Source organism: Erinaceus europaeus, chromosome 1 (assembly GCF_950295315.1).
Source record: "Erinaceus europaeus chromosome 1, mEriEur2.1, whole genome shotgun sequence".
Taxonomy (NCBI): domain Eukaryota; kingdom Metazoa; phylum Chordata; class Mammalia; order Eulipotyphla; family Erinaceidae; genus Erinaceus; species Erinaceus europaeus.
In genome coordinates, this window is record NC_080162.1 from 38565897 (window position 1) to 38636601 (window position 70705).

The 70705-nt window shown below is 47.4% G+C and overlaps 2 protein-coding genes, 1 long non-coding RNA gene and 1 other non-coding gene across 4 annotated transcripts; 2 read left to right on the plus strand and 2 right to left on the minus strand.

The window, feature by feature from the left end:
• The first annotated feature begins 1564 nt into the window (after positions 1-1564).
• ZBP1 (Z-DNA binding protein 1) lies at positions 1565-16890 on the plus strand. The gene is made up of 9 exons (XM_060201616.1): positions 1565-1598; positions 4460-4681; positions 5547-5570; positions 5709-5774; positions 7915-8088; positions 9850-10017; positions 12839-13021; positions 13519-13737; positions 16265-16890. The coding sequence occupies exons 1-9, from the start codon at positions 1565-1567 to the stop codon at positions 16414-16416; spliced, it is 1242 nt and encodes a 413-aa protein (XP_060057599.1). The 3' UTR covers positions 16417-16890.
• LOC132542545 (U1 spliceosomal RNA) lies at positions 5051-5215 on the plus strand. The gene has a single exon (XR_009553548.1). It is a non-coding gene; the product is annotated as a U1 spliceosomal RNA (small nuclear RNA).
• A 620-nt stretch (positions 16891-17510) lies between the features above and the next one.
• LOC132541804 (uncharacterized) lies at positions 17511-28176 on the minus strand. The gene is made up of 3 exons (XR_009552886.1): positions 27726-28176; positions 19871-19924; positions 17511-17585 (listed from the first exon to the last, which is right to left on the minus strand). It is a non-coding gene; the product is annotated as an uncharacterized LOC132541804 (long non-coding RNA).
• Positions 28177-60684: 32508 nt separating this feature from the next.
• PCK1 (phosphoenolpyruvate carboxykinase 1) lies at positions 60685-66847 on the minus strand. The gene is made up of 10 exons (XM_007525137.3): positions 66710-66847; positions 66280-66540; positions 65682-65863; positions 65020-65223; positions 64741-64928; positions 63644-63806; positions 62984-63208; positions 62755-62886; positions 61953-62048; positions 60685-61756 (listed from the first exon to the last, which is right to left on the minus strand). The coding sequence occupies exons 2-10, from the start codon at positions 66501-66503 to the stop codon at positions 61302-61304; spliced, it is 1869 nt and encodes a 622-aa protein (XP_007525199.1). The 5' UTR covers positions 66504-66540; positions 66710-66847; the 3' UTR covers positions 60685-61301.
• Between the last annotated feature and the right edge of the window lie 3858 nt (positions 66848-70705).

Genomic DNA, 70705 nt, shown 5'->3' on the forward strand with positions numbered 1-70705 from the left:
GAGAAATACAGAAAGAAAGATACAAAAAGAGACCAGAGTTCTGCACATCTCTGGCTTGGGGTGCTGCTGGGCATTGAATCTGGAGCCTTGGAGTCTTAGGCATAAAGTTTTTTTTCACATAACCATTAAGTTGTCCTCCCAGAATCCCAGGTGAGTTATGGACCCACTTGGGTGTTCAAAGTCCTTTATCTCAATTTCCCTCTCTACTACCTAAAGAAAATAGTGACTCAGAACTGTTTGAATGTCATTGGTCTTTTAAGGACATTTGAGAAATGGTCCTATTTTCCAGAAGCACGGATGTGAGTGCTCCAGATTGTGGGTGACTCTGGATGGTCCCTGAATAAACCACTGGGTCCACCCTACCACCTCTGGAGATAGCTACTTTTTAAGAAAATATCATTTTTATTAGGGAAGTTAATAGTTTACAGTGCAATTGTTGACACGTGGGTGGGTACAGTCTCTCATCTCCCTGTGAAAGCTCTCTGCAGAACACTCACTCTCACAATTTAGGGCCTTTTTCATCACCAGGAAACAGAATCCCAAGATTCTCTTCACCCCTTCCTTCCCCAGAGGCCTTTGCTTTGGTGCAACACACCCCACCCAGTCCAAGTGTCCCTTTGTGTTTTCCCTCACTGACCTGATTTCCAAGTTCCACCTATAAGTGAAATCACCAGTGCTTCATCACTCCAGGCTAATTTTATTTTTGATGCCAATAGAGACAGAGACACAGGGAAAGACCCCCCCACACACACACACACAACACTGAAGCTCCTTATAGTGTAGTGGGGGCCAGGTTTGAACCTGGCCAGTGTGTATGGCAAAGTCAAGTTTTTGTGCCAACCTGGGAGTAGCTATTTTTATAAGCTTCACCTTACTGATGAGGAAATTGAAGCACAAATAAGACAGATACACAGATACTTTGCCTAATGTCACTTCATTCATAAGTTGTGTGTGTGTTGGGGTCAAGGGGAGAGGACTGAGTTATACGTTCAGCATAACCTTGCAAGTGACTTTAGTTCCCTGAGCCTTAGTTTCCCCTCTGAGAAAAGAGATCAGGACTACCCTCTGCCTTGTAGCTGAGTCAAGAGGGGCACAGGAGATTAGCAAGCACACAGTTGTGCACATTTAAGAGACCTATAATTCTGATACACACAAAGAATATCCCAAGGCATACCCGTCCCATGTCCTGATTTATGTGTGTGTGTGTGGATACCCAGAGGTCCTAGGAGACCCCCAGACTCAGTTATCCTTCTCTTCTCCTCTCTGTCAACATTTAATTAGACACCCCCGCCCCTCCATCTGTGATCATCATTTCTACTTTCGATTTTGTTTATTTTAAAAGCTACACCATAGTTTCATTTTTCTTTCCTCTGAAAAGCTGATTAGGACAGCTGACTAAGTCTCTGTTTCTCGGCTGTGGACAGCTCACACCTGTCTGGTTGACACTGTCTGTTCTCAGCTTTCAGAAGCACCAGGCTCATTCACACAAGGACAGCCAGCCTCAACCTAGTTCCCCCCACAGGACCATCCAGTGTTCCCTGAGTCTTCTGGCTCCTGGCTCAGCATGGCTGAGGCTCCTGAAGAACTGGATGAAACAGGTGTGTATTTTCCTCTTCCCAGGGATGGCAGGTGTTCTGGTGGGCCTTGCTTTCTGTCTTAACAGCTGTTTCTAGATAAGGGACCATGACATGGCGGCTCTGCCCCAGGGGCCTTGCACTGACAGGCTTTACAAAGGGTTGCAGTGCTGCCTGTGCTTTGTACACAAAATCTCATAATCTAGAGGCGACATGACTCATGACTCATGTGGCAGGGTGCAATGAGGGTCTGAACATGCCTTCACACATAACCAGGAAAGCATCTTTGATAAGACTTGCCTGTGGGTATGCACCTCTCTCTTGCCCCAGAAGACAATTTCCTCCTTCTGGAAAAAGGAGATTAAATTCTGGGTTTGCCACCATTGGCTTGTGGGCGTGTGTGTGTGTGTGTGTGTGTGTGTGTGTGTGTGTGTGTTTTGTTTGTTTGTTTGTTTGATTTGCTTTGTTCTCTTCAGCTCCTATTATCCTAGCCACTTTCTAGGAACCAGCTGCTATTCAGTTGGTGAAACTGAGCACAGGACAGTCACATAACTAACAGGTGGCACAGCTGGGGCTCATGCGAGGAAACCTGCTGGCAGAGGACAAAAAGAGGAAGAGGGTACCAGCAAGGTGTGGCTGAGGATCCCCAAGGTCCTGTGGCAAGGCCACAGGGGCCCTGAGGCAGGATTCAGATCATTTCTTTCCTTACCTCTTAGCCAGGCCCTGTGTCCCCTGCCCTCATACCTGGGCCTCCGTTCTCTTTTCAAACTCCGTTTCTTCTTTGTGGTCAGGAGAGTGGTGACTGTGTCGTGAAGTTCCCCTGGACAGAAACATGGGGACTCCTATAAACAAGGCAATGTCAGTCTGTAATAGGCTGAAAGGGGACCCTCCCCTCCCTTCCCCTCCATCCACACACCTCACTGCTGTGGGTAAAATCTGCTAGGTGGAGGGTGGGAACAGGGTGCTAGGGTTGTGGCTGCATTTCCCTGTGCCAGGCACAAAGACACCACTCCACCCACAAGGGCAGTGCCCAGCTGTCAGCTAGATGGCCCCTTCCCCCTGCATTGCCATCTGGGAACCAGACACACCTATCAGGCACAATATCTGGCCAGCCTGTGTGGACCTCAGTTCTTGTAAGAAAGGCCTTGCTTTGCATTTCTACTCTTTGGAGTTCTTGGAGGAAGATGTTCCACCTCAAATTTCTCCAGCCCAGGTCACTGTGTGTGTGTGTGTGTGTGTATGTGTGTGTTTACGTGTACATGAACATGCATGTGTGCATGCATGCCTGTATGTGCTTGTGTGTGCCACTCTTTTTAAAATTTACATCTTTATTTTAGTTATTATTGGATAAAAACAGAGAGAAATTTGGAGTCAGGCGGTAGCTCAGCGGGTTAAGTGCATGTGACGCAAAGTGCAAGGACTGGCATAAGAATCCTGGTTCAAGCCCCCAGCTCCACACCTGCAGGGGAGTCGCTTCAGCAGGTCTGCAGGTGTCTATCTTTCTCTCCCCCTCTCTGCATTCCCCTTTTCTCTCCATTTCTCTCTGTCCTATCCAATAATGATGATATCAACAACAATAATAATAATAACTACAACAACAATAAAAAACAACAAGGGCAACAAAATGGAAAATAAATAAATAAAATATGTTTTAAAAAAAAGAAACAGAGAGAAATTGAGAGAGGAGGGGGCTACAGAGAGGGAAAGAGACAGAAAACACCTGAAGTCCTGCTTCACCTCTTCTGAAACTTTCCCCCTGCAGGTGGAGACCAGGGACTTGAACCTGGGTCATTGCACATTGTAATGTGTGTGGTTAGCTAGGTGCACCACCACCCAGCCCTGTGTGTTCCACATCTAGCCTATGCGTGTGGGGGGCAGGGCAGGGTCATTTGGAGAGTTCCTCTCTGAGGCTGTGAGGTCTTGCCTGGGATCAGTTAACTCAGGAGAGGAAGAAGAGGCCCAGGAAGAGCTTCCCAGTCCTGTCTGGGTCACCTGGGCTGACAGCTGTCCTAGTGGTGGGCAAATCCCTCCCTCACTCTCTCACCTCCTCATACATTCATTCCAACACCATCTCCTGAGTTTCCTAAGTACTCACAACATGCCTGTCAGGGGGCAGGATCACTGCAGCAGGGGGACATTCTGCAAGGAAGTCTAACACAGCAGTAGCCCCCTCATCCGGAGGACTTCCAAGATGGTTTCCCAAAGGACTTGTCAACTGATCCAGACCTGGAGGTCATGTGGGCAGCAGGTGAAGGGAGAGAGGGAAGAGTGCTCCTGAAACCAGGTACAGCACAGGCCAAGGCCAGGAGGGGGCTGGAGGGGCGTGGCTGGGTCACTCACAGGGTCAGCCAGCTGTGAGTAGAAGGTGTCCAGAAGAAACCTGTCCAGAGAAGATGCAATGTCTCTTATCAGGAGACAATGATGAGGAGCAGGGAGGTGACGGTGGAGAAAAGGGCCACTCCAGAGAATAATTATTCCCAGGGCCCCAAGACAGACATGTCTGTTAGGTTTTTGCTATGAACAGATGACAGCAATGCCCATGGCATGGGTAGCAGGCAGGGAAAGGACTGAGTCTGGAGTTGCCTCCCCTGCCACTACCCTCTTCTCCCACCAGCCCCCTCCATGCTCCTGTTTTGAGCTCATTTGATAGCTAGCAGAGCCTCCTGCTTGCTCAGGAGACAGTGCTCACACCAGCAGGACACAGAAGGGCCTACACCATGTCTGCCCAGCCCCGGACCCCCTCACTGATCAGAGATGGCATTAAAGGTTGTCAGGGTCTCTGCCCTTTGAATCCTGTCTCGTGGGCTCTTTGGCCCCTCAGCCTCCAGCCCAGGCTCCTGGAGGGGGAGCCCATTTCACTCCCTGTCCCTTTTTTGCACCCCCAGGTATTGAGCAGAGGATTGTGCAGATGTTGAAGGACAAAGGCTCCCCAGTGAAGACTCACCAGTTGGCCAAGGATCTCAATGTCCACAAGAAGACACTCAACCAGGTCCTCTATCGGATGCAGAAGAGGTCCAGAGTCACCCTTGTGGCCCCTGCCACATGGTGCTTGGCCAAAGATGGCACCCTAGATGTTGCTCCAGGAGCACGAACCCCACCCAGCCAGGGTAAACCTCCGGGGGGGGGGGGGTGGCGGGGACCGAACACTCGAACACTAGTTTTGACAAACCAGGATTCAGGCTGGGGTTCCAGTGCATGTCCTTCTGGGGAGGGAGATATCCCCTTGCTGAGCTTCAGTGTCCTCACATCAGCAGAGATAGTTGCAGGGGGCTGGGAAAGGATTAGATGCAAATGGCTCCACCTTGTTAGTGCTCAGCAAAAATGACAAGAGGAAAACAATATCAATAATGATATTACAATAATGATCGTAATAGAAACAGTAGAAGAAGCTAGTCTTCCTTTCTGGTGTTATTTTGGTCATTGCTGGGACTTCACTGTTCCTGGTTGACTTTCTCAGATAGAAAGAGACAGAGAGAATAGCTACCTGGAAGAGGAGACACCGTGATCGTGAAGGTGGTCTTCTCAGGACAAGGCTTATCCATTGCATTCCAGATGTGCTGACACCTGTGATTTCCCCAAATGTGGGAAACATAACAGCATAATTTGTGGGAAACTCAATAGCATAATAAATGCATTTGTACACTCCCTCGGTGAAAGAGAGAAAGAAAGAAAGAAAGAAAGAGAAAGAAAGAAAGGAAGGAAGGAAGGAAGAGAAAGAGGGAGGAAGAGGGGGGGAAACAAAGGGAGAAGGGGAAAGACACTACAACTTCCCCCAGTGCAGCAGAGGCCAGACTTGAACTTGGGTCTTGTGCATGGCAAGACAAGCACCCTCCCAAGTGAGTGATCTTGCTGAGACTCTTCTAGTTTTCTAGCATCAGTCAGTAGTTTAAGACACACTAGTGTCCTCAGGGTTTACCCACAGGACAAGTCACCCCCAGAGGCTGGTAAGTGGCTGACTTCTGCCTTTCGTAGAAAAGGAAGTGGAACCCCAGAGAGGTGAGTTAACAGCAAAGCCACATGACAGGGGAGGCGAAGGGGCAGCTAGCAGCTAGGATGTGAGTGGGGTGCATGCTGGGGAGTGGCAGGGCCTTGTTTCCTTCCTGTTTCTCCACCTGACCCATCTTCCCTTTGCAGATCTGAGGCGCCAGCACAATGCCCTGGCAACCCCAGGAAGGTGTGGGCTTCTGCTCAGCGAACTGCGTGAGTATCCTCGTGTCCTCTCAGCTCTCGGGACCAGGGACCCTTCACTCCTGCCCCTTTAATGTTCCCTGGCCACTGCTTCCAGGGCCAGGCTCCACCCCTAAGAACTTCCTACACAGTGTTCATAGGGAAAACTTTACTCTCAGTGGAAGGCCTGCACCACGGAGACAACACTGTTCTCACCCCTTAGGTGACACTGGTCATGTCACTTTCTGGAGCACTTCATGTCCCTCCCCCGCCCTCAGAACCAAGGTGGCACTTTTTTCTTGGGAAACATTTAATTTATTACTAAAGTTAAAACAGTTGGACAGTTAAACAACACTCTAACATCAGTTATGCCGACCTAAAACTATAATTCAGGCAAGTACTTATATTTATCCTACATATATGTATTTAATTTTTTGTTAGTGATTTAATAATGATGAACAAGATTGTAAGAAAACAGGGGTACAATCCATACAGTTCCCACCACCAGAGTCCTATGTCCTGTCTCCTCCCTGGGAAGTTTCCTTATTCTTTTTTTTAAAAAATATTTTATTGGGAGTCGGGCTGTAGCGCAGCGGGTTGAGCGCAGGTGGCGCAAAGCACAAGGACCGGCATAAGGATCCCGGTTCGAACCCCGGCTCCCCACCTGCAGGGGAGTCACTTCACAGGCGGTGAAGCAGGTCTGCAGGTGTCTATCTTTCTCTCCTCCTCTCTGTCTTCCCCTCCTCTCTCCATTTCTCTCTGTCCTATCCAACAACGACAATAACAATAATAACTACAACAATAAAACAACAAGGGCAACAAAAGGGAATACATAATAAAATAAATATTTTAAAAAATTTAAAAAATATTTTATTTATTTATTTACCTTTTTGTTGCCCTTGTTGCTTTTATAATTGTTGTGGTTATTATTATTGTTGTTATTGATGCCGTTGTTGCTGGATAGGACAGAAAGAAATAGAGAGAGGAGGGGAAGACAGGGAAGGGGAGAGAAAGATAGACACCTGCAGACCTGCTTCACTCCCTTGCAGGTGGAGAGCTGGGTGTTCGAACCGGGATCCTTGCACTTTGCTCCACATGCACTTAACCCACTGCCCTACCACCCGACCCCCAGAAGCTTCCTTATTCCTTATCCTTCTGGAAGTATGGACCAGAATTCTTTATGGGGTGCAGAAGGTGGAAGGTCTGGCTTCTCTAATTGTTTCTTCATTGGACATGGATGTTGTTGGCAGGTCAATCCATACTCCCAGCTTGTTTCTATCTTTTCCTAGCGGAGTAGGGCTCTGAAAAGGTGGGGTTCCAGGACACACTGAATTCCAGGGAATTTAGAATGGTGTCATAGTAGCATCTGCAGCAAAGCTGAAAGGCAGTAAGATATAAAGCTGGACAAATTGTTTGATAAACAGGAGCCCAAGGGTAGGAGTAGAGCAAATGAAACTAGGGATCTTTGAGTGGGAAGAAGCTAGGAAGTCTATTTTAGGTATGTTCGAAGGGGCCCATGACTTTAGTAATTTTTTGCCTGAGCCTGATAGCTAACATGTAGGTGGACTAAAAGTATTGTCTGGGAAGATGGTGACAGAGTTTAGAAATGGAAGAGAAAGTTGGATTCGGGCAGAAAGTAGCTCCCAAATATGAGGAAAGTATATAAATACCATTGACTGTTAACCTCATCTATCTGACTTAGGGCCCAAATATGTTCATATTTAGCACAGGAGCCTTTGTTACCTCTGAGTCCCTGTTAATCTGAGCTCAGTGTCTCTATCAGTCTGAGCTTGAAGTCCATGGTCACAGCTAGGAACATTCCAGCCTGCATTCATTTCAGGAACAGTCTTCCTTGAGTGGCAAAGTTAACCCAGCCTCCCTTTGGAGAGTGGGGCAGTCCCTACCACTGTTGCTCTACATTAAGGGCAAGGTCCTGGAGAGGCCCACAAAAGGGCTTATGATGACATTCCTGATGGAAGTGGCCAGTGATGGTGGAGAGAAGGATCTAGTAGAGGTCTAGGCCCCAAGATGCACTATTGGGCACATTTCACAGGTGGAGAAACAAGGCAGCAAGGGACTACACTGGTGTGAGGTTGCTCAGCTAGTAAACCACGCAGTAGATAAAAACCTGGTTTAGGGGGCTGTTAATAACCTTCTCTCTCCTGCTCCCCAGAGGAGAAGATCTACAGGTTCCTGGAAAATGGTGGACCCCATAAGGCTCTCCACATTGCACAGGCCTTGGGGATGAAGACAGAGAAAGAGGTTAACCCACACTTGTATGCACTGAAGGCAAAGCACCTTCTAGACTTAGACCAGAGGTCACATTTATGGGAGATTTATCGGCCAGGTAAGCATCACCTGCTGGACATTCCCGGATTAGGGCAGAGGGCTGCCAGAAAAAGGCCAGACACCTGACACTTGGCCCTAGTTGGGTGCCATGCTTCTCCAAGCCCTTCCAGAAATTTACAATGGTCTTGCTGACTGGCCACTGAACTGGGGCTCTGGGAGGGAGGGCCATGCTTGTGGAGATACTGGGGGTGGGGGTCTTCCTGGAGGCATGGCCCACTTCTGTTATCATAAGGAATAAGAGCTGAAAGGAAAGGGGCTACCTTCACTGTACCCTGAATTACAGGACTCAGTTTGAGTTTGCCCATGGTTTCTTATAAGCGTTTTGCCCAATTTGGAGTTTTGGAATGGCTGAAGTCAGTGTTGGGGAGATAGCCCAGCCTGCTTTTAAAGCACATGACTTCCATGTCTGAGGTCCTAAAGAGCCCAAGTTCAATCACAGGAACCACCTTATGCTAGAGCTTTGGTCTCTCTCTCTCTCTCTTTCTTTCTCTTTCTCTCTCTCTCTTCTCTCACTCTCCCCTCTCTCTCTCTGTTTAATAGTAAAAAAAAAAAATATTTAAATAAGTAGATGGCTGGAAGAGATGGCCAGGCTGGGCTCAGAAGCCTTCAGGGTGGGGTCCTGATGCCACCTTACCCATGAGGTGCAGCAGACATGAGTCTAGAACTTTTAGGGGTCCCACAGTAACATTCTCATACCTTTTAACATTAGAAAGTTTAAAAATGAACATTACAATCATAACGATAATTTGTAATGACTCCAGCCTTGATTCCATGTAGCCTGATCCCAATAGAGCCAAAAAAACAACATTGTAAAGTTTGCGTTCATGGAGGAAGGGACGCATGATGGAACAAGAGCTTCCGGTTTGTGATGGGGGTGTGGCCCACATGCAGGGTCAGAAGAGCCCTGGGCAGGTGTTCACCCTAGCAGGTCTCAGCATTCTGGGAACGAATGTGGGACAGAAATTGGATTTTATCTTTAATTTATTATTATTATTATTATTACTATTTTGTTGTCACTGGGACTTCACCATTTGGGGCTGACTTTTCAAGATATAAAGAGGGTGACAGAAAGGGAGCAAGAACACAGCATCAAAATTTCCCTCAGTGCTGTAGTACTTTCATGTGGTGTATCAGGGCCTCAAACTTGGGTTGAGTATCTAGCAAAGTAGGCACCATTTCAGGGTCTCATCAGCCCTGGAAGTTCAGTACGACACACTAATGGTACAAATGCAGATTCTCCCCCTAGCTCCTTATCACCCAACTTTATCAAGTGTCAAGTATGCTTAGTTTGTCCATGCATTGAAGCACTTAGATGTTGCAGAGTGAGAATCCAAATTCTCCAAAAACACTGTGTGAGTTAAATAAAATGAGTCTGGTGGTCAGAAACAGGTTAGGATCAATCAGTCATCTTGTGGTCATCACCATGGAGAGAGAGATCATGGGGCTCATGCCAGAGTTTTGGTACTTTAGAGGGAGGGCAGGGTGGTGGTAGTGGTGGGGGTAAGTGGGGAACAGTGAAGCTTCTGAGACCCTCTTAAGAGACACAGGAAGGGTGAGCTGCCTTGGAGATGTCCATGCAAGGTGGTATTTGTTATACAGGTTCCCCATTTAGATGCACTCACTCAGCACCCCCAAGGTGGGCACTGTGAACCTGTGTTTCCACAAGCTACCCCCCCCCAGAAGAGCTAGGCTCTGCCAACTGTAACCCCCAATCTCTACACGGGTACAGAGGGGCCAGAGTGGGACATTATTTTTGCAGAAGGTTCTGGAGGAAGAAATCAGTGTGCCACCATTATTTACCAGCAAAATCCAGTCAACATGATCAACCAGTCTGGACCACACAGCCACATTTCCATCGAGAACTCTGCAGACATCCAGATTGGACACGGGAATGTCATGGTGACACAGACAGCCTGCGGGGTCAGCGGTAAGTGCTCTGAGAGACTAGACCAGATCCCCATGCTCACCTTCTCCATCAGGGTGGGGGCAGAGGTGGAGGGGATTCGGGCCTCAGAGGAGGTGGGGCAGCATTCAGATCTCCAAAGTCTTGCTTATGCAAACTGAGTTGCTTATGCAGTGACACCCTACTCTTGAGGAAACATGATTTGGTCAGTGTGCTCTTGCTCTGTGCTGGACACTTTTGAGAGAGGACAGTGTCACCTCTCTAGCCTGGAGCCAATGAGCGGAACACCAGCCCGAGTTAGGTTGCTTCCTGGACTGCAGGAGATCCCTTGGTCTCCCCAGCTGTAAAGTAGAGAACTTTCCTCTAGACTGTAGATCAGTGTCTTCCCCAACTTGAACCCTCTGAGCCTTCCCTATGTGGACCACTATGAGCTCTGATTACTTAATGTTGTTCAATGCTCTACCTTCTTATTCTACTCAGATTTATTTTAATTAAGGAGATTTATCTCTCTCTCTCTCTCTTTCATTCATTCATTCATTCTTTGCTTCCAGGGTTATTGCTGGAGCTCCGTGCCTGCACTATAAATCCACTGCTCCTGAAGGCCACTTTTTCCTTTTGTTGCCCTTGTTGTTGTTGTTATTATTGTTGTTATTGCCATCGTCATTGTTGGACAGGACAGAGAAAAATGAAGAGAGGAGGGAAAGACAGAGATGGGGAGAGAAAGATAGACAACTGTAGACCTGCTTCACAGCTTGTGAAGTGACCCCCCTGCAGGTGGGGGCTTAGAGCTTGAACCAGAATCCTTACGCTGGTCCTTGTGCTTCATGCCATGTGCGCTTAACCCGCTGTGCTACCACCCAACCCCGATTTATTTTAATTAAATTAAGTAAATTTATTTATTTAGTTATTGCCACCAAGGTTATTCTGAGGCTCAGTGCCCACACAAGGAATCTACTACCGGCTGTGACCATGTTTTCCTTTTGTAAAAAAATTTTTAAAAAATATTTATTTATCCCCTTTTGTTGTCCTTATTGTATTATTGTCATTGTTATTGATGTCGTCATTGTTGGATAGGACAGAGAGAAATGGAGAGAGGAGGGGAATACAGGGAGGGGGAGAGAAAGATAGACACCTATAGACCTCCTTCACCACCTGTGAAGCGACTCCCCTGCAGGTGGGGAGCTGGGGGCTCAAACCAGGATCCTTACACCTGCCTTTAAGCTTTGTGCCACGTGCACTTAACCCGCTGTATAACCACCCGCCTCCTGATTTCCTTCTTTTAAAAAAAGATATTTGATAGGACAGAGAGAAATTAAAAAATTAAAAATTACAAAATTACAAAAATTAAATATATTTTAAAAATATATTTATTCATAAAATGGAAACACTGACAAAATCATAGGATAAGAGAGGTACACCTGTAGCACTGCTTCACTGCTTAGGAAGCTTCCATCCTGCAGCTTGGGAGTGGGGCTTGAACCAGGGTCCTTGGACATGGGGATTTGTGCCAGCCCAAGATTTTATATTTATTTTATTTTCTTTATTTATTTTTTTGCCTCCAGGGTTATTGCTAGGGCTCAGTGCCTGCACTGCAAATTCACTGCTCCTGGAGGCCATTTTTCCCCATTTTTGTTGCCCTTGTTTAGCGTTGTTGTTGTTGTCATTGCTGTCATTTTTGTTGGTTAGGACAGAGAGAAATCGAGAGAGGATGGGAAGACAGAGTGGGGGAGAGAAAGATAGACACCTGCAGACCTGCTTCACCGCTTATGAAGCGACTCCCCTGCAAGTGGGGAGCCAGGGCTCGAACCAGGATCCTTACCATGGTCCTTGTGTTTTGCACCATGTGTGTTTAACCCGCTGCGCTATTGCCCACTTCCCCAAGATTTATTTTAAAGTAAACTTTTATAACACTGACTTACCCAAGGCCACAAAGTTCATCATAAAGATATATGCTCTGAAAATAAAGGAAAGTTGGAAACTATGTGTGGTGTTGAGGGACATTAAAAGTTTTCTGACGCTGGTAAAATTTACAGTTTATCATGTGTGAGGCCCTGGGTTCAAGCATCCAGCTACTGCACAGGGCAACTTCACTAGTGGTGCTAGGGTATCTCTCCTTTTCTCCCTGTCTCTCCCCTCTACATTATTTATATTTAAAACAAAAATTCTTCTGGGAGTGGTGGGATTGTGCAGGTACAAAACCGTAGTGGTAAAAGAAAAGAAAAGACTGTTGAATGTAAAACATTAATTTCTCAATAAAGAAATTTAACAAAAGAAAAGGAAAGAAAAGTTAAAGAAAAGAAAAGAAAAGAAAAAAGGGGAGTCAGGCAGTAGCGCAGCAGGTTAAGCACAGGTGGTGCAAAGCGCAAGCACTGGCATAAGGATCCCAGTTGGAGCCCCCGGCTCCCCACCTGCAGGGAGGATGCTTGACAAGCGGTGAAACAGGTCTGCAGGTGTCTATCTTTCTCTCTCCCTCTCTATCTTCCCCTCCTCTCTCCGTTTCTCTCTATCCTATCTATCAATGATGGCATCAATAATAACAATAATAAAAAGGGAAAATAAATATTAAGAAAAGAAAAGAAGAAAGGAAGGAAGGGAGAGAGGGAGGAAGAAAGGAAGGAATGGAGAAAGAGAGAAAGGAAGGAAGGAAGGAAGGAAGGAAGGAAGGAAGGAAGGAAGGAAGAGAGAAAAGAAACTGACACCAAAGTGGCCTTTCTCCTGAGGAGCCTGGAGGAGTGAGGATGCTGGGAAGCATTGGCTGGGGCTCCTGTTGGGTCTCCTGGTGGCCCTGTGAAGCCCAGGCACAGTTGTAAAGCCTCAAGCTGACTCTTGCCATGTCCTTTGCCAGGCTCTGCAGAACCCCTCCAGTTCCCCCCAATGCAGGGTGCCTCAGTTGGAGCTCTGGGAGCCCAGGACATACGCATGGATGCGTCTGTGCTCAGACGTGTGCAGCTGGGACATGCCAACGAGATGAGTGTTCACCGCACCCTGGCCCAAGATCCTGTCTGCAGCCCCTTCAATGGCCCCTCAGGTAATAAAAGCCTATGGCCACCAGCCCAACATTCCCTTTTCAACTCTTTACAGATGCTGGACTGATGACCCAAGCCATTCTTTGCCCTTCGTACTATGTACACTTAACCAAGTGTGCCACCCCCCAGCCCTGACCCCACTGCAGGTGTCTCTCTGACTCTCTCCCTCTCTACTACCCCCTCCCTCTAGATTTATAGCTGTCTATATCCAATAAATAAATAAAGGTAATACCCAAAAATTATAAAAAAAAAGAAAAAAAGACACTGAAGACTTGATCAGAGCGAGGCTCTGGCTGGCATCCCTGGCAGGGCTACAGAGAAAGATGGCGGTCCTGGCAGAGGAGTGGCCGTGCAGGGAGCTAGTGATGGGGTGGTGTGCATGGTATGGGGAAACCAGATGTAATGTCAGGGTGGAGGGCCAGGCTGGGGTTGGGGCTGGGGCCACAGGGCACCTACTCCTGCCTTCCTCCCAGCATCTCTGTCTTTGATCCTCCCACAGGCTCTGCCACCACTATGAACCCAGAGGCTTCATTCAAAATCGAAATGCCCCAAGCAGAATCCTGCTCAGGAGAGGACGTGACCCAGAGGGTCCACATCACCTCCTGCTTTGTGGAGGACTCAGTCATTGGCAACTGCAACAGGATGACTGTCAGCCCAGAGGGGGCCAAGGGGCCTGGGGCCTGCAAGGGACACCCAGAGGAGTGGGGAGAGGACACAGGTAATCCTGGGGCTCTGAAGTTCCTGTGCATGCTTGTTCATTCATTCACTCTTCCTAAGTCTCCCATCTCCCTGGACTGGGAGGCAATATGTGGTCAGCAGAGAGCTGGGGTGCGGAGGTAGACTGAGGGGGTGGAATGTCAGGTCTTTTTGGCTGAGCGACCTTCTCTCTGTGTGTTGGGCTCCCCTTCTGTTAGTAAATGTGGCTATGGCCCATATGTCCTGCGACTCTGGAGAGGTTCAGGTGAGCCCAACCTTCTGTGGACATTCAGGCAGGGAGGCATTACTCTCATGATCTCAGGCTTCCAGACAGGATATGGGGCTGGATGGCAGGTGGTCAGACACCTGCATTAGCCACAGTCTGAAATCCTGGCAGAAACCTGCCATGTGCATCTATCCTGATTCTGAAGGAGGCCTCTCCTCCCTCCTATGGCCATTCCTTGATGACCCAATGAGGGGCCTCAGGTCACCTTCAAAGAGTATGAGAAAGACCCCCTTGCTATCCTTATGTGAGTGCTGAGGTCCCTGCTTTTGGATCACAGATTCCTTTCTGTCATCAAATGAAGTCAATCCAGATGAAGCCATTCCTCATTTCTCAGAAACTTGGGAAGGGAGCGGGGGTGGGGGTGGGATCTGTGTGGCCACCCTTTGTTGCAACTCAGAACCATACAACACATAGAATTTGTTGACCTGTAGGTCTCAGGCTGGGTCAGCCAAGACTCCTCTTTCTGGACAGACACACAGCCCTCCATCTGGGAAAAAGAGTGGATCCTGAGGGGTCGGGTGGTAGCACAGCGGGTTAAGCACACATGGCGCAAAGTGCAAGGATGGGCATAAGGATCCCAGTTAGAGCCCCCAGCTCCTCACCTGCAGGGGCGTCTCTTCACGAGTGGTGAAGCAGATCTGCAGGTGTCTGTCTTTCTCTCCCCCTCTCTGTCTTCCCCTCCTCTCGATTTCTGTCTGTCCTATTCGACAACAATGACAGCAGTAACAACAATAATCACCACAACAAGGATAAAACAAAAAGGGCAACAAAAGGGGGGTGGGGGAGAGTGGATCCTGCTGGATTTGCCCTTCCCTGAGGTCTCAGCACCAAGTTATATTCTCTTAACACCCTCAGTCACACTCATGTTCCTTTTAAAAAATATTTATTTATTTATTTATTCACATTTTATTGCCCTTGTTGTTTTACTGTTGTAGTTATTATTGTTGTTGTTATTGAGGTAGTCATTGTTAGGACAGAGAGAAACGGAGAGAGGAGGGGAAGACAGAAAGGGGGAGAGAGACAGACACCTGCAGACCTGCTTCACCACTTGTGAAGCGACTCCCCTGCAGGTGGGGACCCAGGGGCTTGAACCAGGATCCTTAAGCCGGTCCTTATGCTTTGTGCCACCTGTGCTTAACCCACTGTGCTACCACCCAATTCCCCATACTCATGTTCTTACCTGACTGAAATAGGGTCTCAGCTGGAGAATTGAGGAACTGACACCTTTCCAGGATGTGACTAGTTGGGCACTACTCAAGTGTGGGACCCCCTTTTGGGGAGGCTAGCTGAGCTGGGCTATCTGTGGGCATGCTGGGAGCTCCTCCCACTTGACCTGTTATTCTCCCCCTCCAATTTCTACCCCACCTCCCCGCTGCTGTGGCCCTTTCTTAGTACAGTGAGGTGGCCATGGACCCCAGAGCTTGTGGAAAGGCAGGGCTTCTTCAAAACCTAGCTTTATAGCATAAAGACAGCAGAGTGCTGAAGTGAGTGTGAGACCTCAAATGTGGGCCCTGTGTGCTGCTGGCTGTACTTGAAACCTTCTGGAACATACCCCACCACCACCACCATCATTTCCAGGCTTACTGATTCTTCACCAGAAATAATGCTGTGGCCACTTCACTTCTTCCATCTTTTCAGATATTAGGAAGAAGTAGTTTACTTATTTATTATTCATTCACTCATTCAGATGAGGCCAGTGCTCCCATAACTATGAAATGGACCAAGACTCCATTCTGGAACTTACAGTCCAGGAAGGGATAGCTATGACTCAAAGTAATCAAGTCTCTCTCTCAAAAACAAACAAACAAACAAAAAAAGCCCAACTTGGCCCTTTTGGAATAATGAAACCTTGGGGAGGGGTGGGTGGTGCAGTCATTGAAGGTTCTAAAAGGAGGTGGCATCTGAGCCTGTTGGGTAGAGAGCCTTTGGGGAGGGGATGGGTGCAGGGCTGGGCTCTCAAGGCCAGTAGGTAAACTGGGAAGTCAGGCGTTGCCTCTGGAGTGAGCTGGGTGTAGGGGCAGGACAATGTGATGTGACATGGTAGGCAATTTAAAAACCCATCAGGGTCATTTGGGGACAAGACAAAGGACCTCTGGAAGAACTGAGAGCTATTTCAGTGGCCCAAGTGGACAAGGGAGGCCCTCAGAGGTGGGGACACTACCATCCACGTGGTAGGTCTTGGGTTCCTCATGAGCCAGTTGCTCTGGCTATTGGGCAAGTGACTCATTGGTCCCCTGTGTGTCCCCCATTCTTCCTTCTCCAGGTTCTGGCTCTGAAGCCACACAGTCCAGAGGCGAGTCCCGTCAACACAAAAGTCAAGATGCCTCCAACAATGACCTCTCCACTTTTACTGGCCATCTAGCGACTATGACTCTGGAGAGCTGGGCCCTTAATTTTGCAGAAGAAGGGTGCTGAGTGGACACTTTTATTCATCACAACTCCTTGGGCTATGGTCTTAAAGACTTTTCCAGAACTATGCCAATTCTCTGGGGAGGGGCACAGAACTTTGATTCTGTGGGTGGGGTGTAGAACTGTATACTCTTGTAATCTCATAATCTTTGTAAACTATTATTAAATTGCTAACAAAATAATTTATATAAACTCATTGGGTGACAGGTGCTAGGAAGTGGGGTCTCATTTCAGCACAAAGGGGGCTCTTTCAATATAGACTAGTCCAAATAATGTTCCAGTGTCAGGTATAAATAGATCAAGGGGCTTAGACTATATTTTTAAGACTCAGTCTCATGGAGAGCCAGGTGGTGGCACACCTGGTTGAGCACACATGTTATAATGTGCAAAGACCCAGGTTTGAGCCCTGAAGGGGGAAAGCTTTCAGAGTGGTGAAGCAGTGTTGCAGGCATCTCTCGGTCTCTCTCCCTCTCTATTGCCTCTTCCCTCTCGATTTCTGGATGTCTTTATCCAATAAGTAAAGATAATAAAAAATGTTTTTAAAAAGACTCAAGTCTCATGCTCTTGGAAGCGTTCATTGGATAAAGCATGGGACTCTCAAACAGGAGGTCCTGTGTGCCCGAGAGGTGTTCTGGCTGTGTTTTTCTTTTTTCTTTCCTACATAATTAAAAATTTTAAGATGGACTCAACCTTCCTTCCTCCATCTATGCTCTGCTTTCCTTTGCATTGGCCTAAATGTCCCCGTGGAAGCTCCAGGTCACCAGCTCAGCAGCCCAGGGGAAGGTGAACATCCCTTCCCAGTAGCCAAAACCACAATGGATGCCCCTGGTCACATGCTCATCCTTTAACTGGTTCCTGGGTAACCCATGTGACAAAATGCTTTGACTGGACACTTGCATCATATGACTGACCTTTGGAACTAGGAAGGAGACCAGCCACCCCCAATGATGTGGTTCAAAGGTGAGAGGAGGGTAGTATCTAACGTCACCAGAAACTGAACTCTATAAGCAACTTGAAGCCTTTTGCATGTCTCTGGCACCAGTTAGCGAGTTGACTGGGTATATGAGCCTGTATCTTCAGTGTGGCAGGACAGGCCCCTTCACTGACCATTTTCTACAAGCCAGGCCCTATGAGGGAGCCAAGCCCTGCTCTCAGCAAGCTGAGGCATCTGAGTCCTGAGCAAAAATAATCATAGAAATTAGACGGGGTTGGGAGTCGGGCAGTAGGGCAGCGGGTTAAGCGCATATGGTGCAAAGCGCAAGGACTGGCATAAGGATCCTGGTTCAAGCCCCCAGCTCCCCACCTGCAGGGGAGTCGCTTCATAAGCAGTGAAGCAGGTCTGCAAGTGTCTTTCTCTCCCGCTCTCTGTGTTCCCCTTCTCTCTCCATTTCTCTCTGTCCTATCACTGCCTATCTAACAATGACAACATCAATGAAAAACAACAAGGGCAACAAAAGGGAAAATAAATAAAAATATAAAATTTTTTTAAAAAAATACTTAAAAAGAAATTAGATGGGGTCTAGACACAGTCTGGAGGGGAGAGGGCTCTGAGCTCCCTCTCAGGCACATGGCAAGGGGGAGGAAGGCAGGTGAGCTGGGAGTGGTGTAGCAGACAAAACAGTACGGTCAGAACAGGATGATTTATTTGGAAGCCCACACTTGTCTAGGTGTTGCCCCCAATTGCAACACAAAGAAGTCAGAGCAGGAGACTGGCCAGAAAGTCAAGCAGGGGCCTGGCCAGGTGTGCCTGGAAATCTGGACTTGATAGCTTTGTATAAGCTGGGCCCCATTGAATACAAACTGGTGTAGCCCCACTGGATAGAAAGTCCTTAAACAAATAGAAATGAAAACACCGTTTGACCCAGCAATACCATTCTCAGGCACATATCTAAAAGACATGCAAACACAAATTTGAAGGGACATCTGCACCCCTATGTTCATGGTTGCATTATCTACAATAGCCAAAGTGGAAGCATCAATAAATGTCTGGATAAAAAAATCGTGAAAAAGTATTCCATAGAATACTACTATTCTGCAATTAAAAAAAAGATATTGTGTCCTTTGGGACAAAATGGATGGAACTGGAGATGATTTTGTTTAGCAGTATAAGTAAGGAAATGAAAGACCAATACTGGATGATTTCACTCATATGTGGAATCTAAGACACCGATACACATGAACTTACAAAAAAAACCTGGGGGGAGGGGCAGAAGTAAACAAGCTGTCTCTAAGACTATGAGAACCATGGTGGTTATTGGAAGGGTGGGGACATAGAGTTTGAGTGGTGGGTGAGGTGTGGAAGTGTACTCCTGTAATCTTACAGTCTTGTAAACCTCTACTAATCACAAATGCTTGTGAAAATAAAAAAGCAGAGTGGGGAGTGGGGGGTCAGGCGGTAACGCAGCGGGTTAAGCACCTGTGGCTCAAAGCTCAAGGACCTGTGTAAGGATCCAGGTTTGAGCCCCCAGCTCCCCACCTGCAGGGGAGTGGTGAAGCAGGTCTGCAGGTGTTTATCTTTCCCTCCTCCTCTCTGTTTTCCCCTCCTCTCTCTCCATTTCTTTCTGTCTTATCCAACAACGACAAGAACAATAATGACTACAACAACAACAACAACAACAAACAACAAGGGCAACAAAGGGGGGGGAGCAGAACCCTAGCTGCATATGTATTCCTGGGGGGCAGGGAAAACTGGGCATGTCTACACAGCAAGGAAGTTGAAATAACAGAGGAGAGAGTTCAGGTCCCAGGGGTTAGGATTGCCCAGATCAAAACAGAGGCAAAACAACCTCAGACCACAGTGCCCTAGGGCCCTAGAATCCTTCCCTCCTGAGTTGTCTGGTTTGCAGACAGGCCAGCAGGTATTAAGGGCTCAGCAGTGGGTTTGGATCATTGCTACCAGTGTTGCTTTCTTCCCCCTGCTGTGTCTCAAAAGGCCATCCTGGACCTCAAAGTCCCCCCCAGGCCTGTGGTTAACCACACTTCGGTCAGTGGGGGATCAAAATGTATCTAAGAGCTCAGTCTCAGCTCCTGCTTACAACCCTAGCTCAGCACACTCATCTTTCCAATGAGATTTCCCCTCTCTGTATAATTAATTTGTCAAAAAACATGCTGACAAAGCATTGCCGCTGGTTAATAGGGGCTGGAGGTGAAGGTCAAAACTGGTCTCTTCAGGAAGAAAATTACCTGCTATTAAAAGCAGAAAATAATTAAGTCTGTCCACCTCTCCAGCTCTTGCTCACCTAGCTCCTGCCCCATCCCTCCTGCCCTGATAGGTGCACACAGAACTTACAGCCACCAAGTTGGATTGGGGTAGTAGGGAAGGGGGTTAGGGATTGTTTTGCTCAGTGAGTTATAATAAATGATTTCCAGAACCACCACAACCTACTCACAAATCCCAATCTGTTTTTTCATCTTGGTTTTTTTTTTTTTTTTTTTCCTTTCTTTCTATGCTATGGCTCACCCAGAGAGGAATCTTCATGTGTAGGTTTTTAGCAGATAACCAAGATCAGAGGATCTGAGAATTAAAAAAAAAAAGAGACAGGAGATAGTTCATGAGTCATTTAATGGCAAAAGACGGAAAGCTACATCATCTAGATTTAAAGAGAGGGAAGCTATTTGCTCATACAGCTGGGAAATTGATATGCTCAGCATCAGGAATGACTGGGTCCAGGAACTCAAGCGTCATTCCCAGAACCCCTTTTCTCCATCTTTCTGAGATATTTCTAGTGACAATTCACCTAAATGTTATGATCTGCCAGTTTAGCAACTTAGTGGAGAGAGAATTCTTTATGCAAAATCCTGCGGGTGGATTATCCTGGGGGAAGATTCTGATTGGTCAAGTGTGGGTCACATGTGAGTACCTAAAGTCAACCAAGGAGAATGGAGGACTCTGTCTAACATGGGGTCAGGACTGCTTGCTCATGCTGGGGGCAGATGAGGTCATGAAGTTGTGCAGGGAGGAGAGGGCTGTTCCCCTAACAAAGTAAGAAGTCCCTTTCAGAAATGGCTTTGGGGTGCTGCTCCCCTGGCTTCTCCAAATGCAGAGGGACTTTCTTTAACAAAGGAAAGAGAAAGACTTTGATCAGAGGAAATTGAGTTATGCTGGAGATTTCTGCAGATGCCAGACATTTCACTACCTCAGCACCTGTTCCTACTTTGGAAAACCTTAGGAACTCCTCTTCTGCCATCTTCACGGACTTTGTGTTGGCGGGCAAGGTGTAAGAAGTGCTGGAAGAGCACAGGCAACTTTTAATTGGGAAGTGTTCCCAGTGGGCTCTGATGGGGTCGTTAGTCACTTGCTAGTTATAGAAAACCCCACTCAGGTGGGCTTTTTTGGGGGGGAGGAGGTGGGTACTTTTTTGCCACTCCTATCATCAAAGGTCTGTGTCCCCAATCCCACTCCCATAGATAACCATTATAGTTCTCCCACAGTCTTGAAAATAAGTCAATATTTTTTTCCACATTTGTTTATCCAATTGCTATATTCTGCATTTGAGTGAAGCCATTCTGTAGCTGTCTTTCACCTCCTTACGTGTTTCACTGAACATAACCTTTTCCAATTCCATCCACTTTATCCCAAGAGACACAGTATTACCCCTTTTTTAAAAAAATATTTATTTATTCCCTTTTGTTGCCTTTGTTATTGTTATTGATGTCTTCATTGTTGGATAGGACAGAGAGAAATGGAGAGAGGAGGGGAAGACAGAGAGGGGGAGAGAAAGATAGATACCTACAGATCTGTTTCACCGCCTGTGAAGCAACTCCCCTGTAGGTGGGGAGCCGGGGGCTCGAACCGGGATCTTTATGCCGGTCCTTGCGCTTTGCGCCACAAACGCTTAACCTGCTGCGCTACCACCCAACTCCCAGTATCATCCCTTTTCATCACTGTTGAGTATATGTCCCACAACTTTTTTACCCAGTCACCTGTGGAAGGGCATTTTGCTTGTTTCCAGGTTTTTGCTATTGTGAATAAAGCTGCTATAAACATGGAGGTACATATATCCCTTCAAATCAGTGTTATTCTATTTTGGGGGTATATACCAGCAGTGGAATTGCTGGGTCATATGGCATTTCCATTTGTATTTATCTATTTATTTATTACCTTTTTGCTGTCCTTGTTGTTTTATTATTGTAGTTACTATTGTTGTTGGATAGGACAGAGAGAAATGGAGATAGGAGGGGAAGACAGAGAGTGGGAGAGAAAGACAGACACCTGCAGACCTGCTTCACTGCTTGTGATGGGGAGCTGGGGCTGGAACCGGGATCCTTACGCCAGTCCTTGCGCTTTGCGCCACCTGCACTTAACCCACTGCTCTACAGCCCGACTCCCTTCCATTTGTATTTATTTTCCTCTTTTTTTTTTTTTTCCCCTCCAGGGTTATTGCTGGGCTCGGTGCCTGCACCATGAATCCACCGCTCCTGGAGGCCATTTCCTCCCCTTTTTGTTGCCCTACTTGTTGCAGCCTCGTTGCGGTTATCATTGCCATTGTTGACGTTGCTTTGTTGTTGGATAGGACAGAGAGAAATGGAGAGAGGAGGGGAAGACAGAGAGAGGGGGGGAGAGAAAGATAGACACCTGCAGACCTGCGTATTTGTTTAAGGATCCACTATACTGTTCTCCAGAGCAGAGTGGTTGTACCAGTTTGCATTCCCACCAACAGTGTAGCAAAGTTCCTCTCTCTCCACATCCTCTCCAACACTTACCTTCTCTTGTTTTATTGATGGAGACCATTCTCACAGATGTGAGGTGGAATCTCAATGTGGTTTTAAAAAACAACAAAAAACTTGTTTGTTTGCAAATATTTTTTCACAACGCATTTGAGAAAAGTTCCCAATATGTAGGTCAAAAGGAAACAAACACTCATAAAAGAAGAGTGACCAGAGACTGGAGAAAATGCAGTGAGTAGAAGAAAACCTCTGAGCTCAGTCACTGACACCTCCAAGGAGTGAGGTGGGAGGAGGGAGAAATTATAACCTGGGGATAAAAACAGTTTGCTCAGATAAAGAAGTTTAGAAGAACCAAGGCAGGCTCGTTGATATTTTATGCATCAACGTTAATTAAAAAAAAAAAGCATTAGAAGACTTGGAAGAACATGTTGATAAAAAAAAATAATCTAGGGGGCTGGGAGGTAGCGCAGTGGGATAAGCGCACTTGGAGCATAGCGCAAGGACAGGCTTAAGGATCCTGGTTTGAGCCCCCGGCTCCCCACCTGCAGGGGGGTCACCTCACAAGTGGTGAAGCAGGTCTGCAGGTGTCTGTCTTTCTCTCCCCCTCTCTGTCTTCCCCTCCTCTCTGCATTTCTCTCTGTCCTATCCAACAATGATGATAGCAACAACAACAATAATAGTAACTACAACAAGGGCAACAAAAGGGAAAAAATGACCTCCAGGAGCAGTGGATTCGTAGTTCAAGCACCCAGCAATAACCCTGGGGACAAATATATATATTCTAGACAGGATCCTGGTGGTGGCACACTCTTTAGAGCACACACATTGCCATGCACAAAGACCTGGGTTCAAGCCCACAGATCCCATCTGCTGGGGGGTGGGGAGGGGAAGCTTCAGGAATGGTGAAGCTATGCTGCAAGTGTCCCTCTTTCTCCCTCTCTAGCTCCCTTTTTCTCTTCCTCTTCCTTCTCAATGTCATTTTGTCCTATCAAATATTTATATATTATACTCCAGATAGGACCAGAGAAAGATTTCACTGGCTAGGATGCCTGCATTGCCACAGATCAAGCAGCACATGGGAGGAGCTACAGCAGTGGAGCGAATGCTAACTGGTGTGGTTTCTCTCCCTCTCTCTGCCTTTCCCTCTGAATATAAAAGTGACCCTGATTGGAGAGATTGTATGTGTGTAAAGTTTCAGTCCCACAAGAAAAAACAATTCCAGATAGCAGGTGAAAATCAGTTTATAGGTTTATTTTAAGGAGAGAGAGAGAGAGAGAGAGAGAGAGAGAGAGAGAGAGAGAAAGGACAAAAGCAAGCAAGTAAAAGAGACCATAGCACCAATGCTTCCCTCAATACAGTGGGGGCTGGGCTTAAACCTGGATCATGAACATGGCAAAAGAGCGCCCTTTCAAAGTGAGCTATTTTGCTGGCCCTGAAGATTGGTTTATAAAGTGAATAACTGGGAGTCGGGCGGTAGCGCAGCGGGTTAAGCAGACGTGGTGCAGAGCGCAAGGACCGGAGTAAGGATCCCAGTTCCAGGCCCCGGCTCCCCATCTGCAGGGGAGTCGCTTCACAGGCGGTGAAGCAGGTCTGCAGGTGTCTATCTTTCTCTCCCCGTCTCTGTCTTCCCCTCCTCTCTCCATTTCTCTCTGTCCTATCCAGCAACGATGACATCAGTAAGAACAACAATAATAACTACAACAATAAAACAACAAGGGCAACAAAAGGGAAAATAAATATTAAAAATATGAATAATCACACAGGACACTGACAGTGGTGAGCAATGTATAGTATTAATGGAGTAAACCTTGTACCTCACAAACAGAGAATGTAATAAAAAATACGTTGTCCAAAAAAGGAAAGTTGTGAAATGAAAGATTGTGGCTTTCTATATGGAAAAGTGCATTCCCTCTCTCCCTCTCTCCTCCCTCTCTTTAATTTATTTTATTTAAATGAGAGAGATATTTAGAAAGAAAGACACATAGAGAAAGGCCAGAGCCCTGTCCAGCTCTGGCTTGTGATGCCTCAGAACCTCAGGCATGAAAATCCTTTGCATAATATTTACACTGTCTTCCAAGACAGGAGAAGATTTCTTTCTTTTTTTAAATTATATTTATTTATTGAATATAGACCGAAATTAAGAGGGAAGGGGATGATAGAGAGGGGCAGAGATAGAAAGACACCTGCAGTAGTGCTTCACCACTTGCAAAGCTCTCCCTCTGCAGGTGGGGACAGAGGCAGGGCTCAAACCCAGGTCCTTGCACATCTTAACTTGTACACTTAACCAGGTGCACCACTATCTGGCCTCGAAAGAGAAGATATTTTATTAAGTATAGCATGTATATGTTAACAGCTGAGGATGGACATACTGAAGGTCTATTGAAATTTTTGAATTAAAAAAGCAATGCTCTGTGCAGATATTTTTCTAAAAAGGTTTTTTTTTCTTTTTAAAAATTTATTTGAGAGGTAGGACAGAGAGAGAGAGAGGGAGAGAGAGAGAGAGAGAGGACCAGATATCACTCTTGCACATGTGCTGCTGGGATTGGACTCAGGACCTCATGCTTGACTGTCCAGTGCCTTATCCACTGCACCAACTCCTGGACCACATATGTGGATATTTTTGGATTTTCATAAAGATAGACTTCTGGCTAGGTCTGGCCCAGCAGTTCACACAGTAAAATCAGGATCTATTGCCACTGCATTTCTGGGGTTCACTCCTCTAAGACTCAGCTTGCTGACATTGCACATGGAGACTTGTAAGTAACAAAGAGCTTCATTGACAGCAAAGTGGCTGCCGTGGTTCTAGGATGGAGATCTGCTGAACACTGATGGTTTCACTAAGCTTGTTTTTATACTTTATTATTTTTTAAATTTTTTATATTTATTTTCCCTTTTGTTGCCCTTTTTTATTGTTGTTGTAGTTATTATTGATGTTGTAGTTGTTAGGACAGAGAGAAATGGAGAGAGGAGGGGAAGACAGAGAGGGGGAGAGAAAGAGAGACACCTGCAGACCTGCTTCACCGCCTGTGAAGTGACTCCCAGGCAGGTGGGGAGCTGGGGGCTCGAACTGGGATCCTTACGCCAGTCCTTGCGCTTTGCACCACGTAATACTTTATTCTTAATTACAAAAATGTTTTATTTTATCGATTTCACCTAAGATAGAGTTTCACATGAGAGAGAATCCAGAGTATCACTCAGGTACATGTGGTGCCAGGAATCGAACTAGGAGCCAAAGGCATGCATGCAAATCCTGTGTTCTACCAGCTGAGTTGTAAGCTATTTCCTTGGCTTCTAGTCCTTTGCTTAACCAGGTGAGGACACTGTGGCCCAGGGCAGTGTGGGAAGTGGGGGGTAAATGACTTTCCCAGACAGTGAAGAGGAATTCCTGCCTGAGGTGAGGATTTCCAAAAAAAAAAAAAATTTAATTTTTAATTAATTTATTTATTGAATAGAGACAGCACAGACATCTGAAGAAGCTCCAGGGGCCAGGCAACCCACCTGGCTTTGTCCCCCTGACCCCAGGCTTTGTGATTGGTACCACTTTCCTTCCCTGCCTCCCTACTTTGGGGAGGCTTTTGCTGCCCCCAGCTGTTGGAGAGGGATAAGTCAGCCTGGGAAAGGTCGCAGAGTGTGTAGTAGAGAGAATATCAGCTGTAGTGTGGGCTACCCTCCACCTGGGTTGAAAGCACCCCCCACCCCCCGCCCACCCATAACAGCTGCCATTGACTCAGGGGCACACAGACATACACTTTGCCACGGTTCTGCTGGGTGGTAGCACCCTTACAGCCCATGTCATAGCTCTGGGCCTCAGACTTCCTGTCTGAGGGAGGTCTAGCCTCAGGCTTCCGGACTACAGAATGGGCCAAGCAAGAGCAAATGCGCAGGGTTCAGGTGCAGAGGGTGAAGGGCCATGTGTAGAAAGAACCCAGGAGTCCATTTCCTAAGGTCCCTGGCATGGCAGGAGGGCACATTTTCACAAAGTACTGTTCCCCCTCCACTCGGGGACATGTGACAAGTCAGGAGACATTTGCGGCTGTCACAAGGGGTTAACTTCCTGTAACAAGTAACAACAGATGAAGAGGCTCCGAAATATACTGATGAGGTTAGGAGTCCCACATGGGTCTTGAAGGTCAGAGGTCAGCAGGGCGGCTCCTTCCCAGAGGCTTTGGGGGACTTGGGAGGATTCATTCCCTACTGCCTACCTTTCCCAGCTTCCAGCTGTCCCATTCCCACCCAGGCCCCTCCCTATCTTTCTCGCAGTGAAGCAGCATTGCAACCCTCACCCCCATCTCTAGTCTTTATTAATACTTCAGAGGTCGCAGGGAGAACCACACTGCTTGAATGTGATCCAAGCCTTAGTTTTGTTTCCTGTAAAATAGGCAGAAAACACAGCAGCATCCCCATTCCCCCTTCCCCCTCCCCTCCTGTGAGGGTGAATGACCGGCTTGTACTAGGAACCACCTGGGGCACCCCAGACAGGCTGGGAATAGCCTCTGGGCATGGTCCCTGAGTCAGGATATTTTCAAAGCTGCATGCAACCCCCCCCCCCCCCCCCCCGGGTTTCCAGATCTGACTCCAGTTGGCCACATGCAAGGCACCAATGTACCCCCAAGACAGATTGTGACCCCAGTGTGCCATGGGTGGGGACTGCTCCCCACTCAGTGTCAACCTCTTAAGCTGGACTCTGTGGCAAGAGTTTGCCTGAAAAAGAGCCAGGAGCCTGAGTCTCTGCCAGCTTGTCTCTGCCAGATCCCCAAACCGACAAAACTAATCTCACCTTTTCACGGCCTTGAGTCGAGCGCCATCTGGTGGCCGTGATCCACTACATCACCCTCTAGTGTGCATGTAAACTTCAGGGTCCTTTTCTGGGGTCTAGGGGTCTGAGGGAATGTTATGAACCCACACTCTTTTCTCCCCTACAAAGTGGTCACACACAGGATTTATCCCCATGGGTCTGGAGTGATTCACAGCACCTCAACCCACACACAGATACTGTGTTAAGTTCTTGCTCTGCTCCCTCTCTCAACTGATACCAGCACCACTGTCCCCAATCAAAAGCCCAGTACCGTCCAAGGATTGATCTTCTTCCCTTTTGAGGAGCCCTCCTATAATCTGGAATCTCCAGTGAAGCTCTTATGGAAGTTCCAAGCACCTTGTCTGCAGCCTCACTTTCGTCCTGAACCACAATAGTAGCTGGTATTTTTTAGGGCTCCCACTTGTCCCAACACACTTAGCCCTGCCATTCAGTCAATGAAAAAAGCTTGTGTGTGTTCCTTGACTTCATGGTGGGTAGTAGGGTAACTATCATCTCCCCAAGAGGCTTTTTAGAATGAAATCAGGCCTTCTCACAGACACCCCCATGTCTGTGCCCTGAAGACCACCCCTCCCATTCCTATCCACTCTGCACCTCCCAGGACCCCTCTTCCTCCTTTCAGTGCATCCCCAGGTTATCCTGAAAGGATGGAATCAGAAACCAGCCATGCTCTCACCTCCCGGCCTGACTCACCCCTGGACTATGTGATGCCTTGAGCGACTCCCTTGCACACACAGCTAGCAGAGGTGGGCAGGCCTTCGGACAGGGTCACCCCTTCCAAGCATCACAAACATACACCCCCCCAATACTTTCCCAAGAAACTAAAGTCAATTACCAGATGTGTGACTTTGGAAGCATTCATTCTTTAGTCTCCCAGGTCTTGTTTTCCTCATCTGCAAAGCAGGTTGGGGTAGGGTTAAAATAAGATAATTTTCCTTGTGCCCTGTCTGACATGCAGTGAGTGCTCAGGGGATGGGAATGGACATGACCACTGTCCTCCTTGTTCTTGTGACACCTACCCTTCTACAATTATGGCCACACTGAAGGCAAAGAGGATCCCACCTTCAGTTCATCCTGTACACCTCATGAAGGAATCCTGTCCCATCCTAGTGAGTGAGGGCAGGCCCCCACTCCTCACAGAGTGTAGCAAACTCTCCAGAGGCAGGATGAGAATGGAGCTCTCAGACTCTGAAGTATTTAGTGAGTCTGTCCTTGAACCTTCCCAGGGCCCTCACACTATGGACTCCTGAGTGGCAGCCAGGCTGGTTACCCACAGGCACCCACAGGCTGTGGGGACCTGGGCTTTGTCGAGGCCACTAGTTCACCTCTCCCACAGCCCTGGCAAGTGGGTATGCAAGACTCAGCCCATTTACGAGATGAGGAAATGGAAGCTCATTCCCCAGCACAGGTCCAGCTGCCCATCTCCAATTAGAAATCTGTCAAACAACACCCCTTCCCCCCATGATAGCACCCAGGACACAAAGCCAAGGACCCCCTGGCCACACCCCTGAGGGCAGCTACTTCAAGTGGGAAGAGACACTCTAGTCAGCGGCATGCAGGAAACTCTTTGTAGATATGAGCCACTTTTTTAGGGGGAAAATGCCTGAATGAGCAGGGGGCAATCAAGAAGGAAGTCAGGGCACAGGTGAGAGAGAAAAGGCAGGCTCGAGCTTCAAGACTCCAAGTGGTGGGCTTTCCTGGGGTTTCCCTGGATCTTTTACATCTCCTGCAGGCACAGGTATTTGCCGGATGTTGACAAACCTCTGCAAAGACAAAGGGGGCCTTTGGGACGGCCTCCTGTATCCCGGACACCTGTGGACCCTGTCCTGGCTGCTGCTATATATTGTCCACCAGGTGGCGCGCCAGGTCTATTTTTTTCAAACAGCCCATGGTTCGCATAAATCGGTCAAGACAAAAGGGGTCAGTTTTGAGCCTCTATTCAGTCCAGGACCCAAGAGACATGGTTCTGGTTTCTGGGGTCCTTTCCAGGAATGAATCCTGAGTCCAAAGACCTTTATTATCTCTCCCTCGTCTCTGTGGATCCCTACCTTTGGGTGTCCCCAAGAGCTGGAGAGACTCTTTACACACCTTACCCTTCTGCTGGTAGGAGCCATCTATCCCAGACCATTTGAAGTCACACCCACCCCTGGGTCAGATCTCGAGGTCTGAGTCTCTGGTCTCTCTCTGTGTATACATATTTTTTAACTTAAAAATATTTTATTTTTGCTGGGGCTGGGTGGTGGCGCACCTGGTTGAGTGCATATGTTACAATGCACAAAGACCAGGGTTCAAGCCCCCAGTCCTCACCTGCAGGAGGAAAGCTTTACAAGTGGTGAAGTAGGGCTGCAGATGTCTCTCTGCCTCTCTCCCTCTCTATCTCCCCCGTCCTTCTCAAATTATGGCTGTCTCTAGCCAATAAATAAATAAAGATAATTAAAAAAAAGAAAAATATATTTTATTTTTGGGCCAGGCAGTGGCCCACATAAGGTTAAGCACACATAGCACTAAGCACAAGGACCTGCACAAAAATCCGGGTTGATACCCCCTCCACTTGCAGGGGGGATGCTTCACAAATGGTGTCTCTCTTTCTCTCTCTCTTTTGTTTTGTTTATTTATTTATTATTGGATAGAGACAGAGGGAAATTGAGAGGGAAGGGGGAGATAGAGAGGGAGAGAGACAGAGAGACACCTGCAGTCTTGCTTTACCACTTGTGAAGCTTTCACCCTGAAGGTGGGGATCAGGGACTTGAATCTAGGTCCTTGCACACTGTAATGTGTGTGCTTAACCAGGGGTACCACTGCCTGGCCTCCCTTCTCCCTCTCTGTCTCCCCCTTCCCTCTCAATTTCTCTCTGCTCTGCCCAATAAAATGGGAAGAAGAGAAAAAGGAATGATGGCCACTAGGAGCAGTGGATTTGTAGTGCTGGCACCAAGTCCCAGCAACTAGAAGAAGAAAAAAGTAGCTATATATATAGCAGATACAGGAGAGAGATGGAGAGATGGAGAGAGAGAGAGATACCCCAGAGCACTGCTCAGCTCTGGCTTATGGTGGTGCTGAGGACTGCATTTGGGACCTCAACTTTTTGCATAACCATTATACTGTCTCCCCAGTCCTCTCTCTGTGGATTTTTGCCTCATCTTCTGTCCCCAGGTTCCCTCCTCACCCTCTTCTCAACAGAACCTCCCCCTCTGTGAGTGAGAGGCTGATTCATCACTGGAAATCACACCTAACCTGCTGCTCCCCCCCTTCGAGTTCTGTGACTTCCTGCCTGCCTCAGGACCTTTGCATAGCCAGGGTTTCCTTGAAAGAAAAAAAAAAAGCCTCTAACTTTCTTTTATTTGTCTCTTTTAGCAGAATCCTCACTGAGTCTCTGTGCCAGTCTCTTCCTTAAAGAGGCCCTCTGAATCACCCATGCATTCTCCAGAGCATTTTTCCTCTGGGTGTCCAGAGTGGCAGGCACCAGTTTGTCTTCTTATTCCTTGGATTACAGATTCTCCTGGGGACAGACACAGCTTCAGGAGGTGAAAGACTCTGGATGTTTGTTTCTCCTCAGGGTCAAGAATCATGTCTGGTCAGTCCTTAGGTGGGGATGCTATGCATTAAAAAAAAAAAAATATTACCTTTATTTATTGGATAGAGACAGTCAGAGATCAAGAGGGGTGGGGGAGACAGAAAGAGATAGAGAGACACCTACAGACCTGCTTCATCACTAGTGAAGCTCTCCCTCTGCAGGTGGGGAGCAGGGGCTCGAACCTGGGCCCTTGCACACTGTAATGTGTGCGCTTAACCAGGTGCACCACCACTTGGCCCCTAATGCGATATATTTTTTAAATGAATGAAATGATTGAATGACAAATAAACGAATAAATGAACCCCACAAGAACTGGAAATGCCCTTGCAAATGTTGTTCCCTACAGGGCTTTGATGGTGAGTGTGGGGATTTGCACACGCACGCACGCACGGCTTCTGTGGTCCCAGCCTCTACCCAAGCTGTGCAGTCTTGGGCTGGTGTGCGCCCTCTCTGTGCTCAGCTCCTGCCAGCACACGAGTTGCTGTAGCAGGTAGGGCCAGACACCGTGCTGCATAGACTGCTCAGGGGAAGCCAGGAGTTGACGAGGTGGGTGCCTACGTGCCTCAGTTTCCTCTTCTGCACTGCCGGCTCCTTTCCAGCTGACCTCACAGCTCAGGGAAGTGCCCCAGTTTCTGAGCTATTACTTCCACTGAGCCTTGAGCTTCTAACACAGCAGCCATGCCTTCCCTTCCCCATCCTTTCTTGCCATTATGTCGGGTTGGGGTGTTAGGATGGTGACTGTCCCTATTTGTGCCCTCCAGTCCCAGTGCCCTTCCCTTTGTCCCATGTGACACACCCCCCTCCCCATCAAGGCCAAAATAGGAGTCTATCTCACGATTCTCAGGGGCCCAGACTGGCTCCCTGAAAGGCCAGGTTGCCCTGTGAATCTCAAGGTCTCACTTGTTTCCCTCGGGGCCTCAGTCACCAGCCAGTCACCCCCACAGGGACCCACAAGCTTGGACTTGAATCCCACCAGGACTTTGGGCTGGGACTTTACCCAGGTGGAGCTGTTTACAAGGACCAGTGGGAGAGGGACCTCTGAGTGCTGACACAATAGGTCCTCATGTCCCCGTGGGAGTCACCTGGCTAAACATTAGTTTTTCTGGTAATTCTGACTTCAGTCAAGAGCCAGGGCCAGGCAGCACCAGGGGCCAGGCCTGCAGAGACAGCCTGGGTTCTGTGCCACCTAACTTCTGCTCATCTGTTCCTTAGCCACAATTTGGGCCCAGATTAAGCCTCCTCTCTGCCCTGGAACATTACACTGCATCCCAAACCTACCTCCCATACACTCCAGTACCCCAAAATAGCGAAGAGGTCAGCAGGTAGAATTTGGTGTCCCTAATCCTCCATTCAGTGAGTCTCTGCCTCCCCAAGACCCAGGTAGATCCCTCTCTGGAAGTCTCCCTGCCTAGGGAGGCCCTGACATTCTTTTATTTATTTTTTTATATTATTATTTTTTAAATATTTATTTAATTTATTTATTCCCTTTTGTTGCCCTTGTTGTTTTATTGTTGTGGTTATTATTGTTGTTGTCGTTGTTGGATAGGACAGAGAGAAATGGAGAGAGGAGGGGAAGACAGAGAGGGGGAGAGAAAGATAGACACCTGCAGACCTGCTTCACCACCTGTGAAGCGACTCCCCTGCAGGTGGGGAGCCGGGGGTTCGAACTGGGATCCTTATGCTGGTTTTTGTGCTTTGCGCCACCTGCGCTTAACCCGCTGCGCTACAGCCCGACTCCCTCTTTTTTAAATTTTTTAAAAAATTTTATTTATTTATCCCCTTTTGTTGCCTTTGTTGTTTTATTGTTGTAGTTATTGTTGTTGTTGTTATTGATGTTGTCATTGTTGGACAGGTCAGAGAGAAATGGAGAGAGGAAGGGAAGACAGAGAGGGGGAGAGAAAGATCGACACCTGCAGACCTGCTTCACGTCCTGTGAAGGGACTCCCCTGCAGGTGAGGAGCTGGGGGCTCGAACTGGGATCCTTCCACCAGTCCTTGCACTTTGCACCACCTGCGCTTAACCCGCTGTGCTACTGCCTGACTCTCTAATTTTTTAAAATTATCTTTATTTAATTACTGGATAGAGACAGAAATTAAGAGGTAAGGGGGAGACAGAGATGGAGAGAGACAGAGAGACACCCGCAGCCCTGCTTTACCACATGCAAAACTTTCCCCCTGCAGGGGGGACCGGGGGCTTGAACCCAAGTCCTTGTGCACTGCAACATGTGCGCTCAGCAAGGTGCACCACCACCCTGCCCTCGGCCCTGACATTCCTAAAGCCCCTTTCAAACGGCATCATCACCACCACTGTCTTGTTCTTTCCCCTTCTGTCCATTCTCTTTCCAGCATCTGGCAACAGTGGCGGATGCAGATGCCACTCCAGGTCTGCCATTCCCTTGCTGTACAGAACCCTCAATGACTCCCCATTGCCCTGACGACCAGGACCAACTCCCTGAAACTGTCCTAGGGCCTTCAAAGCCCTCCATCTCATGGCCCTGTTCACCCCCTTGCCATCCCCAGCTCTGTTCACCAGACATACCCAGGATCATTATCCTCAGTGCTGGCCTAGGGCTCCAGCTCTGTGTGTCCCCCAGAGTCCCCATCCTCCTCTGCACCATATTGCAGGACCTTACTGGTGGGTGGCTAAGAGGAATTGGCCCTCCCTGGCCTAGAAATGGGGGGCTTTCAGGCCCTGTTCTGTAGTCTGCTCCCAGGCTGCAAGGAGCTGGGCTTGCTCCTCAGTGACCCCCCCCACAACCCCAAGCAGAGATAATCAGAGGGTTTTGTTTGTTTGTTTGTTTTTTCAGAGCACTGCATGGCTCTGTCTTATGGTGCTACAGGAGATTGAACCTGGGATTTTGGAGCCTCAGACATGAAAGTCTGTTTGCATAACCATTATGCTATTTCCCCTGCCCAATAATGTGAGTTTTTACCACTGGGTGAGGACAGGAGGCACGTACCAGATGGCCAGTGCCATTGCGTGTGGAGCGGCCTCTCCATGTTCCAGCTTTTATTCCTGTGCGCATTATCTGCACCAGCATACTCACACTGTGGGGTGCTCAGTAGGTGTCCAGAAAAGCAGGTGCTTCAAATTATCCCTCCCTTTTCCCTCTTCTTTCTCAGGTCCTGATGGATTTGGAATTCAGAGCCCTCTGGTCATCTTCCCCCTAACATGTCTTCTTCAATGGGATTATGGACCAAAGATATTTTTCCTTTTTTAAAAAATTACTGTTAACTTATTTATAAAATTAAAAATATCAACAAGATCATAGGATAAGAGGAGTGCAACGCCACATAATTTCTACCACCAGAGTTCCATATCCCATCCCCTCCCTTGAAAGCTCTCTTATTTCTTATCCCTCTGGGAGTATGAACCCAGGGTCATTATGTGGTGCAGAAAGTGGAAGGTCTGGCTTCTGTAATTGCTTCTCCACTGAACATAGGTGTTGGCAGGTCAATCCATACTTCCAGCCTGTCTCTATCTTTCCCTGGTGGGGCAGGATTCTGGAGAGGTGGGGTTCCAGGGTACACTGGTGAGGTCCTCTGTCTGGGGAAGTCAGGTTGGCATCATGGTAGCATCTGCAACTTGGTGGCTGAAAAGGCATTAAGATATAAGGCAGAACAAATTGTTTAATAGTCAGGAACCTAAAGGCAAGAATACAGCAGATGAGTTTTGAAATCTCCATTTTAGAAAAAGCTAGTAGGTCTGTCTTAGGTATATTCCAGGGAGTCCATGACTTTACTAATTTTTGTCTGAGCCTGACAGCTGATATGCAGGTGGACCAGAGGTATTGTCTGGGGAAATGGCGTCAGAGTTGGAAATAGGACTAGAAAGCTGCATCAGGGCAAAGAGTAGCTCCCAAATATGGGAAAGGTATATATGTAGCATTTTGTGGTGTCTTTTTTTAGGTTTGTCTACTTGTTTTTTGCTTTGGATCACTGCAAACTACTGTGCACTTTTGTTTTAAGGTGTATATGTTCCCCTAACTTATGGCTACATATGCACATGTGGTCTGTCTCATGGGCCCTTAGGTGTAGGTGTGACTTGGAAAGGAAGAGAAGATGGGACCATGGGAAAAAATGGGCAAATATATACAAATATAGACAGTTGTATAAATAATAGTTAACCCATATCTACAACCTTGGGAGAACATTTTATTGCTTCTAGTGGAGGAACTGGGGACACAGAACTCTGGTGGTGGGAACCATGCAGAATTATACCCCTGTTATCTTGTAACTTTGTAAATCAGTATGAAGTCACTAATAAAATTAAAAAGAAAGAAATTAAGAAAATCAGGTGTACCCAGGCTCCACTGAGACCCCACCCTGCTCATAGTCTGTCGTCAGCCAGCTATTTGAGGCCTCCACCCTCCTGTCTGGTCTAGTCTCATCACACACCATCTTGGTTCTGGATGGAGTGTGAAGTAAAGCTGGTACCCCATGGGGTCCCCCACTTCTTCCTCCCTCCTGACAATCATCTTTCAGAGTTCAAGGCCAGACCTGCTAAAGTTGCGCCCTTCTGCAGCCTGGGATTGATGGGAATGAGGAACACACTTGGCTTGGGCCAGATCTTTCTCTGGAACACATATATCATCACCAGGATTCATTGCACAACAAATCCACCACTTCCAGTGGCCATATTTTTCATTTTTCTTTTCTTTGACTTCATAGGACAGAGAGTTATTGAGGGAGGAGGGGGAGATCATGAGGAAGAATGAAAGAGACCTGCAGAACTGCTTCACTGCTTGGGAAGCATCCCCTCTGCAAGCAGGGAGCAGGGGCTCAAACCCAGGTCCTTATGCATGGTAACATGTGCACTTAAACGGATGCACTACCACCCAGTGACCTCACTGGCACCTTCCAGGCTCTCAGTGATGCTGGTTTGGAGCCAGCTGGAAGCTCTTCAGATTGTTTTTTGCTTCTTGCTGGTCCTAACCTGGGGGTCTTCCTAGGAGAGGGGGCTCTTCCTCTAGGGTTGGGACCCAGGAATCAGGGACTCACAAAAGGCAGATCCTCCTGCTGGGACCGTCACTGTGGAACAGCCTTTGAGCTGTAGTAGACATTGGTTACCCTCCCTGGCCTCAGTTTTCCCATCTGACAAATGGGACTAATGGGAATCTTCTGTGACTATGAAGCTTAATCTGAGTCCTTCAGAGGTGTCACTTCATTTCACTCTCCCACAAGTCTGGGAAAGGCACAGCAGGTTATTCCAGGACTGTGGCCATGCCAGCCCGTAGGATAGTCACAAGCAGGCAGCCCTGTCACTACACCAAGTGACTACCACACTTGGCTGAGACCTCTTTTCTCTTCAGGACATACTGGTGTCCACAGACCCTGGTTTGAGCACCTTTCCCCCTCCTGCTACCCCTGGTCTCTAGTTAACACCGAGTGACATCAGGGGTGCTGGCAGTTAGACCCCCCCAAATCTACCTTTGGGTTCCAGGGCTGTCTCAGCACCCCTGTATCTCACTAAATGAAGGGAAGCCCACTGAAGCATATCCATGAGGTATGGAGCCAATGACACCAGGACAGGGGCATCTAGGAGGGACTGTCAGAGGCCCCCATGGGAGTGGAGATCCTGTGAGTGTTTCCAGAATGCAGACCTGAAGTGCATGGAGCTCAGAGAGGCTGGACCTCACTTAGGCAGAGCTGTTCTGCAGCTAAGAGGAGAGAGGAAGGGAAGAAACCAAGCAGGGATGTATCCCCTTTCTCTGTGGATCTGTGGTCACATGCCCAGGGGCAGGGTGGACAGGACAGCTCCATGACAGTTATATGACAAAAGGCTCAGCACTTAACAGCTCAATGTCTGGTTCCTGGCACCCAGCACATGCTCCCCTGCTCCTGGATTGTGTCTGTAGCTTTATCCACCCGCCCAAGTGCACGGTGTGAGGAAGGGATGCCAATGGCAAATTGCTGAGAGGTGCCCCTGTAGCAACTTAAAGAAAAGATTTATTTACCTGTCAACATTAGGGAAAGAAGGAAAGAGAGAGAGAGAGAGAGAACCAGAACATCACTCTGGCATATACAATGCTGAGGACTAAACTCATCGGACTTCATGTTTTTAAGTCCTGTGCTTTATCCCCTGCAGCTACTCCAGGCCATCCTGGAGGGAGAGCCACACTCCAGGGCACTTGGCTTTAAGCAAGACTGGCTCTGAGTGGAATGGCTCAGACCTAAACAACAAGGCTGAGTCCTCACAGCTATTTTTTTGTTCTCTTAGCCCAAAGCCTCACAGCCCGTTGTGAACACAGGTCACGTGTATTAGGGACACACAGGGGAGACCACCTGAGACCATATGCCCTCTGTCCATCTTTACCTCAGTCCCACGTGGAGAACCCCCTTTCTGATTTGCAGAACTCTGTGACACTTGTGACTGCAACTCCAGCAACATGAAGCAATTGTCAGTCTTCCTACTTGGAGAATCCACAGGGTGGTAGTTCATTCTCATGTAAGCATGAGGATTACTCCAACTGCCCAGGAGGACACTGGCACCTCTGGTTGTGCCCTCAGGCTGACCACAAGGCACCCTACCTGGAGACGCTCAGAGGAGCACTGGTCTGCGAGGCAGGGCCTTGGCTCTCAAAGGCATCAAGTTCTGTAAGGCCTTCTCCAGACAATCTTTCTGTTGCCTCAGCAGAACTTGTTCTCCATAGGGACAGGACCATTTCTGCCTGGTTTCCCAATGCCGCTTAAATTTTTTAAATTTAATTTTATTTATTTAAATGTATTTAAAATTTTTATATTTATTTATTTTCCTTTTTGTTGACCTTGTTTTTCATTATTGTTGTAGTTATTGTTGTTGTTATTGATGTCGTCATTGTTGAATAGGACAGAAATGGAGAGAGGAAGGGAAGACAGAGTGGGGAGAGAAAGACACCTGCAGACCTGCTTCACTGCCTGTGAAGTGACTCCCCTGCAGGTGGGGAGCCGGGGGCTCAAACCAGGATCCTTAGTCAGTCCATGCGTTTATCGCACTTAACTCACTGCGCTACCACCCGACTCCCCTATTTAAATTTTTATGGGGTTAGGGGTGGCACACATTGTTGAGCACACATCTTACAATGTGCAAGGATGGGGTTTGAACCCCCAGTCTCCACCTGCAGGGGAAAAGCGTTGCAAGTGGTGAAGCAGTGTTGCAGATGTTTCTCTGTCTTTCTCCCTCTCTATCTCCTCCTCCCCTCTCAATTTCTGGCTGTCTCTATCCAATAAATAAAGATAATTAAAAAACCATTTTATTTATTTTAATGAGAGAAATAGAGATACAGAGAAAAAGTCACAGAAAGACCAGAGCACTGCCTGACTCTGGCTTACGGTGGTGCTGGGGATTGAATCTGGGACTTCAGTTCCTCAGGCATGTAAGCCTTTTGCATAACCATTATGCTGTCTCCCTAGCCTGGCTTCCCTGCCTAGCCACCACCCCCATCCCCCAGAGCATCTTCTATAGGACTCTGAACAAACTCTGCCTCCTTGACAACATCAGTGCTCCCACCTTCCCCCTCCTCCATTTTTCTGCTTCCCCTTCATCTTGAGCAGTAGTGAAACTATCTTCCTGCGTCTAGGTACCACCTGCAGGCAAGCAGTGGGAACTGCTCTTTGCAAAGAGCCTTCTGCTCTATAGATGCAGGGCTGGTGTGAAGACAGCTTTGCTCACACATATGGATACCCATGGCAGAGCCCTCCTTTAACTGTAAGGGTGTGGCCGGTGTCAGAGTTGTGTGTTAGTGGGAGGGGGCACCACTGTCTTAAGGCTTTAATGCAACTGTGGAACCCAGAGATTTAGCCTCTCCACCCCCCACCACCCCCCAGCACAAGTGTTGGAGCTAGGGCATGAGCACAAAGACTCTGTCTCCCCACCAGCCCTGCTGGATCTTAACCCTGTCAGCTGGGAATCAGAGTTCCCATCCCAGGCCTGGATTTTGATGTGTGGACGCCATCCACCTCTGCCCTGGGTATCAGAGCACCTGTCAGAAGTCCCTGCCACCCTGCTGAGGTGGCTGAGCCCAGCTGTCTCCTCGGGTGCCCAGAGAAAGTTTGGCTGTTGCAAGATGCAAGATCAGAAACTGCTCAGCAACACCCCCAGTTTTTGGACTACCCCCCCACCTCACCCTGGCTCTTCTTAAGGTGGGGATGCCCTACTCCAGCCCCTGGCTTTGGCTCCAGGGCTTTTGAGTCTGCTACTAAGCCAAGTCTTGGGGTCACCCTGTGCTTCCCACTAGTATCCCACACGTCTCCAAATCTGTCTATTGAACCCAAATGTAGCCCAAATCAGCTATAAATTTCCAGCCCCCCCCCCCACATACTCCCAAGATTATCTCCCTAGAGCCCTTGTTCCCTGGGATGGAGACTCCTCTGTCAGCCCCCACCCAGTACTCAGCAGGACCGCCAGTGGGATCCTTCTATACCTGACTTAGGCCATATGTGCAGATGCGCTTCTCAAACCTGTGTGCACTGCAGTCTTCAGGGAGACCAAGGACCTGAACCTGGTATTCTGAAGGTTCGGAGCAGAGTCCACAAACCAGCCTTTTAGTGCTGCTGTTGCTGCCTGCAAGAGCACCTGGACATACCGCTGTCTACACTGAGCCTGACTGTGCCTTTAAACCCAAACCAAATGCCCATATAAACCATGTCCCAGGACAGGGTATGAACTCTTGGACTTGGAACTGGACTGTCTGGATTCAGTTCTGGCTCTCTTTCTGTGCATCCTGGATTAGATGACTTAACCTCTCTGTGCTGGTGTGTGTGTGTGTGTGTGTGTGTGTGTGTGTGTGTGTGTGTGTGTGTGTGTGTGTGTGTATGTGTGTGTTTACCAGAACACTGCTCAGCTCTGGCTTATGGTGGTGGTAAGGACTGAACTTAGAACCTTTGGTTCCGGTTCCTCTGGCATGAAAAATTTTTTGTATAACCATTATACTACCTCCCCAGGCCCCTACCCTCCTTTTTTTATCAGAGCACTGCTGAGCTCTGGCTTATGGTGGTGCTGGGAATTGAACCAAGACTTTCAGAATCTCAGGCACTAAAGTCTTTCTGCATCATCATTATACCATCTCCCCAGCCCTGTCAGGCTTTCTTCTCTGCAGGAGGAGAGCAATACTGGTTCCCCCTTTCTGAGTTGCTGTAAGCATCCAGTGAGCATATTCTGTGTCTCCCAAGAGCAAATGAGAGAGAAGGAGGAGGGGAGGGTGGTGAGCCAGGAAGCCTTGTCAGAAGGAGGGGTGGAGGGTGATTCTGGGAGACAGAAGGAGGGCAGTGGTGCTGGGGGCTGAGCAGGGAAGGTTGTTCCTGTGGGAAGCCTGAGGGGGCTAAGGGCCAGCTGTCCCTGTGGAGACTGTAGGGGTATGAACAGCCTGCCTCACACATGGTGGACAGCAGTCTAAGGAAGCCCACAGCCCTGGTAGTCCTGAGCATCTGCTGGTCATGACTGGGCAAGTACTGTGGGCATGGGCAGCTACTGAGAACATCGGTCTCAGTACCATGCATGAGGCCACATTTCCAGCTTCACTGACCTGCCACTCAAAAGAGCCCCCAGGTCTTGAGCCCCTAACCTAGTCATCTCCCACCTTAATCTCAGAACAACCTGGACAGATTGAGGTGTTTTTAAATTTAAAATATTGTATTTATTTGTTTTTTATAGAGACAGGGAGAAATTGAGAAGGAAAGAGGGATAGTGATGGAGACAGAAGTGAGAGAGAAAGAGAGAGAGAGAGACATGCAGTTCTACTTCACTGCTCATGAAGCTTCCCTCTTCAAGTAGGAGCTGAAAGCTTGAACCCAGGTCCTTGTGCATTGTAACATGTGCACTCTACAGGACTTACCATGGCAGGGTCCCTGGACAGACTGAGTTTACTTTGTTGGATTTTCATATAAGAAGAAAGCTCCCTTCAGTGTGTTGTGGAAGCCAGGCTCAAACCCAGGATGTACGCATGGCAAAGCAGTGTGCTATGCAAGTGTGCTACTTTACCAGCCTAACATGGACTGGACAGTGGCTGGGACTCCCTGGAGCCTCGATCAGTGGTTCGGATTCAGGCACAAAGAACTGAGAAACCCAGGTGAGAGTCACATCTCACCTTACAGAAGCTCAGAGAGAGAAAACCCAGGGTGGTGAAACACTTTCTGGAAGTCACCCAAAGCCCAGATCCCTCTACCTTGGTGTCTCTCTCTCTCTTTCTTTTAAAAATTTCTGTATTATCTTTATTGGATAGAAACTTCCAGAAACTGATAGGGAAGAGTCTGATAGAGAGGGAGAAGGACAGAGAGAAACCTACAACACTGCTTCACCACTTGTAGAGCTGTCCACCTCTAGGTGGGGACTGGGGGCTCGAACCCAAGTCCTTGCACATTATCACATGTATGCTTAACCAGATGTGCTGTCACCCAGCCCTGACCTCAACATCTCTCTATGTCCAACTTGGAACTTCCACTTTCTGGCACAAAGAGGCTGGGCCCTCCTCTTGCTCCCCTCACCTGAGTCTGGGTGCTCGCTTCTCCTCCCACTATTCCTAGTGCTCTGACACCATCTCCAGCTCTCCCATCTCCATCTCAGCACCTTTTTTAAAATTTTTTATTTATAAAAAGGAAATACTGACAAAAACCATAGGATAAGAGGGGTACAACTCTACACAATTTCTAACACCAGAACTCCATATCCCATCCCCTCCCCTGATAGCTTTCCTATTCTTTATCCCTCTGGGAGTATAGACCCAGGGTCATTATGCAGAAGGTACAAGCTCTTGCTTCTGTAATTGCTTCCCCAGCTGAACACGGCATTGACAGGGCGATCCATACTCCCAGCCTGTCTCTCTCTTTCCCTAGTGGGGCAGGGTTCTGGGGAAGTGGGGCTCCAGGACACATTGGTGGGGTCGTCTGCTTAGGGAAGTCTGTTTGTCATCATGTTAACAACTGGAACCTGGTGGCTGAAAAAAGAGTTGACATGTAAAGCCAGACAAATTGTTGACCAATCATAACCCTAAAGGCTAGAATAGTACAGATGAAGAATTGGGGAGGGGGGTGTCTCCATTTTGTAGATAGTAAGTAAGCCTATTTTAGTTATATTCCAAAAGGCCCATGACTATACTGTTTTTTTCTTCTTCTTTTTTTCTGAGCCTGACATCTGATATGCAGGTGGATCCAAGTTATTGTCTGGGGAGATGATGTCATGGCTGGAAAAAGGACCAGAAAGCTGTCAGCACCCTTTTATCTCCACACCTGCGCCCTGACCAGAGGGCACATTCTGCCCCACCCCCATCTACAACTACCATCTACTACCCCCACCCCCATTAACAGTCACTTTTAGCTTTCCAGTCCTTGCCAGCCTTGCATGTCTACTCTATAAATCACCTGTTCACTGCTACATGGTTGTCTCCCCAGACGTATCTGCGTTGCCTCAGAATTCCAGCAAGTGTGTTTCCCTTCCTGTTCCCAGCCTCTAATGAGCATGGAATGACATTTGTTCCATGAATGAATGAATGAATGAATAAATGGTGAGTTGTATTTGACTGAGGGTCAGAGAAGCAGCAATATCTCCTCAGGGACACTGGGCCTTGAGTTGGCTCTGAATTCCAGCCCACTCCTTGCCCTGTATCCTCCCTCTGACCCCTCACACCTCATCCCTCTTGTGGGGTCATTAATATCCTCTGACCTTGGGAACTGGGGAATTGACCTTGACAGTGTAGTGGGAATTATTTCTAACAGAAGAGCCCCCTGAACCCCATTGATCTGATCACATCGTGGACAGATTGAACAGAATCTGTTTATGCCTCACCCTGGAACTCCCCAGAGCCTGGTACATTGGTTAGGATTCACCTACAAATATCAGAGAAACTGGGATATAAGTAGTTATGATAGAAGAATGTTTACACTCATGCTACAGAAGCTCAGAGGGAGAAAATTACTGCTGAGTGAGACACTTTCTAGAAGCTATCAAAACCCAGATCCTCTTTACCTTGTTGTCCCTCCATGCTCAACCTGGAACTTTCCACTTCATGGTGTATAGCTGTTTTGGGTATAGCCTAGGAAAGAGAAGGAGATGATAGGAAAGATCAGTGGTGAGAGGAGTGAAGAGGGAGGCAGAGGGCCTCTCTGCAGAGAACACACTGGACAGAAGTAGCCATTGTCCATCCCCCAAAGCAGGAAGTGACGTGCAAGCTCAGTTACATGCATCGTGGTAGCATGCTCTCAGGCAAGTCCCTGCACCTTTCTGAGCCCCGTCCCCCCACCTGCACCATGTGAGCCACAGCTACTCTCTCCTTGGCTCATGGAGCAGGGGTCTTGTCCACAAGAAAGGGGAGACTCCATAAAGAAATGGAGGCTCAGAGAGACCAAGAACATTACTCGAGATCATTGGGGAGATTTAGCACCTCAGGAGGCAGAGGTCAATATCTGGAGACATGTCCAGTTATCACAGTTGGGGAGGTGGGTGCTGCTGTGTCTGGCACATAGCAGATGGAAGCCAGGGAAGCTTCTGGAAACATCCCACAGTGCCCATGGCAATGACATGGCATGAAACAGTGAGCCCATGGCAGATAATCAGCCAGCCCTACATCTATCTCTGTCTCCCTCCAGGTCTACAGTCATCTCAACAGGGACAGAGTCCAAACATGAGGGGTCACTTATCCCCCCAAACCTACTCTTGGTCTTCTCCAAATGTGCATCAGAACCCTCCACCCCCTACCAGCCCCCTACATCCAGCTGCCTACTGTATGCCCCACACAGGGGGGATTTTTAGAGGTCTATTTTCCTCACAAACACCTGCAATGACTCAGACATTCGCTAAAGTTGAAAATGAAGTCAACTTTGTGCTCACAAAAAGGCAGGCACACAGCCGTCTGCATCCCCCTTCCAAAATCCATTACAAGTTTAAAGTACAGCTATTATTTTTACAGCATTGCTTAGAAATGGCTTGCAATCTCTAATTTGCTAAATTGATGTGTATATTGACTAAATAAATATTCGGCACGAAGCCTGAGTCCCCCCCTCCACACTTATTAATTCTCAGGAAATGGAAACACAGACACGAAATGAGCTTTTGCTCAAAGCAGCAGACAGGAATACATTATGTTGTTCTTCAGGCGTTCAGGGACTTGATTCTCTGCAGCAGAGGCAGCCCAATCACCAGCCTCCAAATTTTCCATGACGCACATGTCTGCCCGGAGACGTGCCTGTGTTGCTAAGGTTCTTTCTTGGACTTTGAAAGTCTAGGACAAGAAAGTTTTGCCTCAACCAAGGGACATCTGGGGTGACTGGCTTTGGGGAAGTCAGTTGGAGGGGCTAATGAGTGTGACTAGAACTGGGGGGCTGTTGTGGGATCTGTTGAAGGGGGGAGTTAAGGACACATCTCTTTCTTCAAGGCCTGTTCCCCTCAGTGCTGAGGAGTAGAGGCATGAGATCACAGAGTGGGGGGGCTAGGGGGAGGGGGAGAACAACTTCTGTCTACACCCTCATCCCCAGGGGATCTTGTGCAAAGGAGTGCAACCTCTACAGACCAAATGCTTTGGACTTGTGCCACACCAGGGGGTGTCGATGAGTCCTAGGGATGGACTGGTCCTAGGATGGAGGAGAAGGGGACCCCAGACTCATGTGGGGACTCAAGGGGGATCAGGAAGATCTTTAAGAATTTAGTATTGGGAGGTTGGAAGTGTCATGGAATGTCCGGTGATGGCACCAGCTGTTACCTAGTGGAGACGTAGAGTCCAGAACTGGGAGAGGAAAGGGTGGTGGGTTTGGGGATGTCCTCCAGGACAGGACAAAGCAAGGGATTTCCTTTTGACCTAATGGGAGGGTGTGAAAAATGTCATACCATCTAACCTCTGTAGAAACCAGCCCACAGCTCCCACACTGGCCAGAGGCCAGGCTTTTAAGGCTCCTATCCCACAGAGAGAATGACTCCACAGACTGGAGGGTGTGTGTGTGTTTATGTGTGTGTGTGTGTGTGTGTGTGTGTGTGTGTGTGTGTGTGTAGGAGTGCCTCAGTTTCCCTGTATGTCAGATAAGGTTCACAGTCTACTGGCAGGTAGGAGGATAATGGAGGTGGGGCTTCCTGTCACCTTTGTGGTCTCAAAATCCTCCTCCTCCCCAGTAGGTCTGTAAGAGCCAAGGATGGGGGTCCTTAGAGGGGGCAGGGGCCAGGAAGCAGCAAACACAAACTTCTTTTGGGGAGCCCCTTCAACTCCAGTACCCCTCTGGCAGAAGAAGTAGCCAGTGCAAAGGCCCTGGTGTGCCCCAGCCCTGAGCAGCTGCTGACCCCAGGCAGAAAGTGGAACTGAGATGCAGACAGAGAAGCTGGAGGCCCCTCAGCCCTGTGGCCACACATGGGAAGAGTTTGGATTTGTCTTGAATGCAAAGGGCAGCCATAGGTAAGCTGTTCATGGTTACTTGGGGCTGGGCCTGAGCAGTCCTAGGAGCAAGCTACAACCTCCTTCTGAATGTGGATCCCAGGGACTGAGTAACTGAACCCAAGAGCAACAGAGACTCTGAATTGCACACGGCGGAGTCCCATATCAGCATGGACCCAGAGGCATAAAGACTGCAGACCTCATCCTGTGCCTGTGAGGAGGGGGCGGGCGACCCTCAGGACCCTCCCAGTTGGATAACCATAGAGCACTTAAGAGACCGCTGGGTAGTTTATTACATAGGGAAACATACATCTGTGACCAGGCTGTCCTATATACAAAGTTCCCCAAAAACCTGCACTGCCATTCCCAGTACCCAAACCAACGGATTTTGAAACCAACCAGGCTACCGCCAACAGCGGTGCAACTCCACAGTTTTACCATACCACCCTCCATTAGGGGTCAGCTCTGCCCAAGGCAGGGGTGGGGGGCTGAGTACTCTAGCAAGACACAGAATTGCCCACAGAGAATGACTCTGCCACCAGCCCAGAATTCTATTACCTGGCAAGGCAAAACCTATTTGTAACAATTAAAGAAGATTAGAGTCTGCCTGGGGCTCAGGAAGTGAGGATTAACAGAAAAGGCCACAATGGAGCCTTCTGGGATGTGGCTGGAATGTTTCAGACCTTGATCTGGGTGGTGATTATACATAGGCATCCATGTTTACCCCACTCTCCACTTATGACCTGCATGTTTGGCTACATGTAGTTTCCCTCTTGAAAGGAAAAACGTATCTGTCCAATGGGGTCTGCAACGTGGGGTCTACAGTCTGCTCCTGTCACTCCTTGAGGCTGCTTGAGTTTCCCAGGCAAGAGCAGAAGTTCTGAGCAAGTGGCAGAAGCTCATGGGGGGGGGGGGGACTCCTAAGGCCACTGCGCCCGCCTTCCTGCGGCGCATCCATCTTGTTATTGCCAGCGCTGGAGAATTGCTCCCGAGGCGGAATCTTGAATATTCATCTGATTTACGGCCTGCTGCCGACAGCTTTATGAATCCACCCACCAATACCTGCAGCCGGTCATCAATCTTCCCCTGAGATTGTGCTTCTGCCAGTAACTCATGAATTAAAGAGGCCCCTGGCGGCCCCCACGCCTCCCTCCCCTCCGCGGCGGGATGGAAGGAGGACCTGACCAGAAGTCTAAATGCTGTTTGCTGTCTCTCTGTGGCGGGGCTGGCAACCTTGGATGACTCTCAGGCTGTCTGTATCTAGGCAGAGACTCAGGAGCCGCCCCCAGACCTGCCCTTTCTCAGACCCAGCCTCAGTTTCTCAGTCTGCATGGATGGGGCGGGAGGTAATATCACCCTCTCTTGCCTGCATATTAGGATGGGGGGTTGCTGAGAACCCAGTGAATGCAGGACCCTTCTATCACTATTACTGTGACTGAACTTGGAGCTGCTAGCTGGGATGAGAAAGATGGTGTGCAAGCTTCCCTGTTTTCACATAAACAAACCAAGACTGAAGGAAGCATTTCCCTGGTGGAGGAGGGGTTCTGGGGGGACTCAGGAGCTCTGCCCCAGCACCAGCCCAGCCTTCTCTAGGGAGCAGATGTTCTGATCTGGTCTTCTTCCTGAGAAAGAGCAAATGTCACAAGCTCAATAAATGGTTTAGGAAGCAGTTCTGAGGTGTTTGCAGAGACCCCTCACAGAGAAAGTGCTGTCCCACACCTGGGATTCTGTCTGGCTTTCCAGAGAGCCCTCCAGTGCCTGCAATGGAAATGATGCTCAATAAATGGTCCCCAGACTGGAGAGACAGCATAATGATTATGCAAAGAAACTATCATGCCTGAGTCTCCAAGATCTCAGGTTCAATTCCCAACACCACCATAAGTCAGAGCTGAGCAGTGCTGTGTTCTGTCTCTCTCTCCCTCCCTCCTTTCCTCCCAGCACCCATAACTCTGGCTGGTCTCTCACCTCTCCCACCTAAATAGCTGGACAATGGGGTAGCAGCTTCTTCAAAGAGCATGCTGGGGGGGCATGAGAGCCAGACAGTTGTCTGTGCTTCTCTGGCACACGAGAGCCTCAGCTTCGATGTGCCAAAAGGGGTCACTGCATGTTCCCTGGGCACCTGCTGGGCATGGAGGAGTGTCAGTCCTGCCTCTCAGTACTTCACCCACCCTTGCTCATTACTCCTTTGGGTCACAAAAGTTGCACCAAGACATCCCCATAACGTGGGTCTCCTGGGGACCCCCTCCCCAAGTGCTTGTTCCCCACTTCTCTCTGTGACTGTGATTTGCTGCAGCAGCAAAGGACAGCCAGCTTCAGGGTGCCCTTCCCTTATCCCCTAAGGCAGATCTATCAGGCTCTCTGCAGCATGATCACTCAGCCAGACACCCTGGTGCGTGCTGCAGCATTCCAACCAGCTCAGCTGCCTTTGTGCCCCTATCCTCCCATAGAGCTATAGAATCTCAGTGCACAGGGGCCAGCGACCTCACAGACACAACTTTGGCTGGGTGTTTAATGCCACTGCAGCATGCAGAACACCTAGTGTGGCCTTTCCTTCCTCCCTTCTAGCCCTGAGACACAGGTTGGGTTATTATCCACACCCCTTGTACAGAAGAGGGACCCAGAGATACAAGAAGGTCAGGTGACTCACTCAAGGTCATAGCACTTCTACCCCAGCCCATGCCCAACAAGATACCCAGCCAGGCTCCTGCTGCCTCTTCCTTCCCTGATGTGTATTGTGGTCAGTATTCAAAATGAAACTCTGCTCCTTGGGAACTAACCTGGGCAAAAGACAAAGGGAGTGGGTAGTCTAATCCTCTGTAAAATGAGGAGTGAGTCCACCCCCTACATAGAATGCTGATTGGATTGACTGAAAAAGGGACCTAGCACCCCAACACAGAGCTGGGGGTGTATCCAGCTGGCACCCCTTTGGCCTTTACCTCCTGCTCTGATAGTACCTGCACCCTCAGTGTACTGGAGGTTGTGGGATGGAGGAGTCTACCAAATGCAGCCTGATTCTGGGGTTGTGGTCCCCTGGAGAGGGGTGAAGGACAGAGGCAGAGCCTGGAGTTGGGGACACCATTTGCCCACTGGGTATTCCTTGGAGAAGGGCCGAGGAAGTAGGTTGAAGCTCACTGGGGGAAAGGTCTCCAGTTCTGGGAACAACACTTCCCAGGGGCTCAGTCTCTGCTGAGTAAGGTTTCTGACCCATGGACTTTTCACCTTGGCACCAGCTCCCTGAACACGCTGGAAGTGTTTACCCCAAGGCATAGGAGGGGCCAAGCCTGGGATCTTTGTGTGCACTGGGGCAGGAGGGCAGAGCCCAGTGATCAGAATCCCAGTCCCCAAGAGGCCCAGTCTCAGCTGCCCATTTTCCTCTTGCTCCTTCAGCCTTGCTCTGCCCCACCCCCCACCCCACCTTCAAGTCTCTTTTGAAGGCATGAAACACTGGTGAATGGATGGATGGTGCCAAGCCCACAGTCTCCTTTCTGCAGGTAGACACCCAGGGTAGGAGACAAGGGTTAGCATCCAAGCTCTTACCTTTGCTAGTTACCAGAGAACCTCTACTGCCTCGTTAAGAAAATGAGATGTTTACTCCTTGATCACAGTACTCAGAGGCAGAAGTTAAGAGACCTGAGAATTCTTGAAAAATTGTAAGCATTCAAGAAGCCAAATCCATTGCTATATATATGGGTGTTGAGTGAATGTTTACTGCCTGGATGGATGGAGGGATGGATAGAGGAATATAGTTAGGGAAGGTGAAAGGGAGGGAGGGACAGACAGATGGATAGATGAATGTATGGATGGGCAAGTGGATAAGTGAGTAGGTGATTCACTCTTTGGATAGTGGGCGTGTGTACTCATTCACTAGCCAACACTTATTTATCCAACACTGTGTTTGTGTGTATGTGTGATTTGGGTAGGTGCAGAGTGGTCTAGATATACAGACAGATGCTTGTGGAAGTGAATAAATACACAGGTTGTGGCTGACTGGATGGGTGGACAGATGTTGGATAGATGGAAGTTCTGATGGACAATGAGATGAATGAGCAACTGGAGAGAGAGGTGAATGGACAGAGGATTGCGGGATGGCTGCAACTACAAACTAAAAACTAAATTGCCTCCCTCCTGAAGGTGGCAGATAACAATTGCTTTGGCTCCTGCCCGGTACCACATATATTAACACAGCTGCAGGAGCTCGGAACATGGCAGCCTTCTCAATCTGCTCATTAACTGACTCATGGAGCTTTTCACCTATTTGAAACCATCGGGGTAGCAGCGTGACATTTAAGATTTCCTTTCGGCAATCACTTGTATGACATTTCAGTGGACATGACACACAGCTTCTCCCAGCCAGCTCTCTCTTCAGAAGATGTCTTCTAGTCCCCTATGTACATGATGAACTCTGTTTCTCTAGAACTGAGTGGGGTGTGCCTTGGGGGCTCCATTTTCATTGCTCTCTCTTTCTTTCTCTCTCTCTCTCTCTCTCTCTCTCCCTCTTTCTCTCTCTTTCTCTCTCTGTGGCAGTGCCACCAATTACCTTAATTACCCTTCAGTTAAGAGGCTTAATTTATCACATGGTAGTGAGAAAGTATTGGAGAAAGTGTTTCCCTGGCAACCAAGTTTTTAAACACAAGATTCTTTGTGTTTTAAAAGCTACATTTGGGTCTAATTTCCCCACTGAAAATCAGCTGAGAACTTTTCAGATGCTGAAATTTTTTAGCATGATTACAAATTAGCACTTATGTCTGTGACCTAAAAGGTCCAGGTTTCTTCTCTCAAGGGGCAAGTCTTTCCTCCAATCTCTGTGTCCCTGGTGTGGAAGCAGGGACCCCAGAAGAAGGCCTCATTATGTGGTCATCGCCAGCAGATATCTCTTGAGCTCCAACCTGTCCCTCTCTACATCAAGTTTGTTCAGATTCTCTGGGGAGCTTCAGGGTTGGGTGTCTGTGTAGAAACTGAAATCTCCACGCTGAGAACAGAGCTGACCAGCATCCCAACATTGAAAAATGTGTGAGTTTAGGATCCAGACTTGGTGGAGGGATCCCCCCAACACACACACACACACACACACCCTTCCCCCCATCATGAGCAAGCTTCCTCCTTCTCCATGCTTTCAAACGAAACCCAAATTTGGTTCAATGACCCGGCTTCCCATAATCTGTGCTCACCTGGGGGCCCACTCTACCCTTTCTTTTCCCAGATGCCCATTCATCCACTCATCTTCTACCTACCCACTCTTCAGTATATCCTCCCAAATCTTTGCTCTCACTCCTTAATCTACCTGGAAGTCTCACATTTTAGGACTATTGCACACCTTCTTCCCTTCCTCTGAACCCTGGTGGCAATCTGCCCACACCTCTAGAGAACCCAGATTTTCTTAGCAGCTGTTGCATCTTGGAGGCTTGAGGTGAGTGCAGATGTCATACTAAGTCAAACGTAGAAGTGTACTAGCTATGTGCCTTGATGACAGGACTGGAGGGTAGATAGGTCACAGTTGGCTGACTGTGTGGAAAGGTCAAGGGCAAGATGGATAGATGAAATGAAGAAAGGACAGATAGAGTCATGGAAGGGAGGAAAAAAGAAAGGAAGGAAGGGTAAAGAAAAAAAAAAGAAGCAAGGTAGGAAGGTAGGAAAGAAAATGTAAATTACCCAGCTGCCCAGGCAGAGCTAAGAAATCTGGTGGGCTGACCAGAAGTCTGAGCACCAGAAGTTGTGAATGAAGCAGAAAGTGGGCCTGCCAAGTCTCAGCCACAGTAAATACTATTTCTGACAAGTTGAGCCTTTAAGTTTTTCAGTGACCCTGGGAAAAGGGCCTCCCAGGAGAACAATTCATTAGGCAGGACCCTCTTCATCAGGTCTTCTAAGTACTCAGGCTGAGTCTAAGTGCCAGGCAGCCAGAGGGAGTTCGATAGCCAGTCATTGGAAAGTGGCAATAGAAAGATTGATCTTGGAGAACTGCTACACCAGAGCCCCACCGCTTGGTTGGGCCCAGCTCATGCATTTCAGTACGCATAAACGTTTTCTCACACTCAGCCATAGGGAAAGGCCAGCCCAGAAAGGCTCTCAAAGAGCAGCCCAGGCTTCTGTCTTCAGAAATTTTATTCTAAGATCATGCAATGACAGTGATCCACCCACATATCAGACAGAATGGGCAGTGGGGGCATGCTCTCCTGCTGGAACCAGCACTCCCAGTATAAGGAAGCCAAACTTCCTCTGACCTTTCTGGGATCTGAAGGACATGAGGTCAGACCAGGACAACTCAAGATAACCTAAATTATTATATAACTTGAAATCCCCATCTCATTATGGAGTTGATATGTCCATGAAGCCAGGAAGACCCCATAGTGAGAGGGCCAGTCACATGTAGTTTTTTTGGGGGGTGTGTGTGGGAGTGGGGAGATGGGTGGGTGTAGAGAGAAAATACAACAGGATTCTTTTGCAGAGAGTTAGAAGCACATAAGACATTGGCTGTATCCAGGGAGGTAGATTTCACTCAGTGTTGATCACAGACATCCTAGAAGCCAAGGGCAGGTGTAGACACCCCAGATGACCCTTGAATTTGCACTCCAGTCTACAAAATATGGTCTGAATGGATGCGCAGACTGGCTCAGGAGGCTGAAGCCATTCTCTGTATCCCTACAGTGGGCCCCTTCACACTGACCACGCAGTGGGGCAGTGGGCTTCACTCTGCCACATTTGCAGAAGGGGCTTTTGTGCCTCTGAAAAACAAACCCAACCCCCCCCCCCAACTCACCAGGCCTTGTGCTGTTAGTAAATGGGCCTTTTTACTTCTCTCAGACTTCCTCTCTGCTAGGAGCACTGGCAGGCAGGGAATTAAAGCCAGGATTTGGGGGGGGCACGCAAATTCACTCTGCCTCATCCCTAAAGTGTTCAGCAAAGTTTCAGACACATAATAAGTGCTCAATAAATAATCATTATTAGGAGAGGAAGACATGGAGGAAATAGGACAGATCAGAATTTAATTCTGTCATGCAGATTTATTGTGCTGCTACCCAGGGAAAAAAGAAAGCATGAGTATCTCAACTTTTCATCTCCCTCCCTCTCTCTTTCTTTCTCTGAGACTGACTTTGCAGCAGTGTCCTCTTGTCCCCTTTTGCCTGCAGCCTGTTGGGGAAAAAAAAACAACAACAAAAAGAGCCAATCTGGCATGCTTGGTTGAGCCCCCACCTCTGCAGCCCACAGCTCCCTCTGATTTGATGTTTAATTTCCCTGGGTCGAGAGGAAGCATTTTGATGATCTGAGTTAATTCAAAATGTAAATTTCATCTCCTATCGGCTAATGACTCTGAGCACCGTTTTACATAACGGGGAGCAGCTGCCGCATGAGTCACCAGGTCTCGGGCTCCCCGGTCTCTGCTCCTAATGGTGATGGAACCTTTGCAGGGGCTTCATGCAAACAGCTGCAGGCCCCCCCCCCCCACTGTGCCACCCCGTCCCAGGTCACCAGTGTTGCCCTCTGAGGGCAAGGTGTTCTACCAACCAGGAGGCCATGGGTAGGGGTTTGATGGGCTCCTGGGCAATGCTGGGCAGCCCTAGTACGTCTGTCTGTTCACCAAGACTCAGTAGCCTTGGCCATGGCAGGGATTGCTGGTTTCCCTGTCTCCTGATAGTCTAGAAAAAATATCCTTGAGTCCTCCAGGGTCTGTTGGCTTTGATGGTAGCCAAGGTCATCCAGATTTCCAGTGAGTGGTATGTTCATCAGACTGCCCTAAGAACATCACCAAGTAGGTTCTAGTTGGAAAGCTGGAGAGATAGTTTACTAGATATGATGTATGCCTTGCCATGCTTGAGGCTGAGGTTTAAGTCCCAGCACCATATGGGAGTACCACAAGGCATTAGGGAAGCTCTGGTATGCTCTCTCTGATGGATGGATGGATGGATGGATGGATGGATGGATGGATGGATGGATGGATGAATGAATGAATTAAAAAGTAGCCTGAGAGTAGTGAAATCATATATGCACAAGGTCCTAGCCCTGCAGAATAAAAGAAATTTGCTAGCTGGTGTCTGAACTTGCCTCTCCTTGGAGACAAAGCAGAGTAGGCTTAGGCACTGCATCTCCCATCTATGACCTGCAGGGGATGCTGGGTTTGGGTCAGGATGGAGGGTCAGGGCCCTGCAGGGTATCCCAAGACTGCTAGAATCCAGGAGGATGTGAGAGGCAGTGGAAGTCACCATGTGAGATAGACAGGGAGCAGAGGTGGGGGGCGGGGAGGCTGCAGACCGGCTGATAAGCACAGGAGAAGGATCTGGGCTGGGGACTGTGTCCCAGCAGGCAGCTTAGACTCTTGTCTTGCACTGTCCCTTACTGGGAACTTGTCCCTTAGTGGCTCACTCAATCCTAGCTTTGAAGGCCACACAGAAGGGCCTCATGGTTCTGGATACATGGCAGATTGGATGTGGTGGTACTGGGGAAAACTGAGGCTTTGAGGGGGGGACAAGGCCCCAGGGTCCACCAAGTGTCCAGTGGCTGCTATGGAAACATGTTTTGTAACCTAACCTCAGGCTTCTACTGCTGGGGATAAAGGGTAGAAAGAACCTTTTTAAGAAGCCAGAGCCCTGTGCCCCCAATATCCCCTATGTGTTGACGTGAGTGACAACACTCCCTTTGGTTGCCCAGTTAGTTTGTGCAAGTTTCCTGATCTGCTGGTGAAATTAGGGTGCTGGTTCCCTGGTCTCTCCTCTTCCCTCTCTCCTCTTCCCTCTGCAGAGGATAGATTGCAGATCTTGGCAGGGATCATGCGCCAATGCAGTCAGCTTGGAAGCTCAGGCTGCTTGCTGGTGGTACCGGCTCTGCCATCTGCTGGCCATACTACTTTTTAAAGTTTCTGTGTTCTCTCTGGTACTTACTGTGGCCTGTTTCTAGTCTGGAAGTTAGTGAGAGGATTTTTATGGTGATCGTGATAATTTGGAAAAGTTTGTGGACCCAGCATTAAAAGGCCATAGTGAACAAGTCCTTTCCCCATTTTTTCTTCATCCACCTCTCTTGGTAACAGACTGTCAGCTGAACAGAATCCCACAATCATCTTCCTGCTCCCCTTCTTCCCTATTAGCAAGGAGGTCCACAGGCCTCTAGTGCAGAGCCTTGGGCAGACACTGGTTTCTAACTCCAGTTAAGAGATGCTTTGGGTTGCATTGCATTTATTATTCTTTTTTTTAATCACTTTATGGAGCTATAATTTACATGTCATAAAATCTACCCACTTAAGATCTCTATGCTTTTTATATTGGTCACAGGAATGCACAACCTTCACCTCTATCTATTTTTAGAATATTTGTCATCATCCCAGAAAGAAATACAGCATCCCAGTGACCTCGCCAACCAGTCATTTACTTTCTGTCTTTCCAGATCTCTCCATTCTGGCCTTTCACACAGATGGAAGCATATCCCATAAGCTTCTTTTCTGGCTGGCTTATTCTACTTAGCATTATGTTTTCATGGTTACTTTAGCAAGGAATGTGGATTTTTGTTGTTGTTCTTGTTATCACTGGGACTCCACTGTTATGGACCAACTTTCTTAGATGAAAAAAGACAGAGATAGAGAGGTAGAGAGAGAAAGGCACCACAGCACCAAAACTTCCTCCACCTCCTTGTGGTGGGAGACCCGAGCTCAAACCCAGGTCACATGTATGATAAAGCAGGAATCCTCCTGGATGAGCTACCTCACACATTCCAGAGTGTTGATTTCTTTTTAATTTTAATTATTTATTATTTGGGTAGAGACAGAGAGAAATCAAGAGAGGAATGGGGAGACAGAGAAGGAAAGATACAGAAAGACACCTGCAGAACTTCTTCACCACCTATGAAGCTTTTCCTCTGGAGGTGGGGCCCAGGGACTTGAACCCAGGTCCTTGTGCACTGTGGCATATGCACCAAACCAGGTATACTATCACCTCACCCCCAAATCTTGTTTATTTATTACTGATTAGAATGTAATTTTTTTAAAGTAAATTTATTTCAATCTAGAACATCTCTCCACCAACACCACCACCAAAATGAGTGTGTCATTTACTCAAGGCTCCACTTTTTCAAGGAAGGTGACATATGCAAGCACATTTGAAAATAGTGCAAATCCTGGCTAAGGTTCTGATAGGTTCCTCTACCATGGATTCTTGGGTCTGTGGAGCTTTCCTATCCCCTTCTCTTTGTGGCAGCCCCTTTCTCCCAGACTGGCTGATAGCAAAACCTGTATTGCACCAAGGAAAGGTGCCAGGGCAAAGTCTTTGCAACCAGTTTCTCTATTTGACCAACTCAGAGATCTCAAATTATTTTTTTTCCAGAAGCAGCATCTATGACAAGTTTAATTATGCAATTAAAGTCACTTCCCTGGATTGAACAAATATTCTGGCATCTCTGGCTGCAGACTGCTTTGCCTGAAGAAACATTCTGCTATGCGGACTGGAGTGCCAGCACTCCTCAGCTCTGTGGCTGGGGCCACTCTGCACAGAGCAGGCGACAGACAAACAAGCCCCTGGGAAGAAGCATCCAAGCAGGTGTGGTGGCAGGTGTCAACATGGCAAAGGTGGTCTTGGCTCATTCACTGTCCTACTGTTCTTTTGTGGCATCAGTGAAACTTCTGGGCTTTGTCTGGGTACCAAGGGCCAATATATATATATATGTGAGTAAGGTTGTACAGTCCTCACATCTGCAGTCACCAGGTGCCCACCACCCTTTATCATCTTCACAGCAGCTGTGGGGGTGGCCCCTCACAAGGGCCCATGTGGAAAAGCTCTCTCCCAGTGATCCCTCTCTGTCCAGCACCTCCCCCCATATCTTCTGGAGGTACAGTTCCATTGGCTGCTTGATTTTTTTACTTGAGGAGGAATCCCAGTTACTTTTTTTAACTTAGTTTTTAAAGTGTTATCATTACTATGATTTTAATGTTTTTTACCAGAGCACTGTTCTGCTTTGGCTTAGGGTGATGCAGAGGATTGAACTTAGAACTTCAAAGCCTCAGACATGAGAGTCTCTTGGCATAACCATTATGATATCGCCCCCATTTTATTTTATCATTTTTATTATATTTGATAGGGTAGAGAGAAATTGAGAGGGAAGGCAAAGATAGAGAGAAAGGAAGAGAGACACCTGAAGCAGCTATACCACCATTTGTGAAGCTTCTCCCCTGTAGGTCAGGAGTTTGAACCTGGGTCTTTGTGCATGGTAATGTGTAGGCTCTACCAGGTGTTCTGCTGCCCTGCCCCAGGACCCCAGTTTCTTCAAGCACTGCCCATTGTAAGGCATTCAGGTTGCATCCATAGTTTGTGGTAAGCGTTTATGCACTTGCATGAGTTTCCCTTAAGATGCATTCTTGGACCCAAGCTTAAGAATTCTATTAAACTGTTAAGAGTAACAATGGGTGTCACCAGGGAGAGATCTCACAACCAAGGAGAACAGTGCTCCTGTTGTTCTTGATGGCCTCTTCTCACCAGCCTTTCCTTGTAACCATTAGGAGAAATAAGCCTGATGCCCACACCTCAGGAGAGTGAGGCTACAGACAGATTCAACTGTTGCCTCTAGGCAGGCAGTCAGAGGTGGGGCAGCTTCCTTGCCTAATGCTGCTTTCCTGAAGAACTGGAGTAAGAGATGAGAATAACTGCCACCATGCCTGCTGGGCAACTGACTGGCTCCTGGGTGGCCAGCCCTTTATTTGTACCCACTGTGATCATATCAATACCCTGTAGAGAAAGGATAGCTGTTCTGACCATTTCACAGACAGGAAAACTGAGGTTCAGGGTCATGCAGACACTTCATCATTGTGAGGAAGAGCATGTCTGTGCCTCACACTCAGAGCCCTGGGGTCCAGATGCCCATCTGCGAATCCCTTACACTCCTACCCTGTATCACGCATCCAATACACTCTAGTGTGATTATGTTGCCACCAGGACCTAGAAGCCTGGGACCAACTAGAAGAGGTGCCTTCAACAAAATAAGAGTTTTCAGAAGACTAGAGATGCTTGCCTTTGGCCCTGACTAAATTTTACCAAATTATACCAGCTGAGTCTTCCATACACTTTCCAAGTCCCACATTCTGTGTTGCAACTTCCTGACTGCATATATTAGAACCCAGTGAGCTCTGTTGCTGAGACTATCTGGTTAGAGCCCTGAGCCATTCAAGGAGGGGAGGCAGATAAGCTGACCTGGTATAGAGAGGAGTCACTCATTGTTCAGAGGTGAGGCTCGAACAAGAAGTTAAACACTGCCTCTGGGTGCTGGGTAGCCCTCCCTGTAGCACTGTGACCCCAGGACTGACGTCTTCTGCAACCAGCCACGCAGGAGCTGCCCCTGACCTTCTCTCTTCCTAGAGCCATCCTGGAGTCTGGGTGAAAGAGCAGAACACAGCAAATATTGATCCAGGACAACAAATGTGTCCCCATGCTCCCTGGAGGCATCTGGGGAAGCAGAGCTGGGATAATCAGACCAGGTTGAACTTTGGGGGTCTTGTAAGTGGCAGCGATTCACCCATATCCCTCCCCAAACCAGAGCTCCTCCTCCATCTCATATGTCCCTCTGGGTGCCACCTAGCATGTTCCTTCCAGAACTTCAGCCTACAGGGCCTGGAGACTCCTTTGCCCGGCTCTGCCTCCCTCGGCATCGTCACCTCTGACAGCTGTTCTAATAGGGCCCCAGAACAGCCATCTGTGGGAGCAGGCTGGTGATCTGCATTCTCCCTGCTGCCCTCCTTGCCTGTCCTGTGACCTTGGACAGCTTCCAGCTCTGTCCCTGGCTAACAGTGTCACCTGAAGTGACACTCTCAGTCCATGCTGGAGGTACCAATATCCCTCCTGGGGTCCCTGGAGGATAAAATGAGATCATCCAGCTCAGAACAGGACATGGACCTAGAGAAGGGACTTGGACAGTGGTTCCTGATTGTATCCCTGAAAGCCCTTACCAGGGCACCAAGGAACAACTTCAGAGGATACTGTGTGGAGGGACAGGAGATGGAAGCCAAGAGGCCTAGGTCCTCCAAGCCTTGTGTTTATCCTCCTTAGCATTTCTGTTCTCCTCCTTCTCCTCCTTCTCCTTCTCCTTCTTTAAGACAGATACCTGCAGACCTGCTTCACCACTTGTGAAGCGGCCTGGAGCCGGGGGGCTTGAACATGGATCCTTTCACTTTGCACTATGTGTGCTTAACCTGGTGTGCTACCTCCCCCTTAGCATTTCTTTTTTTTTTAATTTTTTTTTATTTAAGAAAGGATTAATTAACAAAACCATAGGGTAGGAGGGGTACAACTCCACACAATTCCCACCACCCAATCTCCATATTCCACCCTCTCCCCTGATAGCTTTCCCATTCTCTAACCCTCTGGGAGCATGGACCCAGGGTCATTGTGGGTTGCAGAAGGTAGAAGGTCTAGCTTCTGTAATTGCTTCCCCGCTGAACATGGACGTTGACTGGTTGGTCCATACTCCCAGTCTGCCTCTCTCTTTCCCTAGTAGGCTTTGTCTCTGGGGAAGCTGAGCTCCAGGACACATTGGTGGGGTCTTCAATCCAGGGAAGACTGGCTAGCATCCTGATGGCATCTGGAACCTGGTGATTGAAAAGAGAGTTAACATACAAAGCCAAACAAATTGTTGAGCAACCCCCTTAGCATTTCTACACCCAAATACATACCAAGCAAGCATTCTGCAGCAGAAAGAAGAAACCGTTTGGAAACCACTTATTTAAATCAACTCAGCAGAAAGTACTTACAATCCCATTTGATCATAATTCCCCACTGATGGTGGTTCTGGTTTTAGGACAAATGTTGGGGAGCCAGGGAAGCTAAGAGAATCCCTACCCATAATTTCTCAGCCTTGACAGACACTCCTGTCCTCAGTTTCCTCACCCATAAAATGGGGGTGAGCTGTGTTTCACCTTTGACCTTTCATTTGCTTGTCTTAAGGTACAAAGGAATTTAGGGGGATGGGAGAGTGTGGTAGTCACTGAAGTGTCAGGGTTCTTATGAGAACACTCCACTTGCTGGGATACAAGGAGGGGAACAGTTGAACATTTAACAATTGGGCCTAGGAAGGAAAAATAATCCAAGGATGCTGTGTTTATGCATAGAAGGTACATTTTACTGAATTTGAAGTTTGGAATATTCTAGAATAAGCCAAAAACTACTTCACCTTCACCTGCTCTTTTCAGGACATCCATTGTGAGTCCACCATGGTTGCAATGGCCATCACAGATGGTACTCAGCCAGTGCCCGTACCATGGCGAGCCTTTTGTCTAGTCTACATGAAATAGACAGTTCCGCTCCTCCTATGTAGAGTTGGGAAAACCCTGCTCAAAAAAGAATAGATTGCAATGGAAGGGATGAGATACAGAACTTTGGTGGTGGGAATTGTGTGGAATTGTACCCCTCTTATCCTATGGTATTATCAATCATTATTAAATAAATAAAAAAAGAGTAGATTGACAAAAAGTCTGTAAATCAGTCATAAGGTACTTGTCATAGGAAGTTGATTTTTGTCCAAAAGCATATTTTAAACTCTTCCACTCCAGCAAAAGATCTTAAGATACTTCTCCAAAGAAGAAAGATAAATGGTCTACAGACACATGAAAAATTGCTCCATATCACTTATTACTTTTGTTATATCGCTGCAAATTAAAACTTCAATGAGACACCTCCTCACATTAGTGAGAATAGCCCATATCAAAAAGATTGGAAATGACAAAAAGTTAGCAAGGATGTGGAGAGAAAGAAGGTGTGGTAAACTGCTGGTGGGAATGCAAACTGGTGCAGCCTTCATGGAAAATGGTGTGATTTCAAAAAATAAAATAAAACAAACGGATATATTCAACATATCCTATGCTCCTGAAATTCCACTCCTTGGAGTTTAGACAAAGGAGACAACCCCCCCCACTAATTTTTAAGGATATATGCACCCATGTTCATAGCAACACTACTGTCAATCAATAACTAAAATAGGGAGCCAACCTAAATGCCCATAGACAGAGTAAAGAAGGTATGAGATGTGCATTCAGTGAGGACTACTACTCTACAATTTAAAAATATAACATCTTACCTTTTGAAAAAGATGATAATGTGATGTTTGGGGCAAAATGGATGGGGCAATTATGCTAAGTGGAAAAAAATATGAGGAAGGGGCCAGGCGGTGGCATACCTGGTTAAGTGTACACATGACAGTGCACAAGGACCCAGGTTCAAGACCCTGGTCCCCACCTGCAGGGAGAAAAGCTTCATGAGTGGTGAAGCAGGGCTGTAGGTGTCTTTCTCTCTCCCCACCCTCCTTCCACTCTCAGTTTCTATCTCTATCCAATAGTAAATAAATAAAAATAAATTGGAAGCAAATGACAGCTACTGGATGGTCCCCATCATGTGTGGAATAGAAACAAAACAAACTTGCAAAAATAATGACCAAACTAACTCTCAGATTCTGTGAAAACTATGGTACTATCAGAAGAGAGGGAATGGGGTGGGAAGGGGAGGGTAGAAGGACATCTTTGGTACAATGGCACTAGGGATGCAGTGGTGGGTGTGGTGTGCCTAATACTCTTGCATAGGTGTGAAACATACTCCTCAATATTTATAAGGTTGTAAACTCATGCTAAATCAAAGAAAAAAAAAAACCCTTCCACTACAAGATCCATTATTTAAAGGTCTACAGGAATATAAAATACTTGCTTCTAGATGCTCACTGATAGTTAATTCAGAAAACCTAAATTGTGGCACTATTTGTCTGCTGGTGACATTCTGTCTCCTCACAGCTCTCTCCCCCAAATACGTCCTGCTCCTTTCACCCCACTCCTCAAACCACTCCCTCCCCAGTGGTGATCCTGTGTGTTCCCATATTCATCAGAGGCTATCTAGATCAAAAAGGTCTTCTCTTCCTGGTGGTTCAAATGACATCAAAGCAAGCCACATCAAATTTATCTTTTCTATAAAAGTTTATTTTGTGATTTTTTTTCCAAGAAGTGTTAAAGGGAAAACATTGAAATTATGTAAAGGTAAAGAAATAATGGCATATAAAAATAATTTAAACACACATATTAATAATAAAGCAACATTCTTTCTAGAAACAACTAGTAGTAATCTTGCCCAAGATTTTTCCAAAGGTATTAAATACATTTTAGATAACCATTTACATAGACATACTTGTACACACACACACAAACACAAGACACATATATACAGCTCAAGTATGTTTTTTTTTCTGTTCATTTCAGCTAACTGATATAGCTAAAGTGAAAATACAAAAATGACTAAATGCCTGAGTGTCCTGAGAGTTGAACAAATGTGCAGTGGATAGTGTAAATTTGGAGATGTGCTATGATTTCCCTTCCCAAAGCCATTAGTTACTAGCCTGTACTCCATAGTCTTACCTGAAAAATTAGTGTGTTTTTCATATCTGTGGTCATTACAGTGTTGCAGGTCGTGTCAGTTCTAGAAAATTCTCTCTGTCGCTCACTCTCTCTTTGCCCTAGTACATTGGATTGGTCGGGAAGGGGGCAGTGATTTTAAAGGTAAGGCTCTCTTGGGTTTTGATTACATCTGGCTGACCCTTTGCTTCAGGGCCATGAGTTCTCTATGGATCTCTTTAGGGAGGTCAGTGTTCACTTGCTCCTCCAGGTACTTCTGGATGTCATCTACCTCCTTCTCCCAGAACTCTTTGGAGATGTTGAAGAGCTCCTTCATGTTGATGTCCCCCAGACCTTTCAGATTCAAAGCACCTTCCTTTGGGATGTAGCCTATGGGTGTGAGCTTGGCCCCGTCATCCCCGTTGATCCGGCTGAACATCCACTCCAACACCCTGGAGTTCTCCCCAAAGCCTGGCCAGAGGAACCTGCCTTCTTTGTCCTTCCGGAACCAGTTGACATGGAAGATCTTGGGCAGCTTTGCTGCTGGACGTTGGGCCATGCTGAGCCAGTGGGCCAGGTATTTGCCAAAGTTGTAACCAAAGAAAGGTCGCATAGCAAATGGATCATGCATGATCACTTTGCCTGTTAAAACAGAAAGGCACACTATTGGTAAATGAGGCTCCTGCATGGCAATACTGACACCCTGTATTGTTGACAGAAACATGCTTTCTACATATGTATACGGTGAAATGCAAGGAGCCACAGGAACAGCAAAAGCTATACAGAGACAGAGAGCAGCAATCAATCCATATGAGATTCCTGACCGACTTTGATTTACCTTTGTGTTCTGCAGCTGCCGTGGCCTCTGACCTCATGGCTGATCCCACAAACACTCCATGTTGCCAGCTGAGAGCTTCATAGACTAGAGGGACACCTGTAGCAGGAAAAGGGGGATAAAGCCTTAAAAGTTTTGACATTTAGATCTTTCAAACAGTGCCAACCTCACAAAATGGAAAGATGCAACGGAAGGGTGCTTTCTCGTGGAACTGAGTTCACATTCCTTACTGTATCCTTCAGGACAAAATGGATGGAAGTGGACATAATGATGCTAGTGATGTAAGGAAAGAGGTAAAACACATAAATAAGAAGAAGGGGGTGAGGAAGGAGGTTGGGAAAGGGGAAGAGGACAAGGAGAAGTAGAAGAAGAGGAGGTGGAGGAAGAAGCCTCTGCCTGTAAGACTTTGCGATAACTATCATTGGAGAGCTGGGAGGAATGGGGAGGTGACACAGAACTTTGATGGTGGGTGCAGTGTGGAGCTATATACCCCCTACAATCTTACTATCTTGTAAATATTTATTAAATCACTAATAAAATTGGAAAAATATTTTGCATTCCTTAGGCCACTGTGCAAAAAATTGTTCAGTCAAAGCTATAAGACTGAGGCCATACAGAAAAGAGTTAAACTGAGTAAGTATTAGCTCAAGGATCTAGAAAAGTCCCAAGTGGCCAGAAGACTGGTTCTACATTTCAATTTGGGACAGCTGACAGCTTGGGTGCCCTTTGGCAAGGTCACGGAAAAAAAGAGAGATTCAGCCCAAGTACACAACAGCCTTGACCCCAGCCTGAGTGGAGGACTCACCTGCAGGTCTGCGGCCTCCAAAGATGATGCCCTCTATGGGCACACCTTCTGGAGACTCCCAAGCAGGGTCAATGATAGGGCACTGACTGGCAGGGGTGCAGAACCGTGAGTTGGGGTGGGCACAAGGCTCCCCTGTAGTGAGAGAAGAGAGATCCTTGAGTGTTTACTCAAACTAGTAGATCCTGCAGGAGGCGGGCAGCTCTGGGGTCTGCTCAGGGGTTGTTCTTACCATCCTCAGGGGTCCATTCCTTGTTCTTCCAGGAAGTGACCTTGATACCCGGGGCCAGCGGCTGGTCAATCCCTTCCCAATAAACACCCCCATCATTGGTCTCAGCCACATTGGTGAAGATGGTGTTTTTTTGAATGGTCTTGATGGCATTGGGGTTTGTCTTCACAGAGGTTCCAGGAGCAACACCAAAAAAACCATTCTCTGGGTTGATGGCCCTTAAGTGACCTGGAAAGTTTTAAAGCAGAAAAGCAGAAGTTAACGCCAAGCTTAGCAGAACATAAATTTTTATGTCTTGCTAAACTAATTTTTATGCCAAATTCTCAATTCATTTTCTTCCTCTCTAGAATATATTTCTCCCCCATCCAAGAATTATATCCAACTTTGACACTTTTATAACTCTCCCTCATCAATTTTCGACAACTACTATTTTAACAAATTTATCATGTAAACAAACAGCGACATATGGCCCTATTTCAATCCAGATTCAACGTTAAATCAAAGAATGTTTACAGAATACATATATCTAAGGCTTTGAAAGGTATGAACTGATTGAATTAAAAGTCAAACTCAGGAGTTTAGGAGATTTGGGCATGTTCAGGAAGCCAAGACTTCGCTTAAGCCTAATTACTTATTGTTAAACTTTGGGGCTCAAAGAATCACCTTGTTGGTCAAACTTCATCCAGGCAATGTCATCGCCCACACACTCGATCTTCCAGCCTGGGAGTGTGGGATTCATCATGGCCAGGTTGGTCTTCCCACAGGCGCTGGGGAATGCAGCTGCAAAGTACTTCTTCTGGCCCTGGGGATTGGTTATGCCCAGGATCTGTGTAGAACAAGATTCTGTCTTAAATTCTCTTTGTCTCTCAGTGATCAGGATGTTAGTTTAGGAGAATGCTTAGAAGGCACCAAAAGGTAGGTCCCCTAGATCTATTTGTTCAGGTACTAAAAAGAACACGTTTTTTCCTTTGTGACCCTTTCTTTCTTCCTTCCTTTCTCTTTCTTTTTTCCTTGCTAGGACAAAGAGAAATTGAGAGGGAATCTGGAGAGAGTAACAGAGACAGCTACAGCACTGCTTCACCACTTGTGAAGCTTATCCCACCCTATTCCATCCCCACAGGTGGGAACCAAGGCCTTGAACTTAGATCCTTTTACATAACATGTGTACCCAACTGGGTGCACCACTGCCCAACCCCATCACTAACTGTTAAAGTCTTTTTAATTGAAGTAACACCATATTCTCACATACATGACTTTCAGGTGTATATCACTAAAAACCAGCATAAGTATATTTGACATTAAGTTTGCCACTGAAAGATCGATTGTTATCCTTTGCCATATACATTGTTCGCTTTGTCCCAAATGTCCCCTTCCCTATTGGTGACCAATAATTGGTCTTAAACTCCAAAAGTTTGGTTTTGCTTTGTTTAGTTCATCTGTTTTTATTTATTTATTTTTCCTTTACCCACTACAGATCAGGGAAATCATATAATGTTTTTTTCTCTAAAAATATGAGCATTTCTAAAATGTGAAGTCCAAAGGGTCTCTAAAAGTTCTGTGTTTGAGGTCCTCAAAAGGACCACTCACTGACCGGTGCACGAATAATTCCTAATGAGCTCTATATCTATCCTGGGAGTAGGGGTGGTGTTAGGTCTCCCTTGATGAGAACTTTGGTGGCAAAGGTGCATGCCACCTGGCCTGACACCCACCCCTTCCTTCCCAGACCCTCCAGGTCACACTTGGAATTTCCTGCATCTTACCAGCATGTGCTCAGCCAGCCACCCTTCCTCCTTGGCCAGCCGGCTGGCTATCCTGAGGGCAAAGCACTTCTTCCCCAGGAGCGAATTCCCACCGTAGCCACTGCCAAAGGAGATGATCTCTCTGCGGTCAGGCAGGTGGGCGATGAGGGTCAGCTCCGGGTTGCAGGCCCAGTTGTTAACCAAAGGCTCTGCACAGGACAGGGTCACACACCCATTAGCACCTCAGCCACTCCCAGGTTCTCCAAGCTCAGGCTTCTGATTTGAAAACACTACACTTACTTTTTAATGGCAAAGGACACCCCACAGAATGGAGGCACTTGATGAACTCCCCATCACCCAGGGCTTCCAGGATGGATGTCCCCATTCTCGTCATGATGCGCATGCTGGCCACCACGTAGGGTGAATCTGTCAGCTCGATGCCGATCTTGGACAGGGGAGAGCCCAGGGGCCCCATGCTGAATGGGATGACATACATAGTGCGACCTGGGGGTGGAGACAAAAAGGGGGGAACTAGTGAGCTGTGACCCTAGACCCAGGAATAACCAATATTGTTTTCCTAGGTGGCCTGGTCTCATGCTTCCCATTAATGCTATCAATACTTGTTAGTCATCAGTCCCCACCACCCTACCCTCTTTTAGAAGGATCTGACAAGAGAACAGAAAGCCCAGGTGGAAGCTTTCATAATGTTTAATTGGGTTCCACTCTGATATGCTAAGGCCACATGCAGAGGAGTAGTTTGCATGCTCATCTGAGATAGTCGGGAAACTTGGACATCTCAAGCACATTGCCCATACCACTGATGGCATTTGAAGACCTCTGAGGCCATGGAGTGTTCTCTGTTGTTACAAATTACCACCAAGACAGACTTCATAATCAACTATTTGTTGACATTTTGCTATTCATTTTTTTCTGTTTGCTATTCAAATAAAGGCTTGACTCACCTTTCATACACCCTGGAAATCGAGCATTGAATGCTTTCTCAAAGTCGTCCTCGGACATCCAGCAGCCCAGCTGACTGAGGCCGGTCTTGGGGATGGGTACTGTGTCTCTTCGCTCTTTGGTGATGATGACTGTCTTGCTCTCAATTCTGGCCACATCTCTGGGGTCAGTGAGAGCCAGCCAACTGTGGCAATTGAAGAACAAAGATGCACTCAATCAAAGAACAAGGATCCATAAGAACAGAGAGGGCAGGGTTGCTCTCTGAGCTACATGTGAGCCTTGAGTTCCTTTCAGGAATCAACCAGTTTATTCATTAGTGTGTCCTTCCCACACCTCCCAGAGGCCACAGGTACTGATGATGTCATATAAATGTGGACAGAATAGGGCAGGGACTGCCTGATCTTCATTTATCTCAAAGATCTAGTTTGCAAACAGCCTTTACACACACAGTCTCATCTATGCTACTCCACAAACACCAGTACCTATCAGTCTACATGGCTCTGGCTGTTCTGATAAGCTCTTTAGGGGACTTCAATTGGCTCTCTCCAGTAGCACTGCATTGGCATAGGAGGGCTGATGGTTGACCCCAAGTGCACCTACCAGTTGTCATACTTCTTCAAACGCTTAACAGACCCCTGCTCCTCCATCTGCTCCAGTAGCCGCTGGTTCTCCCCATCGGAGCCATCACAGATGTGTATGTGGTCTGGCTGACACAACTGAACGTTGTTCTCCACAAACTCTCTCACTGCCTGGGGCAGGCTGTCCAAGGTTCCCTGTACAACTTTGGCTGAGAAGTCAGTACCATTGGGAAGTTGAGGTGGCATCTCTGCTGAGATGTGCTAAGGAACACACCAGGATTTTCTGAAAGAAAGCATAGGGGTCCTGTATTTTGGCAGTGTTGGATGCCCTCAAATCCATGCTATATTTTCATCTGACATATAGACAGATGTACCTCTAAGGAAAAGAAGATGAAAACAAGCTTGTGTTAGCTCTACAATTTTAGAAAGGAAAACTAAAATGCTCTCCCTACCTTTCTTTGGCTGATATCACTCAGCAATCCAAAGGTATCTCTGGGGTTCTTCCTGTTGCTGAGTCTACGTTCCTGGAGGGAAGGCCCTGTTCTGTGTTTGGTGGCTATACCTCCTGGTTTTAAACCCCATGCAGGAGACAGGCTCTGCCCCTAGCTGCACCAGGGAGGCTCGCCTCTGACGTCAGGGGCAGGTCATTGGATCACAGCCACGGTCAGTTATGCTTTGGACCAACTTACCACAATAAACCCCAGGGAGATAATCATTGAACAGACAGTTGTTAATGAGTGCCCGGTCCAGCCTCCAGACCAGCCAGAGCCAGTCCTTACACAACTTCTGATTGACTAAACTTTGACCCAGCTCCCTCCCTATCCTGTTGATGCAAAACACACTGCCCTCCCATTGACAGGCAGGTAGGATGAGCAGGGAGGGTGGGAGCCAACTGAACATCAGCATGTTGGCAGCACATTGTGTGTGTGTGTGTGTGTGTGTGTGTGTGTGTGTGTGTGTGTTGGTGGTGGTGGCTAGAGGCTGGCAATGCACCTGAACATGTGGCTTATTGACTGAGGTCTGCCAGCCTCACTGAGGGTACACTGGGTGCATGGCTCCCAAATATATTCTCACTGAGGTCAGGAATTTCATTTTTGTATATATAATGTTTGACATATAGTAAGTATTGCATGAATAAATCTTGAGCATTGTCCTAAATGTTTTGTACCAACTAACTCATCAACACCATCAGGGATGGAATCTGCTATAGACAAGGAAACTAAGGCCCAGAAAGGTCAGGAAGTTGCTCCCAGTTCCCTGGCAGGTGGGCAGTGGAGGGAGGACCAGAACTTGAACAAGCTGACCTATGCAACATTGCATCAACCTGCCCCTCAGAAGGTATCACTACCTTTTCTGGAACCTTCCATGTATTCTGCAAATAGATCTGGTTTGGGTACAGTTACTCCTGGAGTTGACTAGCTACTCTGGTTGCCCTTGTAAGTCTGACAGCCTGGGGGACAGAGGGGACTTGGCGGTTTTGCTAGATTACACTTGAGCAATGAGACCTTTATCACAGTAGTAAAGAATTTACTCTGCAAGTCATCAGTTCTTCAGTCCAACTTAATGAACTATCAGAGCTGCATGGGGGTGTTCAGAGAGCACTGGAGGAGAAGTCAGGGCTCTCACAGATAGCAAACCCCCCACACATTTGCATGAGGTCAGGTAGAGATATGCCTGCCTCCATAGAGAGGTGAGGGCTAAGATTTTATGACTGTCTGTAAGAAATTCAGTTAATACAGACTTTGTGAACAATGATCTCAAACCAAAAGTATTCAGAGGACAAACTTACAAAGTTTGGTTCCGACTGGAACTCTAGATATTTACATGCCAACAACTGCCTCCAAAATTACTGACCCATTGCTGTCTCGTTTGTTCATATTTTATATGAGCTCTCAGTATATGCATCATAGCAGGTGTTGGCTGCTTAACTTTATATTACTCCCTGTTGAGATCCCTAGAATCTGTTATTATTGGGACTGTCAGTCATAGAAATTTGTTCAGAGACTAAATTCACCCACGACATAATGCTTAGTTGCCATGGGGCACCATCTTAACATCTGACATCCATGAAATGAGCCATTCAAATGCACAACAATAAAAACACAGCACACACATCTGTACCGGTATGGTTCATCTCACCAAATGGTAGCCATTCCCATTTTGATGGTAAAAGATTTTTTTTAAAAATGTAGTAAGTTTGATGTCCTCCAAGAGCATATAGATTGAAGACAAAAAAAAAATGAGGAGCCAGAACTTAACTTGCAGTTTCAAAAGGTTCCTATAAATTTCAGGTGTTTATGCTCTTAATCTTTCAGGACGAAAGCAATGAGTACAATTAAGATGTAGGTGCGGTTGAGTGAGTCACCACTGGCTTTCCCCAGTGGGTTAGTCACCCATATCTATATCATGGGAGCAGGCATGATTTCTTTACAACTGTCTATCGTTAAAACGGTAAAAACAAACCTTCGGCTTACAAACTTACATAAAAGTACTCAGCTGTCTGGAAGAAATTAATTGATGATGCTCCAGGGTCTCATCTTACCTTGTCCTTAAGACTCCCTGCCCCACAGGGCAGCATTCCGAGGGGCTGGCTAGAGACATCAGCCTCTTGCCCACTTACCCATGGATTTAGTTGTAAGTAAGCCTCAAAACTGAATACTTCCTGCTGGTTTCCAAGGAGAGCTGAAGGGGTGGCAAAGTGCCACCCAGCTGGTGAAATCCTTGAGAACCTTCAGTCACAGCCCCCAAAAGATTTCTCAACATAGTTTCAGGGTGATTGCAGTGAAGAGGTGGCTACATGCCTGGGGCTCACACTGTGAGTAGCATTTTCTATTCGGGGAGCAAGCATTACAAGGTCTCCCTTGCCTTTCAGGGTCTACTAATACTTATTTCCTAACATCTAAAGGTACTCCTCTCTTTAAAAACTTACAAAAAGTTGAACCCAGAGATAAAACTATGTTAGGGCAGAAAAATCATTTTGGGCCCAGGGGGTGGCTTAGCAGAAGTATACATACTTTCCATGTGTGAAGTCCTGGCTCCATATTACAGGAGCACTGTAGACAACACTAAGGGCTAAAATAAATGGAGCTCCATGGATGGTGGAGTGGGACTTTAGTGTATCTCCCACTCTCCCCCCCACACACACTGCTACTTTGTCTCTAAAAGTAAAAAGTAAAAAATTAGGGTAGAGATGGACCTGAGAAGGACTGTGTATAAACAAGTCCCTGAGTCCATTCTTATGCCCACCATAAAAAGATATTAAAATAAAACAAATCAGTCATCCTGTAGCTGTCTGAGTTCTACGAAGACTGAATCAAAAAGGCACGAGGCAGATTGAGAAGGGAGAAAGAGGAACTCATTAGTGAGGTGTATACCTTGTAAACACATGGGAGAGACCCAGCAAAGTGGAGTACCTCATTACTTGACTCTAAACATCGTCTTTAAATAATTCAGCTAATAGGGCGGTCATTAGTAAGGAGAATGCGAAGGTCAGTTATGGAGGGTACTGGAGAAAGGTGCAGAAAAGCAAAGACACACAGTTCTGCTTTGTCTATTTTCTGGGTCATCTCCATTCTGCCCTCAAGGCCATTCCTATGAAATAAACCTTTCACCTTTTCACCCCTATCTTTCAGAGTATGGGTGGCATACTTTTCACTCCTTTATATTTTATCAAAAAAAAAAAAAAGGAGAAAGACCAAAAAAATTAGTCTCAAATCTAAAGGTAACATATTTGCTAGAATTTCTCTGGGGTTAAAAGCACATTTTTAATCAATTTTACCTTTAATTTTATTAGTCACTTAATATTGACTTATAAAATTACAAGGTACAATTTTTCATTGTTCCCACCCCCAGAGTTTTGAATCCCCATTGTAAACTACAGCAGTTCTTCCAAGGTCACAGATATGGATTAACTATTATTTCTACAACTATTTGTCTTTATTTGTATATATTTTCCCATTTGTTTTCTATGGTCCCGTCTTCCCCTTCTTTCCAAATTAAATACACACTTATTACTAAATTCAAATGTCCCACACTTTCTCCTCTTCTCTCTCCAGGTCCTAATGAAGTTGGAGTTCAGAGCTCTCTGGCCATCTTTCCCCATCACTTCTCCTCCACTGGAAATATGGACCAAAATTATTTTTGGGGTGCAGGAGATAGGAGTTCTGGTTCCTGTAATTACTTCTCCACTGGACATGGGTATTGGAATATCAATCCATATCCCCAGCCTATTTCTTTCTTTTTTTTTTCTTAAAAAAATTAATTCCTCTGGGAGTATGGACCAAAGATATTTATGGAGTGCAGAAGGTGGGAGTTCTAGCTTCTGTAATTGCTTCTCTGCTGGCCATGGGTATTGGTAGGTCAATCCATACCCTCAGCTTGTTTCTATCTTTCCCTAGTGGGGTAGGGCTCTGGGGAGGTAAGGTTCCAGGACACACTGGTGAGGTCAT

Bases quoted from the DNA above. Each gene is read 5' to 3' on its own strand.
- PCK1 (XM_007525137.3), bottom strand. From the start codon at position 66,503: ATGCCACCTCAACTTCCCAATGGTACTGACTTCTCAGCCAAAGTTGTA. The intron at 62,887-62,983 runs GTAAGAACAACC...CTCTCACTACAG, and splicing joins GGAATGGACCCCTGAGGATG to GGGAGCCTTGTGCCCACCCC. The intron at 61,757-61,952 runs GTAAATCAAAGT...CTGTTTTAACAG, and splicing joins GGCAGCTGCAGAACACAAAG to GCAAAGTGATCATGCATGAT.
- ZBP1 (XM_060201616.1), top strand. From the start codon at position 1,565: ATGGCTGAGGCTCCTGAAGAACTGGATGAAACAG. The intron at 5,775-7,914 runs GTGAGTATCCTC...CCTGCTCCCCAG, and splicing joins GCTTCTGCTCAGCGAACTGC to AGGAGAAGATCTACAGGTTC. The intron at 10,018-12,838 runs GTAAGTGCTCTG...GTCCTTTGCCAG, and splicing joins GACAGCCTGCGGGGTCAGCG to GCTCTGCAGAACCCCTCCAG.